We start from the raw sequence: 72,089 nt of genomic DNA on the forward strand, positions 1-72,089 counted from the left end.
AATAGAGTTGACATAACATGCTTTTGAGAATTTTTAGCGATTTATTTTTTTTAACTTATTAAATATATTTATTACGATAAATTAACTATATCAACTAATTGATTTTATTAGATATTTAAATATCACACAATTTATTATAATTTATATCAATTTAATTTAGTAGTACTTTTTAATTTATTTCTTTTAATATTCTATTAGTATTTTTTAATTTATTAAACCAAATTAATTATACTAATTATCTATATTAATTAATTAATTAGATTAATTTATTAATTATTAAAATAATAAATTTATGAATAAAATAGGCTCTCCGGATATTTTTTACTAATAATTAAATCAAATCAAATAATATATATTGAGCTAAATTCAAATTATGTGAATTAAGGATTAAAATAAAATAAGATAATTTTTTACCTATTCAAAGTGAATGCAATAAATACAAATTAGTTTTATTAGATAATCATGGTTTTCTGGTCTTCTATATATAGATAGCCACACAAAATTATAAGAATAATAATTTTTATCGTTTTTGCTATTTCAACTCATCTTTTCTTTTTTTATGTATAAATGTACTTAATTAAAATGAGAAGGTATGAATGAGTGTTTCATTAATTGTTTGTTTGACAAATATTATAGTCCAAAAATGTCTCAATTTAAATATTTTATCATTGCCGATGGAAGTTGAACCTGTAGTAATTCAGGGTGATCATGATTATTTTTATAGTATTACGTAGAAAAATATTTCTTATAATAAATATATCCATTGTAATTAATTTTCATTATCAATCTGTTATCTTTTACCTAACAAACGATATCCATGTTGAATATATTATTTTCATCAGAAGCCATACATAATTGATTGATAATTCTATATATAAAAATACTCCTATGGTAACTAAATACCATATTGTTATCTCACTAAAGTTAATTCTTCTATGATTATGCCAATGTGTAGCACTATCAGATAAAAATTGATTAGATTATATACATTTATTTCCGAAGAGGTGGGTAACTTTTTAGGCTTAATCACGGTCGGAGTTGAAAAAAATTTGAAAAGTGTTAACAATACAAATACTTTTTATTTTTAATACCCAATAATAAATATATAAATTAAAATTAATATTGTTTCATACAAAATCATAAAAGGTATATTATACTTAAAATATCTATAGTCTGTATTAACTGTCATTGTTTATCAATTATGTTATAACAAATATGGTTACTAAAAAAGATTAAAATTAACTTAAATATACAGTTCTTTCATTCAATAGTTTTTATAAAGAACGGATGGATACTTTTGTTATTTTCAGTTTTTGGGTAAATATGGACGATGCATAATAATATTGTGTTTGGCAAGAATATATGAGATTTTAAAAGGCTGAAGCATAGGTTTAGTTCTTAACATATTCGTAAATAAAGTGCAGAGTAGATAAAAAGATAGCTAATAAAAGAATAAATGATTAAAGCTTCTTCAATATTAATAGTCGTAGTGTATGATAGGTGTTTTATAACTTTTTTGGATTTAATTGTTTCTTTATTATTATATGTTGTTCTGTTTAATTTATGCTAAAACTACTTATGATAATCATCTTATCGTAGTAGTGTAAAAGTTATAGGTGTTATATTTACTTTATATGCTCTTAAATCTCATATCTTTGATGAATCTTTGTGATTGAGTAATTATTAAAATAAATTAGTTTAATATCTATTATATATTTTATTTAAGTTATAATAGTGAGTAAATATTTTTTTAAGTAAATAATGTAATTTTTTCATAAAAACAACATTTGAATAATTGTGAAATTAGATTATACCATAGATGATGATAAATATCTTAGCATTAAATTTATTATAAAACAAACTTTTAGAAATATTATGTTGTATTATATAATTTAGTTATATTTTTTTTACTTTCAATCTATATTATTTGGATTGACATATTTTGAAAAAAAAAGTTATTCAATTTTTTTATAAATTATTAAATCAAATCCATTACAACTAATTAATTAGGTTGATTAAATATATAGATATCTTATAATTTAATATAACTTAATTAGTTAATTTATATAGATACATAACCTTTACAGTTTTACTATTTATTGTAATAAATTTTAGAAATAATTTTTTAAGTTATAATTTATTTTTTTATCTATATATTCAATTTTTAAGAATAATTTTTTAATTTTTTATTTATAAATAGATTATTTTCTACTTTAATATATGAATTTTTTATGAATATTTTATTACGTAATTCACTTTAACAAAAATAAATTAATTTATAAAAATTTAAATTTAAATATATTATCTATAAAATTATATGAAAATTAAATTATATAAAATTCAATATTTTATTTCAAAATATACTTAAATATATTATCTATTATATATAATCATTAGGATAAACAAGTAAATATAAATTGAATATATAATTTAATTTTAATTTAAACTAAAAACTAAATGAATTGTCAAAAAAATTGTAACCAATTTTGTTTTTAATTTTTGTTATAATTTTATTTAAAAATAAAATTATCTCTATAACCACTAACGATAACAAAATTATAAGTCTCTATAAAATAAAAATATATATAAAATAAATAACATATATATAATTTTTGTATTCTTAATCATAGGCTACAGATAAATTTTAAAAAAAATCTTATGGATCAACATGCAATTTTGTATATTTTTATTTTTTTCTAAAATTTTTTAGACTTATCAATATTTGAATTATCTATACATCACTTCTCAAAATATTATGATTTCACAAGTTATAATATATGATATTAGTTACTGTTATATATATATATATATATATATGAAAAATATAACTTATTTATGTATTATTTGAATTAGAAAATTTTGTAGGAAAATTAAATAAAATGTTAGAGAAGAAAATGAATAAAAAAATCAATTTTTATTGTCTGGATCAACAAAGAAATTGAATGAAAAACAAAGAAGGTGTATGTGGAGCTCATATAAATTTTTTTCTCTTCAAAGTTGCGAAAAAACTAACGGAGAAGTGCAAACATGGGTAAAGGTACAGAATTACCCTTTGAATTATAATTTATATATAATATATAAAAATATTAATATAATTTTACTCTATTATAATTTTCTCTCTTCTTATTTTTTCTTTTAACCAACTAAAAGAAAAAAAAATTTCTATTTTCTTTTCATTCATTTTTTCTTCATCTAAACAACACAAAAAATATATATTTTTCTTTTCTCTCATTTTTTTCTTTCTATTTTTTTGCTCTTATTTTCCATCTTATATTCAAACAATACCTTAGTATTTATCTATTTATCTCCTATTAATATTGTTATAATAAGAATACATGTGATTTTATAAAATAAAAAGATATATCATAGATTTTGATTATCTGAGAATTTACTAAGTGGCTGAAATAGCTCCACGTCAGGAGCCAACAAATGCTAGCAATAGGAATGATAAAAAAATAATCGAAACATGTTTTTGCAGGAATTACTCGTGATTTAGGGCAAGATGGGGACCTATGAAATCCTTACCACCTGCCACGCGAAAATGGATGGGGACTAGGGGTGACAAACAGGATAAAACCGTCGAGCTGGCCCGCGTAACTCGCCAAAAAAGGCGGGGTGGGCTGAAAATTTGAGGCCGCCAAATTTAAAAAGTTTGCCTACCCTGTACTGCCTAATTTGTGGATTTTGGCGAGTTTTGGTGGGCGAGGCAGAGCAGGCTTCCCTGCTGAGCCAAACGTTTTTTTTGTCAGGGCCATTTTTTTACAAATTTTAAAGATGTTATTAATCTACACGAGGATAAAAATGATAATTGAAGATATTCTAAGTTATATTTTGAATATGTTTTATATTTGATTGATTATAAATTTAAAGATGTTTAATTATATGTTTTGGATAATATTTGTTTTGCTTTGGACAATGTTAATTTTATTATTTTGTTTTAAAAAAATTGGTTTATAATTATGTTTATTACATATTTATAATTATAAAGATTTTAATGTTTGTGAATTTAGAAATTATAATTTTTTTATATCTTTAAAAATTATAAATTTATTGAAATAGTTGTGAAATTATATATATTGTTTAATATTTTGTATCTAACCAATTTTATTTTGTTATTGAAATTTAAAAAAGATGAGTTGTTAATTAGTTCTAAATTTAAATTTAAATTTGAGTAAGAAAATAAAAATATTTTAAATTTTATCTCACTAACTATAATTAATTTTAAGATAAGAAATTATTTTGTACATAATATATATTGTGTAACGCCCTCACTATCAGAATGACACGCTTCCGACTGCGCTACTCTGATAGCAAGAAGTATTACGAATTTACGACGACTTCATATACTTAATAATAAAAAAGGAGCTTTTGACTCGAAATCGTATCATTGTTTTTTTTTCTTTTCTTGAGATGTAACTTATATTTCTTTGCTTCACGATCTGTACCTTATGCATATCTTAATCTGTTTACATTTCTGATTATGTTAAAAATCTTACAACACGATTGTTGATCTTATGTACCTTATACCTATTAATTAACACTATTAGTTTATCGTTGCATATCTGTTGATGTTAAGTCTGGCTAACTTAATGTTGATGGCTTATGTGAACGAGGAAGTTAATAGGTTATTATAGGCGAATTGGAATTGATAAGTGATAGGTAACGCTTATCGCGCGGCTTGGAGATGTTAGGAGTTAATTCTCGAGGATATTTTTTGTGTATTGAAAATTCTACTGATGACTTGTAACTTGTTCTTTTATAGTATGCCTTGAAAATCCTTATTTGAGATTTCTCTTTGAAAAGTAGTTTGATTATTTCTCAACCTTATCTCTTGTTGAAATGCATTCTCATTTAATCCTAACTGCCTATGTTTACTTAAATTCTTTGATTTGTTTTTGTCTGTTCAAACTCTTTTTGATTCATGTACTCTTTTATGTAATCTTGAAATTGTTTAATGCATCAAAAAGGTCTTTGAAATCTTTAAGAAAATTGTTATTAATTGGGTTGTTCTTTAAAAATTTTGTATTTCTTCGGATTAGCTGAGAACTTATACGATTTGTCATATCTTGTGAATTCTATTCGAGTTTCTTGATTTAAGTTTCTTTCTCAAAACGCGAGTAGGTTTCTTTCCTTACATCTCTCAATCTTCTTGAATATCTTTATCAGACTGTGATTTCAAAAAAAATACACTTGAAATTTTAGTTTTAAACTTTTTAAAAGAGATTTTCGGTTCTCTTAGAAGAAATTTCAACTCAATCCTCTCTTACATGGTTGTACCTATAATCATTCTTTAAATTTGATAAAGATGTTTTGAATTTGGCATGTCCTTATTCATATGTATTTTTGAAACCATACCTCAAATTTTTCTTTTTAAACAAAATTTGAAATTCTTTTCAATTTTACTGTGATTTCACTATATACTCCTAATTAATTAAATACTTGAGTACCTTTTGAGATTTCTGAGGAATTACTTTTGGTCCTTAATTCAATTAAATTCCATCTTTCAAATTTCACATATTTTATTTTTACCTTAGAAATAGTTTTGGCGAAAAATAACTTGATTTCCTACCAATCTCGCTTTGTTTTTATGCAAATTCTTAATTGATTGTGTAAAGTATCTTTCAAGATTTTCAAGAAAACTTTTCATCCTTAACCTAACTAATTTTTATTTCACAAATCTTGCATAATTTAGTTCGACTTGAATTTGTTTTAACATGACGCAGTATTTACGTTTTTGATGATTCTCTTGAATTTTGTAAAACAATTGCTTGTTCTCCTCTATGGTTTCTATCAGAGTTCTTCGAAATCAAAATTCTTTCCTAGTTGCATTTTGATTCTTCCTTCCGGCATACTTCATGACTTTTGACCATTCTTATTTGTTGGTGATTTGAACCATTCCTTCATATTCTTGTGAACCTTGTGCTCTTCTGATTTGGTTTTAGTTTATTTTGATCTAATTTACCACTACCCTTTTCTTGTTTCCTTTAGAGTTCCTAAATTTAATATTTTTTGTTGGGATGCGAAATAACTCTTTTTGAAACTTTTTCTCGTGCCTGTACATTATTACTTAGTTGTAATCCTACGCCTCCTTCCGAATTCATGTGAATCTTATCTTTGTCGTTTATTCTTCTCTTACTGAGATTTGTATAGCTCTTTGAACATACTTGCGCTTGTCTCTTTGAAAATTATTTTGATACGACACGGATCCTTAAATCTTTGAGAATATTAAGTGCTCCTTCTAATTAAGTAATATAGGCCTAAGCGTTCTAATCGTGCCGTGTAATTGATATGTCATTTTTTTCTTTTTTTGAGATGTAACTTATATTTCTTTGCTTCACGATCTGTACCTTATGCATATCTTAATCTATTTACATTTCAAACTATGTTAAAACTCTTGCAACACGATTGTTGATCTTATGTTCCTCCACGAACTATGAACCTTTGTGATAATTTGAAGTTGGTCTGTTGTGATGCGTTACTATTGATTTCGAGTCAAAGGCTGAAAGGCTCCTATTTTATTATTAAGTATATGAAGTCGTTGTAATACTTCTTGCTATCAGAGTAGCGCAACCGGAAGCGTGTCATTCTGATAGTGAGGGTGTTACATATTGTAGGATAATATGGTCATTTGTTATTTTTTAATGGTAAATATTGTCAAATAAAATGGTATAAGAAATTAGAAGAAAATGTATTTATCTGTTCAAAAAATATTAATTTATTTTTTAATAGAATAAATTATATATTGAATAACAAAAGTTGTTATTGGTTTCTTTTCACACTTATTAATACTTAACAATGGTATTTTGGTACATCATTTTACCAAGAAATATTAATTGATTTAATAACTTTTGTAATGACATAAGTTTATAAAATTAAAAATTTAAAATCATTTCATAAAATATGAAGTTTCAACAAGTAACAATGTTGATCACATTATTTTGACTTCAAAAATGAATATGATACCAACAAATAAAATTGTAGACAAAAGTCTATAAATATTGTTATTAATGAGAAATTAATCCATTTTAAAAATAAATACATTTTTTTTCTGTGGATTATTTCCTAACTCGGTAAGCCGAGAACTAATCCACCACATATTGATATTCTATTTATTAAGAGTATGATGTTAACTAATGAATTGTTATACACACAAAGCGAAATTTAAACTCTAAATATTTGTTTAAGCAGACAAATGAGATGACTATTTAACCAATCCAAATTGATTAAAATAAATACTATTTATTTTTAATATTTTTAAATTATAAAATATTTATAATAATAATTATTATATGTATTTTTCATTTAATTTTTTAATAAATTTTTTTATATAATTTTATGCATTATTTCGTGCAGGGCACGAAAACATACACTAATTTTTTTTAAATAACTGAACTAAATTGTACCGCAAACATCCTTATTATATAGGTTATTTCATTAAGTTTGTCAAGGACGAGAGTGAAAGAATTCTTTGAATTTGCAAATAAAAAAGCTAAATCTTTAACAAAAATATTATATACACAATAAAAATTAGTCATTAAATTAAATTTTTTTATATTTGTATATAAATATATATGTTATTTAATTTATTTTTAATTTATATTTATTTTAATATATAAGTTATATTGATAATTAATTTGGTAACTAAATTTTTATATATACGTAACATAGTTATTATTATTGTTGTTGTTATCCACTAAAACAAAAAGTTTGTAAATTTGAAATTTCAGACTAACCCTATCTAACACCATTTAAGAAACTTAAATATGGTGTTTGAATTGCAATTATAAGGTTGATTTCACAATTATCGTGATTATTATACTTAACATTTTAAGGATAATAATTGTCACGAAACAATTTTTTTAAATTTTTTTTTACTAAAGATAGGAGACCGAACTCGCAACCTTTTAATTGAATTTTTTTAAAGTTTAAATTAATAAAAAAATACATAAATAATTGTATTTTTAATATAATATTTTATGTAAGAGTCTTTGTTTTTATATTTGCTTAATTTTTTACATATATTTTCTTTCTCTTTTTATTTATTTTGTACTGCAACTTTTTTTTGTATCACTAAAGACTAAACCCTTGGCATCATATAAATTTTGATGCCATATTACGAAATTTTTTTTTTTAAATTAACCTAATAAAAAAATAGTAAAACTAATGATGAATTCATAAAATTTTGATAATGAAAACGAAATATATATAACATGATAATAATTTTTATAATAAAAAATTATATTTACATAAAAAATTAGTTATCAAATTATCTACTATAAATTTGTGTATAAATATATATATTGTTTAATTTTTATTTTATTTTGGTGACTTAAATAAACTAAACAGAAAAAACAAGAAAAATAAAAGAACTACTTAAATAGAAGGACAATCTCGTTTAAGACTACTCTTAAACTTCTTTCAAGGAGAAGGAAGCTCCACTTGATGAAGTTGTAATCTTATTGCCATCTTTGCTATGGTGTATGTCACCGTGTTTGCATCTCTCATAATCAAACGAAAGTCAACACGCCAATTCCAACGTATGATATCCCTTATTTTGAGCACCAACAGATCAATAAACCTAAAATCATCTTGGTGATTAGTAATAAGATTAAACGCTTTCATACAATTTGTCTCACAAATAACTTCTCGCTGACCCACATCCCAGGCTAAAAGATATCCACTCTAAATAGCAAACAATTTCCTTGAAGAATACTATAACTCCCAATCATTCCCAAACACCCCATTTACCAACTCCCATTACAATCTCTAATAACGTAAGCAAAACCAACACTATCACCAGAACCAGGATAATTAGCATCACAATCAATTTTAAAAGTACCTATAGATGGGAATTAAGAACCACTTAGCATCACTATGCTCATTTTCTGAAGTTAATGCCAGACAAATCACTTTTTTCGGAGGTCAAGTCTCATGAGGATTAAAGATGTCATTATTCTTTATTCACCATATCCACCAAAGTCCCGAAAAGAACCTGAATGGATGCTCTCTGCTATGATATAAGAACCAGTTCTTCAAATCCAAAGGATGATGACAAGAAATATCCAATCTATGCCATACAAGTTGAGCTTTTGGACAATCGCGAATACAATGTAAAACTGATTCCTGACTAAAAAGGCATATCTTGGGCACCTATCCGATGACGATATCCCTCTTCTGAAGCGAAAACTTGTAATAGGAAGAGCCTCCTTATTAAGATACAGTCAAGTCAAACACTTGTGCTTTTCCGAAACAAGCTGGCGTCACAGCCAAAGCCAATTCTCCCACTCTTCCTAACTAAACAGCTGCTTACATAACCATAAGTAACCATTGCGTGAGTCATAGATTTTGGCAGTAGACCCAGACCAATACCAATCCACTTCTGGATCTGCTTATGCGTCTGGATTGTAAGAAAGAAATTACCTTTCAGATTTTGAGATAAAGAGAAATAAAGAGTATCAAAATTCCACCTACCAACCGACCAAATATCATATATCCGGAGGTTCGAATTAGAAATGTGAACATAATCCATCTCATTAGATAATTGCCCTTTTCTCCTTCAGCTAGAAAATAAAAAATTCTGGTTCAAATTCTTAATACACTAAGCAAACTCATCCTTCAACACTTCCGAAGCCTTGCAAAGACTCTTTCAAATAGGAGAATCCTTGATTTTAGAATAACCAAAATAGTTATATTGAGATTATCGGTATTTGACATCTAACAATTTGACCCATAACTTGTTTGGCTGATGGAAAAAAGTCTAAACTAACTTCTCAAGAAGAGCAATATTCACACAATAAGGATCTCTAATCTTCAAACCTCTATATTTTTTTAGAGTAACCAGTACCTTCTAACTAACAAGATTCAATCCTCTTCCATCAACTTGTCCTTTCCAAAGAAAATTCATTATCATAGACTTCATTTTACTAATGATCCATTTGGGAAAAATAGAGACCTGCATCTGGTACGTGGGAATAGTGGCTGCAACAAAATTAACCAACTAGAGTCTACTTGTCCGATTGAGTAAACTCCCTTTCTATCTTGCTAGTCTATCCCGAATCTTATTCAAGACACCATTGAAAGCTGAACGGGTCACCCTAAAATGGCAAAGGGTAATCCCAAGATACTTGTCCAAGTCCTAGACAAATTTGATGGAGGACACCCCAATAAAAACATCTTTCCTTATTGCAGAGACATTCTTGGAGTAAAGCGCTTTAGACTTTTTCACATTAATTTTCATCCCAGATGTTTTGCAAAAAGTCTTTAAAACCACCATCATATTTTGCACTTGTCTCTTTGTAACTTTACAGGATAAAAGTAAGTCATCCACAAACTAAGTGGAGTATTCTTGGTCTCCCTCTAGAAACAGTAGCTGGCTCCCACAAACCTAAATTAACTTGATGACTTATAAAGCATGTCAATCTCTCCAACATTGTTTAACACTTTAACTTATTTTCAATGTGTATTTTGTATTTTAAGATTTATTCTGTACAAGTGATTATTTTATATATACGTAACATAATTGTTATAATTATATTTTGTTATTTTAAAATATGATTAGTCTTTAAAATATTTAATTATAAATTAAAATATTAAAATAATAATTTAAATAATAACAAATAATTTAAAATTTATTTTTTTATATTTCATATTTTAAAAAAGATTGAATAATATTTTTTTTGACAATATAATCAAAATATATATATATATATATATATATACACACACACAGTTGAACAATTATATATTTAAAAATTTAACTTTCATACAATTAACTCTTAATGATATTTATAGTTGAAAAAGTTCATTCAATCAATATAATTGTTATGAAAAAGCTAAAGCTATTTTCAAAAGAAGAAACACCAATGGATAGACAATATTCTTTCGAGTCGATTTCTACGAAAAAACACCAATCTTATTTAAATTTGAAAATTAATCATTATAATAGACATCTAATATGAAATTCTCAAATTGACTATGAAGTATCGAAAATTGAATAAAAAATTATTGTGGAGCCAAATTTAATTATTTAGTGGAAATAAATAAATATTATCATATACTACTGAATAAAATTTCAAATTATAGTAGGAGCAAGCAATAAAAATAGATCTGACCCAAAATAAGACCTATAAATAACTATATTTCTAACAATAATATATATATATATATATATATATATAAAAACAGATGGAAATGGATTGAACAAAATAAATAACACATCATACTAATTTATTTCCACATGCACAAATTTAAAGAATTATTATTTTTTTCTTATATTTATCTCAGACATATTTAAATCAACACTAATCAAACTCTAATTTTTCCTTAATTTCTAGCATCTTCCGTAAATATGTATTGTTAATGGTACCAAATTAGCAGTCAACATGCAACAATCTGATAAAGACTCATGACTGCAAGCAAGAGCAAGACGAGTACTCAAATTCAGAATTAACAACCACCAGCTAGCGTCAGCTACTTGAAACGGAGTTTTACGGCAACAGAAATTGTTTTCCACTTTTCCTCATCATATTTTCCTACTTTCAATTAAAACTATAACACCAACACTACCTAACTCATCATAAATTCAATTTCACACCATACATATTCATTCAATTCCAGTTAACAAAATTATATACAATTCAAACCATAAAAACTAACGGTCATAATTGACAATCTGCTTGTCCGTCACGCGGGAAATCTGGGTTCGCTCTTTCTGCCGTTAAGTCCTCTGATATTATAACGATTGCTATCAATTGTAAATTCTATTTGTTAGTGTCTGCACAATTAAACGCGGATAACAACATTGCAAGTTTACAACACTTTAAATGCAACCTTACAACTCTTCTTAATTAGTTATATATCTAATTAAAAATCATAAGCCCATTCCATTTCATATAAGGCAATGAAATAGTCGAGTTGAAAATACTACATTCCCTTGCTTTTGGGTCTCCTTTTTTTCATCGTATAGAAAAAAAAAAACTTGGTGTAGAAAGTGTGTAATTGTCATATTGTGCTTCTTTATTTTGCCGCGGGCCACGGGCCACCATTATATTATGGTTGACGAATTTCCATTATGTTACAAGCAATATAATCTAATTTAATCAACATGGGTCTGTTTTTGTGATGCTATGTTCCCACAAAACCGCCATCGTCACAATCCCAATTATTGTTTACATATCCATATACACAAGGAAAATTAATAACTTACGCAATTTTTTTAGGTGATTAATAATAACTTAATAAGGATATAAAAGTGAGGATTTAGATTAGTTCAGTTTATGAATAAATAAGAAGCTGAAACGCGTGCATGTTTATTTTGTGCAAAAATCAATTATTCTACGTAATTATTATTTTGTGCATAAAAAATTAAAAATTATTGTGCAAGAATGAAAGGAAATACAAACATAGAAAATGGAGGTCAACAAGTAGCTAGAAACCAAGACCAGTGGAAATGGATGGTCTAGTACGTAGTTTTAGAATTCAATGACAAAGGGGCATGACCAATGTATTGGTTAGTCTTAAAATCTTGTCCACCTCACTCTGCCACAAAACACAAATAATCAATGATTATTATATATATATATATATATATATATATATATATTATAACTCGATATATATACTAATTAGGAAAACATACTAATGGGAATGAGATTTTGTTTTTTGCTGCCATGACATATTCTGAATATGTCAAAGTCATAGATCGATAATGTGGTTATTATATAATTCTTGATAGTTATAATTATAATTATCTCAAATAAATGGTTGCTTCAGAGCTTCGGATAAGTATTACTCTTTATTAATTGATTGATATTTGATAGGATATTAATTGTTAGATTGTTGGGCTAATTAAACTCGTGAGAATCAACATTTTTGTCAGAGGACATCGTTAATCACATGGCAACTTTTTTTTTTTCTTCTGATTCTGAACGAGTTCTGACTAGTAAATTTCCTTTGTAACATGGCACAGGAATATGAGCTGGGAGAAGTTTAATACTCATCAAGTACCTTTCTCAGAAATCAATAAAGCATTTGAATGCATGATTAAAGGGGAGAGCCTGCGTGCGTTGTATCATCAGAATGAATGCTTTGAATCTTTTCTTTTCTTTATATATTGTCTTGGTATCACGCAAACAATAAATTACATGACTACATAGTAAGGATGTTCAAAATCGATTGAATCGAATTAAACTGACCAATCGAACTGGAAAAATAAAAAATCGAATAAATTGAAAATCGAAAAATGTGTTTTGTAATTTTTTTTATAGTTTAGTTCGGATTTTGATTCTAACAAAAAAAATTCTAACCAAACCGAACTAAATCGGTGGAATAAAAAATTCTAAAAAATCAACCCCACTTCCTCCCCCTTTTTCATCCCAAACCAAACCCCAATTTTTGAGCAGTGAACCCTAACCCCACACTTTTTACCCTCAATCGAAAGCTCTCAGTCTCTCACAGTCGCGCTCTCCTCTCACAGCGGTAAACCCACGTTCTTCCCAATCTCCCATCACGTTCTTTGCAAGCAGAGCACTACAAAGTTCCAGCCACAACCTGAACGACCTTCGCACACAGCAATAGCAGTCTAGCAGAGCACGACCTTCGTCTCTCGCACCTAGCAGTAGCAGAGCACCACCCTCGCCAGTCGCCACCCACAACACAGCACCCACTAGTCACCGATTCAAGTCTCCCACTAGTCACCGATTCAACATAGCACCCACGTTCCTCCCAATCTCCCACCGAGCCACCGATTCAAGTCAGATATGGATCCCGAGCCACCGAGTCAGGTATGTAATTTGGTTAAATCATTGATTCATTGTTGTTGTTTGTTGTTATTGGTGTTGTTTACTAGTGTAAAATCCGATTTTGTTTAACCTTGCTATTGGTATTGTTTGCTATTGGTATTTTTGACCTTATTGTTACTGTTAATTTGGTTAAATTATACTCAGCATTGGTATTATTTACTTTATTGCTGACTTGCTGACTTGTTGATTCATTGTTAATTTGGTTAAATTATACTCAACATTGGTATTGTTTACTTTATTGCTGATTTGCTAACTTGTTGATTCATTGTTAATTTGGTTAAATTATACTCAGCATTGGTATTTTTAACCCAATTTTGTTGCTGACTTGCTGTTTGTGGATTTATTATTTGCTATTTGTTAGGTAATGTTCTGTTTGTTGAATTATTTTAATCATTGCTGTTTATTGATTTATGTAACTGCTTTTTTATTTCAAGTTGGTTTGCATTAAGAAGTTTAGCTGTTTTATTCGAGAAGACATCATAACTTGGCTATCTTTTAATGGAATTTTATTTTTATTTTCAGCTGTGTTGACTGTTGAACTTTTAAACTTTTTTAATTGTTGTATTTAAATTCCTTTTGTCGTTCAATTTTATTAGACCAAAACTTTGTTAGCTATTGTGTATTTGTGTTGGTCGATTTTAATGTTATGACTTTATGAAATAATATGATAGTTTTTTTAATTGATTGAAAAAATCGAATAAATCGAACCAAACCAAACCGATTTTAATTGGTTTGGTTTGGTTCGGATGGTTTCGATAAAAAAACAAAACTAAATCGAATCGTAATTTAATTAGATGATCGAATCGGATGATTTTTTTTTTAAAAAACCAAACCAAACTGCACCGCAAACACCCCTATTACATAAATTGGAGTCATTAGGGTTTGGAATATTTATTTGGAAAATCTGTTAAAATTCTCATCAAATGAATTAGTGATGACAAGAACTTGCTACTTGAAATAAAATCATGTAAAATTCTCAGATCTCATTATAGAAAATTAAAAAAATTTAATAAGTAGCTAGCCTTTTTTTATGCGGAGAAATCTAGAAGGTTCCAATGATTGATGAATGCAGTAGCAGTGGTGTTGACAATACAGAGTAACTTGTTAAATTCATTTATGAGAAATCACTTATTTTTTGAATTGATCCTAAATTTTTTTATTAAATTTATTTTTTAAATATTTTAAATTAATTATATTAATTTTTTTTGTCATTTATTTTATTAATAATATCAAAATTTATTAATGTAACACATTAATGACACTACAATATATATTTAGAAGTTCTAATTTATTATTAATATAATATATTTATAAAATTAGATCAAATCAAAATCTAATTAAAGAGACTTTGAAATATTAAAATCCTTTAATTTAAGATTGATTTGATCTAATTTTATAAATTTATTATATTATTTGTCAATTAACATTACTAAATATGTATGGTGTTATTATTTAACATATTATATCCATAAACTCTAACACCATTAACAATAAAAATAATAAACAAACTAATATGACTAATTTAAATTTTTTAAAAATAAATTTAATTAAAAAAAATTTCAAAAATTAATTTAAAAAATAAATCATTTTTAAAGCACTAATTTGATCCTTTACGTGAAAATATAAGTTTGAGGCTTTTCCTGTAAGAAAACAGAAAGTTTCATAATGCACAATTGCGAAAGATTTGAGTGTAGATGTAACCCGTGACTTCTCTGGTCTCTGGACACATACTACCGGACAAGAAGAAAAACAATAGATATTTTTACCAATTTTTCCTAACTTATTAGGCTTTTTGCTATCTATATTGCAATAATAATGCCTAGCCTATAGTAGGAGAGACTATTCTTACATATGTAACAGCAGCATGGACCAGACCAAACTACCTAATTATTAGTTCTACATATCACGAGTCCTACAACGTAATTTTATTTTCAAAAAAAAAATAGAATTTCTGTATCTAGGTTTTTTTTTTCATATAAAAATAAGGGTAAAAAACCATAATAAACCAACTGGCTTAAGAAATTACGTAAATACGCCAAAGCAAAAATCGTTTCAGCAATAAGCCAGATCGCATTTTTATATAATTCGAACCAGGTTGGTTCGAACTCTATTTGTTAGTAAATCGAACCAGGTGAGTTCGAATTAGGGTTTTTTGTTGGTAATAAATCGAACCAGCCTGGTTCGAATTAAGAATGAAGGTAATTCGAACCAGGTTGGTTCGAATTATAGAGAGAGAAGGTTCCCATGTAATTCGAACCGGGTTGGTTCGAATTACACCAATCATAGTTCGAACCAGGCCGGTTCGAATTAGTGTGAGACTCAGCTGTATATATATGGTTCCAAACGTGAATTAGTCTCATTAGAGGGAGTAGGATGGCTAGTGAGGAGAGTTTTGTGGTTTTGGTGCACCACAGAGGATCTGTTAATAGAAAAACTCGTTCCGGAGTAAAGTTCACAGATAAGAATCCGCTATGTATTGTCATAACATCTACGACGAGTTATGATGACCTTGTTAGCGCTGTACTAATGAAGCTCGGTCTGGAGGGTGCGAAGCGGGTAAAGAAGTTTTTCTATCGCATTCCAGTCACGGTGCTACAGAATACGGTGAAGTATGATTGCTTCACGATTAATAATGATGTGGACTTGCAAGTAATGTTTCTTTGTCGGCGGCAGTTTCCGGAGGTGAGGACACCGGAGTTGTTGGCACGGCTGGTTGATGTTGTATCCAGCTCCGGCGGTTCGAACAGGAATACGAACACTATAGCGAATCCAGCAGGTTCTAGTTCCCGGCCTGCCGTTGCTTCCTCGTCCGTCCCTGTGTACGAACCAGTGGTCCAACATGTCGCCTCCCCATCTTTCGCTGTTGACCTCAATGGCACCGAAGGCGACGAGGTAGTGGAAAGGGAAAATTTGCCTAACGCTTTAGTGGGAGTTGCACCTGTTGGCGTAGGAGACGGTTTTTTGGACGATGAAGAGGAGGATGACGTCGAGCCGGATATGATTGACGATGATAGCGCTGATGATATTGGAGCGACTGGGCCTGCATTGGAGGTAGGTGGTTCTAGCTCTGGCACACAGCAGTATCCACCACATTTTTCCTCGTTGGACTTGGACGCCATGAGACATGAGGGGGTTTTAGGGCATGCTGTTGGATTCGGAGCTAGAGATGCGGAAGGGAGTACTGGTCTGACAGAGTTCCAGGTTGGTCAGCAATTCCAGGATAAAGATGAGGCCCTTTTAAGTGTGAAGACTTACAGCATCCGGCGAGGGGTACAGTACAAGGTGGTGGAGTCCGATCACCGCCGGTATGTGGGCAAGTGTTCCGAGTTTGGGAATGGGTGCACATGGTTGATTCGACTGAGTCTCCGGAAGCGCAAGGGCATTTGGGAGGTCAAACGGTACAATGGACCTCACACTTGCCTGGCCACATCCATCTCGAGTGACCACAGGAGTTTGGATTATCATGTGATTTCGGCGTTCATTATGCCAATGGTTAGGGCCGATGCATCCGTGAGCATCAAGGTGCTCCTGAACGCCACGGCAGCGCACTTCGGTTTTAAGCTGACTTACCGGAGGGTTTGGATGGCGAAGCAGAAATCTATTGCCATCATATACGGTGACTGGGATGAGTCCTACAACGACCTGCCTAGGTGGGTGTTGGGTGTGCAGCTGACGATGCCTGGTAGTGTTGTCGTCCTTAAGACGACCCCGGTTCGAGTTGGAGGACAAGTGGACGAGTCTCAAGCGTACTTTCAGAGGCTTTTCTGGACTTTCCCGCCGTGCATCGAGGCATTCCGTCATTGCAAGCCGCTAGTGAGCATTGACGGCACACATCTGTATGGGAAGTATGGGGGGACGTTGCTCATCGCGATTGCACAGGACGGGAACTCGAACATTCTACCTGTCGCATTCGCCCTAGTAGAGGGGTGAGAATGCGGAATCCTGGACATTCTTTCTCTCGCACCTTCGACAGCACGTGACCCCGCAGCCCGGTCTGCTGGTTATATCGGACAGGCACAACGGCATTAAGGCTGCGCTTGAGGCCCCTGACGGCGGTTGGCAACCGCCATCTGCGTACCGTGCATTCTGCATACGACACGTAGCGGCTAATTTTGCCCTAACCTTCAAGGGCAAAGACGCTAGGAGGCTACTAGTGAACGCGGTGTATGCGAAGACTGAGGTTGAATTTGATTACTGGTTTGATATCCTGCGATCTGAAGATCCGGCGATGTGTGAGTGGGCGAACCGGATTGATTACTCGTTGTGGACTCAGCACCGTGATGAGGGGCGGAGATTCGGTCACATGACGTCGAACATCTTCGAGTGTGTGAACTCTATCCTGAAGGGGGTCAGAAATCTCCCTGTAGCATCCCTGGTGAAGGCAACATATTGTAGGCTTGCGGAACTGTTTGTTCGCAAGGGGAGAGAGGCTGAGGCCCAGATGGGAACAGGACAACAATTCAGTCAGCATTTGGTGAAGTGTATTGAGGCCAACATGAAGACGGCCAGGTGCTTCACGGTGACGCTGTATGACCGGGATAACTCCGAGTTCACTGTAGCAGAGACCACTCCGACTGGTTCTTTCTCCTTGGGTACTTACAGAGTATCACTTGCCTCTCGGACATGTGACTGCGGCTACTTCCAGGCTCTTCATTACCCGTGTCAGCACGCACTTGCATGCTGTGCATACTCACGGGTCACCTGGACCTCTTACGTTCACAGCGTCTACCAAATTAGCTCGGTGTTCAATGTGTATCGGATGGGATTCACACCTCCGATCCCGGAGGGCTTCTGGCCACCTTACGACGGGCCCACGGTGATTCCAGACCCTGACAAGAGGCGTGCCAGAGAGGGTCGTCCTAGATCCACTAGGATACGGACGAATATGGACCAGGCGGATCCGAATCGGCCAAAGAGGTGCGGCCTATGTCGCCAACCCGGACACACACGACGTAGTTGCCCACAGGTTGCAGGCTCGTCTCAGACAGGACACCATTAGTATGCATGTTGTTAGTGTTAGCATTATCTACATTAGTGCGCATCTTGCTAGTCTTAGAGTTATTTAGATTATTTCCCATGTTGTTAGTCTCAGTATTATTTACATTAGTGCACATGACTTTTAGTTTGATTGTTGCGAGTAGTAATGAATATGGCTTCTTTAATTATGTATTTTTTTCTTTAAAGTTCAATCATGTATGATAGTGGTTTGTACTTTTTTTGTTATGTTATAGTCTGTTTACCTATGTTTTTTTTTATTTGTGTTCTGGGACATTTATTTTGTATGATCAATGAATCTTAAAACAGTTTAGTGTTTATTTTTTCTTATTAAATTGTGTCCGGGTTGGCGACATAGGCCGCATCTCTTTGGCCGATTCGGATCTGCCTCGTCCATAGATATACAGCTAGCTGAGTCTCACACTAATTCGAACCGGCCTGGTTCGAACTATGATTGGTGTAATTCGAACCAACCCGGTTCGAATTACATGGGAACCTTCTCTCTCTATAATTCGAACCAACCTGGTTCGAATTACCTTCATTCTTAATTCGAACTAGGCTGGTTCGATTTATTACCAACAAAAAACCCTAATTCGAACTCACCTGGTTCGATTTACTAACAAATAGAGTTCGAACCAACCTGGTTCGAATTATATAAAAATGCGATCTGGCTTATTGCTGAAACGATTTTTGCTTTGGCGTATTTACGTAATTTCTTGAGCCAGTTGGCTTCTTATGGTTTTTTACCCTAAAAATAACTATGGTATAACTCAACTAAATAGACGTAAATAAAATATTTATATTATTATAATCAGTAATAAATTTAAAAAATTTTAGAAATAAAACAAAAATATATATACTAAAATAAATTTTATTAAACATTATTAATTATATAGAGATATAAAAATTAAAAAGAATTAATGAATATTTTCATTTTTAAAATATTATTCATTATATATAATTTATAAAAAAATATTATTTATTTTTAAAATTTGAACTTAAAACATTTTAGTTAAACTATAAATAATTTATTATTCTAACTATTTTTTTATATATATTTAATAATAAAAGATTGAATCAATTAATAGCGCCTAATAATACACTAGTATTTATAATTTGAAACTAGAATTATATATAAATACTAAAAAAATTAATCTGTATATAAAAAGTATATTTATATAAAATAACAAAAACTTAATTTACAATTTTTTCTTTTTTTTTAAATAATTAAATTTGTTATATATTTTTTAATTTAATTTTGATATAAAATTAGATGAAAGATTTTATACATCTGTTTAATTATATAATGTAATTAAAATATTTTTTATTATTATTTCTAAAATAAAAAATATATTCTAAATTAATAAATTAATCAATTTATTTTAAAATTTTATATACAACATAGGTACATATAATAGAACAAAAAATAAAAAATAAATAATAAAAATGAATAAATCAAGAATAAAATAAAATATATAAAATCATGAAGAGAATAAAATATTATATTAATATTTATACTATAATTATTTGAATTAAAATTTATAATTGACAATATCAAAAAGAGAAACAATGAAATTAAAAAGATACATAAAGTCGTGGAAGACTATATAAAAAAAATGGAGAATTTGACATTTATGTTTTGATGAAGAAAAGATGACAATTAGATAAGAAATAGAAAAAGAAGGTTAAAAATATAAAAAAAATAAAAAGATAATTTAAAGAAATAAAAGAGTAGCGGCACAAGAATTAAATTTGATTAAATTAAATAATAGTCAAAATAATAAAAAATAAATTTAAGATTTTAGTCAATTAAATTTAATTTATTTATAGTATACTCATTTAAAATTTGAAATAGGACACATTATATATAACTATTTCTATAAAAAAAATTGAAAATACTGTAGAGGCAAATGCCCCTCGTAGTTGTGACCGGGTCTGTACCTGATTATAGTGTTAGTCAAAATTGCAATCTCCATTTTACTTTTTCACTTTGTTTTTTTTTTTTATATAAAACAAATAATTCAAATGCATGTTGCATTTTGGATGGCTTTTTTATTTTTTTAAAAATAGTAAAACACAAGTTACGTTTTAAATGTGTAAAATTTTTTTATCAAAAGCTGTGAAATACAGCTTGCATTTTCTACGAAAAAAATATTTTAATTGAAAGTCTTGCTTATAAATATTAAACTCAATTCATCTGGACTTGCACCTCATTTTTATTCCTATTCCTCTTTCTTTCATATATTTCATATTTGTAAGTCTTTTTAGCAATTAGTTGTGTCAAAAAAAGTTGAGTTAGATAAAGTTGGAGTTATGAAAGGTATTGCAAAATTGCGACTGTATTATAACGGTAAGATTTTACCAATCACATACGAAAGAATGACTTTTGTTTATAAATGTCTGTTTTCATTTGTTATTTTATGCACCATGAGTTTTATAGAGTTGCAAAATGGTTTTTGTGAGAACATACAAAGTCACATTTTGAAGAAGGTGAACAACATTTTATACAAAAATCATGTACAATTATTTGGTAGGCTGATACAGTTTCAAATAATGTCCGTCACTGATGACATATGTATGCAACAAATATTCTATATTTATCAACAAACCCGATTTCATGTGCCGTTGATAGAACTGTATGTTGAGTTTGAACAGCATACGGGGCTAGACGATGTTGGTGAGGAGGTCAATGTTGATGAGCTCGGGAATATAGATTGGAAAGAAGATAACAACGATAGTGAAGGGGAGTTCGAAGCAAACTACGATGTCGATGACGAAAACGATGACGAAGACCTGGCAGACAATTCGGCGGTGCAAAATGAAACAGGTGCAATTGTAAACAAGCACCTCTTTGGTGTTCCGTCTTTTATGCGAACTATGGATCTTGCAACCATGCATGCCTCATAATTTCCTGAGTATGCGAATATAGGTATGTTATGGTTATTAATTAAAGTTACCACTGCCATTTCTTTTATTTGCTTTGACTGACTAACGGTGGTTTGCGTGTCATATGTGAAGGTAATGTTGCGCGGAAAATGGTGAGTTTAGTGTCGGAATGGAATTTTGTTCTAGAGAGTTTGTGATATCTACAATCAAAAGCTACACTATCTCTAGAGAAGCTGATTACACTGTGTATGAGTCTGAACCGCAGACGTTCTATACAAAATGCAAGGGTTATGGTATAGGGTGCGATTGGCTTATCTGAGCTAGCTTGATTCGAAAGAAAGGTTGTTAGGAGATCAGGAGATACTATGGTAAACACATGTGCACCATGGGGACGATTTCACAAGATCATGCCAAGTTGGACTCAGACACAATTGTAGATGCTATTAAGCCGTTGGTTGAAGCAGACTCGTCGATAAAAGGTGAAGTCTATTATTGCAGAAGTTCAATCCAAGTTCAACTACACTATAAGTTACCGCAAGGCTTGGTTGGTAAAGCAAAAAGCTGCAGTAAAAATTTTCGGTGATTGGGAAGTTTCTTACCAGACTTTGCCAGTATGGTTGAAAGTAATGACTGCAAAGATGCGAAAGTTTCGTGTTCAAATAAAAACGCTCCCCGTTTATCGTGAGAGTGAGGATGTTCAAGGTGTAAGAGTTCTCCATCGCATTTTTTAGAGCTTCTATCCATGTATTGTAGTATTTAGACACTGCAAGCCGTTGGTACATGTTGATGGCACACACTTGTACGAAAAATATAAAGGTGTACTTTTAGTTACAGTGGCACAAGATGGAAACCAAAACATTGCGCCTATTGCATTTGCGATAGTCGAGGGTGAGACAGCAGACGCGTGAGAGTTTTTTCTAACCAATTTGCAGAGATATATTGTTACCATTTATGGTGTGGGTATTATTTCTGACTGCTGTAACTCCATTGACGCAACAAGAGGTTGCAGTAACGGTGCATGATTACCACTAAGAGCGTGACACATGTTCTGCATCAGGCACATCGGGTTCAACCTCTTAAGTAGGTTCAAGGTTCCATATTTGCATAAAGTCATGGTTAACACATGTATTTGAATTCGCTGTTATGGTCCTATTCATAGTAATTTTGTGGCATCTGCTTATGATTACATGGTTTGTTATACAAGCTATTCTAGGATGGAACAGGAGTACAACAAAAATTACCAAAGGCTTAAAGAGTGGGGTGAGGCATATACTCAATGGTGTGATTAGATCGGCGTTTAGAGATGAGTGTTGACATTCGACGGGGGTCATCGTTGGAGACATATATAATGACAAACTTGGTAGAGTGCATAAATTCTGTCCTGAAGGGTGTACGCAACCTTCATGTGACTGCCAGGTCTACTTTCTATTAGCTAAATAAATTGTTTACTCGGAAGAGCGTCAAGGATATGAGCGTGTTTGCAACGGATTCACGTATTCAGAATTGCCACCAAACGAGTGGAAAAAAGTTTTCGACGTTCAGGAATCATTGTCGTCAATCGGTTCGACAGGCGCAATGAGATGTTTGAGGTTCGTAAAATGCAAGGTGGTTCTATTTACACTGTTAGCCTTGCGCAACGACACTGCGAATGTGGCCATTTCCAGGTCAAGCCATGTCGCCACGTTCTTGCATGTTGTGGTAACTAGCGTCTTGATTGGCAAGTATATGTACATGATGTGTACAAGATGTCTGAAATTTGCAAGGTCTACAGAGGTGAGTTTGTTTCGATGGGTGACCCATCTACGTGGGCTAGATATGAAGGAGCGAAGGTGATCACCAATTGGACATTGAGGCACATGACAAAAGAAAGATTGAAGTCAACCCGCTACTTGAATGAGATGGATTCGCGGGATATGTGTAGCCCTCGCCAGTGTACTATATGTGGACGGGAGGGACATACCCGTAGTCAATGTCCTCAGCGCACAGGTCCAAGCTCTGCCAGAGGTCAACAGTGGTTAAGCTTTTTACGTATTTACGCATTTTAAACTAGTCTGTAACTTTTTATGTAACCTTGTGACCTATGTAACTTTTTATGTAACTTTGTTACCTATTTTAAACTAGTCTGTAAGCTTTTAAACTTCGTTACCTATTTGCTCATGAGAGAGACTTTGCTGCTGAGGTCCAGGTGGTGATGGTGGTTGTTCCTGTGGTTCATTCACGTTGGTCTTTTCACCCGCAACTCTATCTAACAATTATTAGTGATGCCTGTATTGCTGTGTGTACCACTCGTAGTACACTGGAAGAGGATGAAAGTTGACAATCTCATCCCTTAACTGTAGTGTATTACAGCGGCCAGAAGTCCACATGTTAACCCGTTCATTGTTCCTGTCGCTCCAGTCATGGTTTTGTGGGCCGGTTAACCGCCTGCAATGAGCATCACCAATCTGGAATGCTGGCTCTGGTCGAAGTTGTTGGAGCTCGAATTGTTGTCTAACTCGGTTTGTTGGGTGCCACTCTATACACTCGAATAAACTAACGGCGACTTTGTGGAGCACATAAACAAATTAAATTTACGGCTATGTCGTCAGGAACCACCACTACCATATACGGCCACCATATAAACTACACATCAGTAACCACGAGGCCGATTAGTAAACTTATTATTCTAAATAAGATACTTAACATAAAATTTTAAAACCTACTTTGTTGACTCCTATGTCATCAAGTTATCGCCTAAACTATGCCACAGACTTTCGCGTATATCTTGTTAGGCGGCGCCAATGACTCCACCTAAACAAGATTAGAATGCTTGTAATCAGAACAACAACAACAGCGATAATAATAATAATAATAATAACAACAACAACAACGATAACCAATATTGGCGCACAAGTGGAACTCCAACATCGACGAGCTCATTACGAGAAATAGGTGCCAGAAAAGGCATACACTCCCACGCCCAAACAAAAAGTAGAACGAGGGGCCCATCTATCTCTTTACAGTTGTATCGTGCATCATGACACAAAAACCTGTAAAGATGTACCAGACTAGCTGCCCCTAACTGTATAGTGGAATGCGGTGGAAATCTCGAAGTAGAGGCAAAAACTTCGAGTTCAAAGAATTGGTCGACTTATCTGGAAATAAAACCGTTCTGAGCACGCAGAAAATGTGAGCTTGTACATACCGCTCGATGAACTCCTGCGTGTCACACAGTTCGGTGTCTTTGCACCGCCAGACCCATGCAAGATTTATTTTACCCAATACGTGATTGTCCGGACCAGGCACCCAATCAAAACAAGCGAAGCAGTTCTCCACCAATAATAATAACAATAATAATAATAATGTTAATAATAATGATGATGATGATGATGATGATGATGATGATGATGATGATGATGAAATTAACAATAAATCTAATAGTAAAACACAAATAAAATAAAATAAAATAAAATAAATTTATTCATCATAAAATTAAAAAATATTTACCTATTAAGGATGATCCAGATATTCATAGTATGTTCTTGAGGTAATGTAAAATTACGAACCATTTTTTCTCTTAATTCACTCTTCACTCACTGAAATGATCATTCTTCTATTCTTCTTTTTCTCTCACTGAAACTCTAAACCCTTGCAACCAACTCCCTCCCTTACAATCCAAAACGTCGAAAGGCTCCTGCAATGTCAATCTAACAAATCCTCAACAAAGTAAAACCTTTGGTCCTTCCCTCCTAATTTGTGTTTTGCATTATAAAGACCCGGTTCAACAATCTTCTCCAACACGTGTCACTCATGCAGTTATGCACCTTGCCAATCACAACCTGCATTTGGGTAGTTCTAAGGTGGTCAATCGGCTAATCTTGTCTGTCTGCAGGGGACATAGGACATATTTCGATATGTGATTGTCCCTCCATGTAAACGCAGCTGCATATTTATTTATTTATTTTATTTCGTCTAAAGCGTGACTTGCATTTTGCATATCAGTGATTATGGTAGATCCATATATGTGAATAATACACCATGTATCAATATAGCTGAATATCACTATTTTTTACTCCATTAATAAATCAATTTCTGTTTATATGACAATAGTTTCTTTAATTTGTTGTAAAATTACCCATAAAATTAAACATGGGGTAATTCACTATAATAAGTCAAGGGGGGAGAAAATTTACACCAATCAGCCAAAAGCAAAGCTGGTTCATGAATCAACCAAGACACATTTTTATGTAATTCGAATTAACCTAATTCGAACTTCAAACTCTATGTAATTCGAATTAGTCTGATTCGAATTACACACATACGTATACACCCACTAATTTGAATCAACCTGATTCGAATTACACACACAGTAATTCGAATCAGGGTGATTCGAATTACATACAAACGCATTCCAAAGTAATTCGAATTGGGGTGATTGGAATTACTCAAATTTTGGTGCTAGTAGTAATTCATATTTCAGCTAAATTGATGTAGGAGTGAAAGGGTGAGTAGGTCGCTGGGTGAATGAGAGAACTAGTGAATGAGTGAAGGAGTGAGTAATCAAATTCAGTAGTGAAATATAGCACCGAACATGACTATAATCAAACTCAATAAAAATTTATAATCAAACTCAGTAGTGAAATATAGCAACAAATGTGACTATAATCAAACTCAATAAACATGTATAATCAAACTCAGTAATCAAGCACTGAACCTGAGTTTGCACCGAACCTGACTATAATCAAACTCAATAAACATTTATAATCAAACTCAGTAGTCAAATATAGCACCGAACCTGACTATAATCAAACTCAACAAACATTTATAATCAAACTCAATAGTCATTTATAATCAAACTCAACAGTCAAGTACTGAACCTTACTATAATCAAACTCAGTAGACATATATTAATCAAACTCATTAGTCAAATTTAGCACTAAACTTGAATATAATCAAACTCAGTAAACATGATAATCAAATTATGGTTTATGGTTTATGGTTTAGGGTTTTTGGGTTTATAGGTTTAGGGGTTTAGGGTTTATATTTTCAATAAAATCTATTATAATCAAACTTAGTAGTCAAATATAGCACTGAACTTAAATATAATCAAACGCAATAAACATCTATAATCAAACTCAGCTACAAGCACTGAACCTGAGTATAATCAAACCCAATAAACACTTATAATTAAACTCAGTAGTCAAATATAGCACCGAACTTGACTATAATCAAACTCAGCAACGACCATTATCTAGTGATAACTCTGTTTTTTTTATAGATAATTGTGGCTTATTTGAAGATATTTTTTATCAGTTTCGTTATATATTTACGTATTTTTATTCTTGCTTAGCTATGATTGTAGAATATTCAAGTTACTTTGGAATGTGTGTGTGTAATTCGAATCATCCTAATTTAAATTATTGTATGTGTAATTCGAATCAGACTGATTCAAATTACATAGAATTTGAAATTCGAATTAGGTTAATTCAAACTACAAAAAAATGTGTCTGGACTGATTCATAAACCAATTTTACTATTGACTTATTGGTGTAAATTTTCTCCTCCTTACCTTAGCTTATTATAGTGAATTACCCTTAAACATGTCTATATATGTCAACATTTGTATTATCATTCTATGAATGATTGAATGTTAAATGAGCATATAGTAACATATATGCAAAGTAAATAATTCAATGTCTAATAGTAATACCGAATATTGTCGGTGTAAATTTTTTAGTCTTGAAAATTATATATAAAATAACACTAGAGACAAATGAAGGCAACTAGATCTAAGGAAGAAAAAGCATCCATATAAGCCCGGTTGTTAGCTTTATGTTGACCCGGTTTTCAACATCACACATTCTCTCTCTACTCTCTTCTACTCCCAACAAAGTTATCACTCTTCTCAACTAAAGCTTGAGGCTTGTTGGAATCAACATTTTCTTGATCACACACATACACTTGTAATGGCTTCTTCTAAGATCTTATACCATTTACTTCTCCTGTTTTTTGTACTAGGAGACACAAGATTATATGCGAATGGGGACACCAAGTTGATGAAGAAAACATGCAGGCACACAAAGTACTACGATCTATGCTTCTCTTCCCTGAAATCAGATCCAACAAGTTCAAACGCAGACCCAAGGGGACTAGCAATGATCATGGTTGGGGTTGCCATGGCCAATGCAACATCCACTTCTTCCTACTTGTCTTCTCAGTTGCATAACCCGGCCACCAATGACACTACCTTCAAAAGGGTCCTTAAAGAATGTTTAGACAAGTACACATATGCAGGTGAATCACTTCAAGCTTCGGTTCAAGATTTGGCTGATCAAGTCTATGATTATGCTTACATGCACGTTTCTGCGGCCAAAGATTATCCAAATGTTTGCCACAACTTGTTCAAACAGAATCCTGCTTTGGTTTACCCTCCTGAACTTGCTCGTAGAGAGAATGCTTTGAAGCATATATGTGATGTTGCCATGGGGATTATTGATGATTTTAATTGGTATTAGAATGATTAGTATTTGCATTTGCATATTAAACCATTTTCTATCTTGTGCTTATTATATATATTTTCCTTTTAATTTGAGTCTATTATCAAATTCCTCACTAATCGTTTGTAAGTATAGATCCTTATGAAATTTTAGTTGTGTTCATCAGTACAATTTTGCCATTACTCTGTGTAAAGCCAACAATCACGGCACATTTGAAGGCATTTGCGTGTTTATAGCATTAATTAGTGGTCCATTTGTTTGGCTGTAGCTATCACATTCACATTCACATGTCACAGGTGTAGTGAAAAAGCATTACATAACATGAGGATTATGCAAGATAAAAAGTTATATTATTTTCTACCGATGAAGGTGAAAATTGGTCAACTTTTCTTAGGAAGAATAACGAGTTCGTCTATTGTGGTAATTGGTGAAAAGATTCAATCATTACTGCTTGCTAGCTACCCAGTACCCACTATGATTGATGTCCTTTTTCTTTTTGACAAATGATTGATGTGTAGCTACCAGTGGGGTTGCCTTATCGGATTGGTCTTCTACTCATACACACTCATGATTCGATTTTAATCATATCCGGAGAAACAAAATCGGAAAAACAAAATGGTATTTGAGAGATTGAGATATGAATACAGATATTATATTTAAAAAAATTGTATTAGTATATTTTATATTTTTTAATTATTATTTTAATAAAAAATATAAATATTAATAAGAGATATAATTTATTTTTTATTTTTTATTTTTTTATATTTTTTTAAATAAAAAAATAATAAATTAGACTATTATAATTTATTTTAATTTATTATTAAATAAAATATAAAAATATTAATTTTTATGTTTTTATTTTATTTTTTATATTTTATTTTCAGTGTGTTCTCCTATTCTAGTAATTCACCAAACTCCAGCCTTATATATGATATATAAAATTGAGATAGTTACCTTTTAAAAAATTAGAAAATATTAATGTAGATGAGTTATTTTTTGAAAGACATTTTACCAAAAATTTCTATTGTATTAATCTATTCCTATGTAATTTTTGTTGACAAACATTGAAATACTCTAAATTAACTGAATTCTATTCTCTAATAAAATATAACATTTATATATAATATTAATTAAAATAATTTTAAATAGTTATATTTTTTAATAAACTAACTTTCATACGAGCTCCAAACGATACATTTATTTGACCGTATATTAAAACAACTTTTAATTCTTCAATAGTATTTTTATTAATTACTTCGTATTCTTTCAAAAAAATTGAATGAACTTGAAGCCTGAAGGCATATGCTTCATTTCCTTTTTACTGTTGCCTAAATATATTGAAGGGTGGGGCAGGAGGAAAAAAAAGGGTTCACGTCCTTGTAACTGTCTTTGGACTTTTTATTTAGGACAATTTACTGATTTAAATAAATTGGTCATCAATATTATTAGAATACACATTTTATAAAGTAGATATATATTTTTTTTATAAGTTATATAAATTATGATAAGAGTATCATGGTTTACAAATACACATAATCTCCTGTAATATGAATAAAAAAATATCACATAATTCGCAGTAAGAGTATAATAAATTATGTGATGTTTTTTTTGCAGTTTATATAATTTATAAAAAAAATATATTTTAATATCCATTTTACAAAATGTGTATTCTGATGACCAATATTTAAATTAGTAAATTACCCTTTTATTTATTTATATCTAAATTTGCTAACCAAAAATCACGTGAGCCTCTGAGCTGCATCACCGGTATAAACGAAGGCACCGTTCACGACAGTATATTATAATTTTGGATCTATTAAATTCATGTGTTGTGAGCCAACAATTTGAATGGATTTGGGAAAAATAAATGCCAGAAACAAGAATCGTCTCACTTTTTTTTTTTTCGTCAGAGTCGTTTCACTTTTTGTAGTACAATTGGGCCGTTTTGGGTCAATGTCACGAAATTGGGCCTTTGTTTAGTTCGATTGGTTCTAAGTGAGCCTTATTAGGGGGGGGGGGGGTAGCCAGAAGAGGGCAGACAGGAAAAAAAAAAGAAAAAAAAAGGGTAGTGCTAGGGAGCCAATGGCTTAAGTGTACAATGTGTACAATGGGCTAAATTTTTGGTCCATGAATAAAATGAACATCACCATACTAACTAGAATAACCATCCGATACCAAGGATAACCATCCGGATACCAAGGATAATAAACATCTCAATAAAAAATTAAACTGATTTTGGGGTTCACCAAGGATCGAACTCTTGACTTTTCGAATCTAGAACTCTAATACCATATCTGAAACCACTCATCCCAAAATCGTAACCTGACAGGACAATATAACACTAATGGTCATATCTCTAATACTTGTTAAACCTCCATTGTACACATTGTACGCTTAGGCCATTGGCTCCCTAGACTTTTTCAAAAAAAAAAGAGAAGAGGCGTTATGATGTGTAAGTAGTGTCGGGCACTTCCCGCCAAATGAAAAAAAAAGAGGCGCTAAAAATTCCCCCTTCCCTTTCTTCCCTAAGTTTCTTTCAAACACAAACACTACACTTCGAACTTCAAACCCTAACCCTCTGATCTGATCTAATCCGATCTGAATCGCCAACAGAAGAAAAAAAAAATGAAGGGTGGGACGGTTCAGATCAGCTGGCACGAAAGTAAGCCCATCTTATCCCTTGATTTCCACCCTTCCTCCTCCACTCTCGCTACCGCCGGCGCCGATTTCGACATCAAGGTCGATCCCTATTCTTTCTTTCCTTACTTTCGTTTTACCCTCTTACTTGTATTACGGTTGAATGCTTGTGACTGTAGCATCATTTCTTTCCCGATGCAATTTCATAACAAGCATCTATCAGTAACCCTCACCTTACTACCATTTTCTTGTTTTAACAGTTATGGTCGATTAAGCCATCCGAATCACAGAAGCTTCCCACAGTTACCTATCTCAACAGCTTGTCTTCTTATCATTCTTCCTCTGTCAATGTTATTCGCTTCTCTTCTTCCGGTCAGTCTTCATTTTCATCTTATCCTTGCATCGTCTCAAATGTGATTTTTGTATTTAACTTGTTAATGTTACTCTCTGTTTGTCTTGCTATGTAAAATATTAAAATTGAGGTGTAAATTTTCATGAATAAGATTACAAATTGAGCTCGTCTATGAAAAATTTCAGCCTCTTTTTAACCCCAAACCAATCATACTCTAAATATTATAATAATGCATTCTAAGGAATTATATCCTTTTTCTTTTACGACTCATTTGCTATTCTGTTGCCTTATGATTAGTGATTAGTGATTACTAAGTAGTGACAATGCTGTCTTGTATGTTTCAGGGGAGCTACTAGCCTCTGGTGCTGATGGTACGATTTTGATAACTACTATTGAATCTGTGTAGCCTTCTTTTTTTTTTTTGGGCTTAAGGTAACATATAGTTTAGATTAGACAATGCTTCCCAATTGAATTCCTCTCTTAACAGGAGGTGACCTGTTAATATGGAAGTTACATTCTACTGATGCTGGCCAGACATGGAAGGTTCTTAAGACTTTACGGTGAGTTTAGGCTTTGATTTATTGATAAGTCCTTTTATATGTTATCAACTACATAAATAAGTGGTGGGTTTAGGGTTTAAGGTTTAGGGTTGTATCGTGATACAACTGCAGAATTTGTTTGTGCATGGTCACTTCTTGTAATTTTAACAATATTAACTTTTTGATGTTTATATCCTAGATATGTTTATGGGGGGTGAAGAATATTACTAAATAAAAAATTACAAACTGTAATTAAAATCACCCATAAACAAGGTACTTGATTCTTCTCTCTAATATCTGCTTATCAAAGATTTGCTTTCTTGGTTTTGGAATTAGATCTCATCACAAGGATATCCTTGACCTGCAGTGGTCTCCTGATGCCAGTTATATCATATCTGGATCAGTTGATAATTGTTGCATTATATGGGATGTAAACAAAGGTAATGCAGGCAATGTGAAACTGTGGCATGTGTTCTGATACTCCATAACTGTATGCAGTTGATATGCTTGGTTTCTAATCTTATTGCACTTGCTCCTTGTGTGTCAGGCACTAACCTTCAAACGTTGGATGCCCATGCACATTATGTTCAGGGAGTTGCATGGGACCCTCTAGGGAAGTATGTTGCCTCTCTTAGTTCTGACAGGACATGCCGAATTTACATCAATAAGCCTCATAAATCAAAGGGAATTGAGAAAATCAATTACATTTGTCAGCAAGTTATTTCCAAGGCAGAACAGCCATTATTCAATAATTCTAAGGTTGGGATATGGAGCTTCATTTGTGCCTTTATTTGCATTATAGATGTCTTGTCATGTACTTGAAACCTTAGGCATAATTTTCATAATGCAGTCTACAAAGTATCATCTCTTCCATGATGAGACGTTGCCATCTTTCTTCAGAAGATTATCCTGGTCTCCTGATGGTTCATTTCTACTTGTGCCTGCAGGTATTTGCTTAGATCCTAAATCAGTTAATCTCTGACCTTTATTGCACTAGTTTTTCAGTTTATACTTTTGTACTTGTATGCATGGGTTCTTTTTAGAATGGGTCCATTATTTTATTTCTTATTGGTTCATCATATTTTTATTGGGTTTAGTTGAAATGTGCCTTTAGAGCACATGTTAAGATCACTGTTAGTAGAAATTTATAGATTTTTCTTAAAATAAAAACATAACAAATGCATTAGAAATTTAAACTTTGTATCTTCTCCATAAAAGCTTTTTCAATTGGTTTTATTTACAAGTGAATGTACTGGTTTAATACTCATGGCCATAAAATTTGGTTTTTCCCTTGTGGTTTGGGCTTACGTGACATTCATAAAATTTAATTGCACCTTTCTGGTTGTATTTAATCTATTGTTCCTCCTTTTAGGATTTCAGTTCCAGCGTAGCTTACACTACATGCTCTTTATTTCTTTCTGTTTTTAATTTTTATTTAATTTAACAAACTCGTGGCACTACCTTTTTATTCAGGTTCTTACAAAATTGGCACTGGGTCTGATGCTGTATATGCGACTTACATATTTTCTAGAAACGATCTTTCTCGGTAAGTCTTCCAGTTATACCAAAGACACTATGCAAATCCAAAACAGACTGATGATTATCAGCTACCTAACAACTGATCTTTTTATTCTAAGTTCAATTTCTTATGTTAGGCTATTGAATCAGGTTATGAAAGTATTTGTTTGTGATGAGTGTTATTTTATTATCTGACCTGATATACAGGCCTGCTATACAGCTTCCTTCTGCAAGCAAGGCTGTTGTTGCTGTACGGTTCTGCCCCATATACTTTAACCTTCGGGGAACAAACTCAGGTAGTTATATATGTGATATACATCTAATGAAGAACGTTTATTCATATATAATAGATGATACTGGGACTCTTGGATGGTACTGTTACAATTGAGTTGCCTGAGAGGTGATGGTGTCAACTCATGCCCCATCAATTAGTATTACTAACGTTATGCATGTCTTGGAGAATGTATTGCTTATATATTCATTTTGTACAGATGGCTTATTTAAGCTCCCATATCGCATCATATTTGCCGTTGCCACTTTGAATTCACTGTTCATTTATGACACTGAGAGCACTCTTCCAATAGCTGTATTAGCTGGTCTTCACTATTCCTCAATAACGGACATCAGCTGGTAAATGATCTAGTAGATCAAATCCTTTTCAGGCTTGTGAATTAAAATGGATTCTTTTGGTAACAGAATAACTGAACCAGTATTTGTTTACAAGGTCACCTGATGCCCGTTATTTGGCTTTATCTTCACAAGATGGTTTCTGCTCTTTGGTGGAATTTGAAAATGACGAACTTGGAACACCTTTCTCTTTATCAGGTAAGCTTCTTTGGCTGGTTTCCTTTTCTTTAACAATAAGAAGTTTGTAATTCTTTCTGTTGCATGATTTAGATGGAAAGGTGTCAGACAAGGATATTAAAAGTCTGCTGCAGACAGCCAATGACACCATTGTACCAATTAGGAATGTTGGTCCAGTTGTAGATGAAAATTCAAAAAAGCAAGCAGAAGGTGCTGATTGTATGATCATTGAATCAGTTAATACTGGTACAGATTTATTAGAAAGCAGGGAAACTTCTGCACAAAGAAAGGCTGATGACAGTGACATGATCAAGTCAACTGGGAGTGCTCAATCTGCTATGACTGACAGTGAGACAAATGAAGCTGAAGAGAAAGCTGATAAGATGGCTGCTGAGGCAACTGTGAATGTTAAAGAGGTTGTATCAGATTGTAGGAAAAAGAAAGCAGAAGAGGTTGATGATGTGGCCACTCAGCCAACTGGGAGTGTTGAAGAAGCTGCTTTAGGTAGTAGAAAAATTGAAGCTGAAGACAAGGCAGAGAAACAAGTATTGAGTTCAGGCAGCGTAAAATGTGGAGCAGAAGAGAAGGAAGAGAAGCCACAATCAAGTTTAGATGGTACAAAATCAGGACCAAATGAAGAAACAGCAGGGAAACAAATTTCCAGTTCAAAGAGTACACCCATTCCTAACAAGCCAGCCAGGAAGCGTATTACGCCCATTGCAATTGATCCATGATTTCTCAATTCCTGATAAATTCCGTCCATACCCGCATGTGTACATCTATTTTGTGCGGTCTATGATTCTAACTCTACTGGGTTACTGTAGTTTTCTACATGTTATGTAATCTATCCAATATATTCTTTTTAGTTTAGTTCTTCGTCTTGGAAGGTTCTACTACGCCCCGTAACCGTTTTCTTCGGAAAACAAACTACGTAGTACGTAACATACTTAGATTGAAGCTTACAAGCCATGTATCCGAATCCACGATTATTATGGGATGGTGGACCATCTGGTGAACATGTTTTTCGGTTAGTGCCAATTAAGGAAAACCAAATTAGTAGAGAACAGAAAAGAAAGAGCCAAGAACCCTATTGCCAGAACTGGTAACTGGAAAACAGTGTACAGCGTCAGTCAACGATTTCTTGAATGTGCACCTTAGTCAACGGAGGCTTGGAATTAACAAGTTAGTAGATCATATTACTATTTTTTTTTTATTTTTCATTGTATCTTCCAATTCGATAGGTCAAGCATTAATCTGTTACGGATATTTAAGGATTTGTCCTTTTCATTCTTTTCAAAGATAAATTATGACACTCCAATAGAAGGAGCCTTCTACGGTGAGGAAAGTATATTATGGTTCTTAAAGGACCAAGATTACTTTTTTAATTTAGAAAAAAAATTGGGGTCAATTTGAGACATAATAATATTGGTGGAGGGGCCTTTCGCTAACATTTTTTTTAAATGTTATCATTGTTATATACACGAAACTGAATTGAATTGTAGTGCGGGGACAAAAATATAGATATTAAAATCAATTTCGTTAAACATCATTAATTAAACTAAAAATATAACTCAGATTAAAAAATAAAAGGAATTAGTAAAAAGTTTTATTATTAAAATATTATTCACTATATTTAATTTATCAAAAACAAAATTTTTATTTTTCATAGTTCAAGTTAAAATATTTTGATTAGTTTATGGATAAATTATTATTCTAACTAATTTTACATTGATTAATTTTTATACACATTTAATAATAAAATTAATGACCATTGATAATACACTTACATTTATAATTTAAAACTAGAATTTTATATAAATATCAAAAAAATTAAACAATTATATCAAAAATATGTTCGTATGAAATAATAGAAATTTAATTTAAAAATTTTGTTCTTTCTTTTTCATTAAAATAATTACATTTTTTATGGTTTTTAAATAAATTTTAACACATGTTCAGAAATAATATTTTATGTATATATTTAACCGTGTATTATACAAAAAATATTTTTTTATTGCTAGTTCTAAGAATAAAAAATATACTCTAAATCAGTGAATTTATCAATTTATTTTAAAAATTTATATACAATATCTTTACATATAATATAATAAAAGTTTAAAAAATTAAACAGTGAAAATCATTAAATTGATGACAAAATAAAATATATAACGTCATGGAGAAAATAAAAAGTTAGATTAACATGTAAACTATAAGGTGAGTTCTACCCAACCCCCTCTATTTCAACATGTAAATTACCCCTCGTGACGTGACATGCTTTAATTGGATGCTTAGTTTTAGTTTGAGTTAATTTAACTCAATAAGAGTTAATATGTTAACTAAAGTAGGGTAATTTTGTAATTAAATATTTTTATAAGAGAGATAAATATATAATTTCTATAAACATTAAAAAATAAAGTTATATTTTTATCATTGTCTAGAAATTCAATTTACCCCAGTCCCATTTCTCTCTGAAATTGAAAGAAAAAATCAACTCATTAGGTGTTCCATATTTTGATGAACCAGGAAATAATAAGCTTCTGCTTTTCACCAATGGGCTTTTAGCCATCAATACTCAATCTTTATTTATTTTTTACCAATTTTATCCTTTATGCATACTATTGTATTATTTATATTATTTTTGTTTATATGAACTATCTTTTTCTATTATTTACTATTTTTTTATTAATTATTTATTTGATATTATACACTTTTATAATTATAATTTTTTTTGTATTATTTTTATTTTTTAATATAATATATTGATCCTATTAAGAAAGTAAATTAAACAAAAAATTAATTGTAAATAATAATAATAAAAAATTATAACATACTAAAAAAGAGTACTAAGAGTACTAAAATATACTGTATAAAAATATCATAAATTTTTTTTGATTTATTTCAATTACTACCAAAATAAATATTTAATTTTTTTATTATTTTTAGTACTCTCTAAAATTTATATTTTGTTAGTTTTAATTAAAAGTATATTTTGTCAATTTTTATATATTATTTTTATCTTAGTGTATAAATATTAATTTTATTATAGAATTAATTAATAACATCTATTCAAATATCTAAATTAAAATAATATACAACAATTATTTAAGTTGATGTCTATTTTAGTAATTTTGTATCTAAAAGTGATTTTGAATAGTGTAATCCAAACAACATTTATTTTACTATAATTCATTTTGATATAAATATTGCCAAACATAAATCACTTGATACAAACTTACTTTTCATCAAAATCAAGTTTGCAAAATTAATTTTATTCAAACGCCCGTTTGTAAACTGTAATCCAAACACACACTAAGTATTTAGAGAAAATAACTAATTAAATGGCCAAGGAAAAAATATTTGAGTCTGTCAGAGCACCGTGAGACCATCTCGACCACAAGGTTGTAGCGCGAACGATCCTCCACCGTTCAGATGGCATGCGCTTTGGAACAATTAATCACGCTCTGACCTCACGGTCATAGTTCAACCAAAGTTTTCTTAGAACTCAAGGATACAGATGTACGAGCCTATAGAACAGATCCTGTTCAAGTAAGGTCGTGTTCTATGTTTTTGTGTTCTTTGTGTTTAGTTATAAAAACTGCTTTTGTTTTGTGAACCTAGCCCAGGTGAGACTAAGTTTACGTTTGCGAAATTCAGAAAATCTTAAAATTTAAGAACGTGAAATCGATTATGATGGTTTTTTATGATGATAGTGTAGAAGGGGAAGACAAAAAAGAAAATGAAAATAATGATGATGATGATGATGATGATGATGATGATGGTGATGGTGATGATGATATGGGATTTCTGGATGGCATTGAAATTAAATTTGGAGGTATTTAATTACATAATCACCCACTTTAGGCTATAATTTAATTACCAATAATTTAACCATAGTTAACATAGCAACTAATTAAAAGATGACATGTCACAGAGGATAAATTACATGTTGTTATAGAAAGGGTAGGCTAGAATTTACCAAACTATAATTGTTTGAAGTAAAATTTACATTCGACAACCATAAAAAAGATAGATAATAAAATTAGAAGATACATAGTGTCATAGAAAATTGTATAAAAAAAATAATGAGCTTATAATTGACATTTGGTTGTTTAGAAGATGATCATTATTGTGACAGTTCGTTATTTGTTCACCTAAACTTGAACAAATTAAATTTTAGAAATTAAATAAAAATAAATACTAATAAAAATAAATATAATCCACGTGATAAATTTTTATTCGTCCATCTATTATATCGTACCAGTACATATAAATTAATAATCGTAACGAAATAATCACCTAATTTAAATAGTACCTTTCATATGGTAGTGACACATAATTTGCATTTGAATCATTTTTGAAAAAATTATATTAATATTTTATATATTGACTCATTTATGATACTAGTTTTTATTTTTATTTATTGTATTTATATTTAAAATTAATTTTATTCTTATAATTAGACCCAATTCAAGTATATTCATTAGATAAATAAAAAAATAATATAATGTAATTGAATTATTTATTTCAAAATTTTAAATAATTAAATACATATAGCTGATTGTATATCTAATGTATAAATCATATAAACCTATATTAATTATAATAACTTATTTAGAGCCTTACATTGATAATAGTATTTTTGTATTATTTTATATTAAAGCATTAATACCGGACTTTTCCTATCACATAAAATCTACTGTATTATACCAGCCTCAGCCCAGTCCATTTTTAAATAGAAGTCCAAAATCTAACGGCATTTTACAAAGCTAACTCAGCACTCATTCATCTAATCCAATAGGCATGAATTGCAAATATAAGAAATTTCGGGACAGATTCTCTTATAAAAAATTTCACTGTACGGATGCAAGGAGGGCCACTAATTTCGAATATTCTCATGGGTGCTTAAAGAACCAGGATTAAGTTTCCTCACCATAGACAATTCCCCAATAGAAATGATAAAAAAAAAACCCGAATCTGGACTTCTCAAAAATAAATAGGGACGGAGGTGGGGATTGAGGTCCTTGTCCTCTGGGAACTCGCCAAATCTCCACTAAAATGAATATAAGTATATGTTTTTTTTGGTGACTGATGTAAGTATATGTTTAATAATGTACCAACTAATTCCTTTTTTCATTTTATTTAGAAACAAATTATTGATGTGTATAATATCTAAATTTGTACTAACTAATTACTCAAATTTGTATCATTATAAAAAGGGAGTATGAAATTTTAATAATGTTAAATGTGTTTGAATTAGGTGTGATTTGATAATTTTAGTTGAATCATATAAAATTTTATCATGATTAAAATTTTTTATTTTTTAAAATTTAATATCCACCGATACTCACAGGTATCAGCCTCTCCCGCAAAGAAAAATAAATGAAAACTCGCGACAGAAATAGGACAGAGACGGGGAGTGGGGAGAAGATTCCCCCATCCCATGGATACCTATTGCCATACCTACACTCTATGCTATGGACGAAATAAAAACTTGGCTGACCTGATTTATTATTTTTGTGTTTCTAAGCATTTTGCAGAATGCAGAGCTGAACACCATAGTCCATCGAAAAGGCCAGAGCCCAGAAGAACAGTGCCATCCAAGTTCCCGTCCAAAACAAAGCCCGCTAAGATACATTCAAGGAAGAGCAGATAAACGAAATTGAAAGTTCTTTTTTTTTTTTTTGGACATGGCCCTGGGCCAGCCAAACCACCCGGCCCCAGGCACCAGAAGCAAACCGACCCGCAAAGAAACCCAAACCCCAGCCCGACCCGAAGACACTCTTACCCACCCTGGTCTTCTCCCTCCCTCACAACGAACACTTCATCGCTGCGTTCTGCTCCATCCAACCATGGTGCATGTTCCTGATTCGAGCTCCTCCTCTCCCCAATGGCTATGGCGTCCCTTATCCTGAGGGTTTTCTGTTGATTTAAGCCCCTACTTCGTCTTACCTCGGATGACTTCTTCAACTCTGCCTCCGGAGTCCTCCTTCCAATCGCCGACCTACGCGATACTCCTCCCTCGATAGCTTTCCACTGGAGTTGCCGTGAAGCCTGTGGTGAATCCATGGGTTGACCGTCGTTACCCCATCTCCGGCATCCCACCATCTGTGATTCTGCCCGGTCTACTTCGCCTCCTCTTCAATCTTTGTGTGTCCTATCGGAGGATGCTTTGTGGCTATCGTTGGTGGCCAGGTTCGCTGCAGAAGGACGAAGCTTCTCCTTGCTATTCACTGGTTGCTTGTCCCGGGTTTCCGTTTCCACCCCTCCAGGTAATCTCTCTTCTAATTGCAAATCTTGAAGGCTGGTTGAAATGGAATTGTTACTGGCTAGAGTCTTAATTCCTTGAATCTGGGTTTCTTGAATATGTTGACATGATACGAGACTTGCTTCTGATCTAATAATATTCCTTACTTGATTAGGTGGGTTCGTTGCCCACTGTCTCCCAAGATAATTTCCCGCCGCCATCGCTGCCAGTTGGTGAGCTAGTTTGTTGCCATCTCTTGGAGTCCAGGTAGCTCCCACATCTGGAGCCTCGTCCAGCAGTTGGAAAATATCCCGCATGACTGCATCTGCTTCCGCTATAGGCGTTCTCGCCTTGATTGCTTGAACAAGAGGTAAGCTATCTGTTTCAATTATGCAATTGTGTATTTGAAGATTCTTAATGAGAATGAGTGCCTCTCTATATGCTTGAGCTTCCGCTGTTAATGGTGATATTGTCTTGAATGTTAATGTTGTCCCAGTGATGACTTTTCCTTGCCAGTCCCTAACTACCGCTGCTAGAGTTGCCTGACCTGTATCCTTGTGGAAAGCTGCGTCTGTGTTCACTTTCAGCCTATTCTTTGGCGGCGGTCTCCAGGTAATTCTCTTTCTCACTCCGCCTTTGCCTGTATCTGGTATGATTGCTGTAGTAGATCCTTGTGTTGCCTTGTAAAATTCTGCTGTTAGGTATTCTGATTGGATTATTACTTTTTGTGGGTTGATTTCTGTTTGCTGGAATATATGCTGGTTTCTTGCTTTCCAAATGCACCAACACAAATATCCAATTTTGCATAAAATTTTTCCTTGTTCACTCCCTGTTTCGGTCTTTATTCTTCTAATTTTCTCCATCATCCACTCTCCAAAACTTATTACATTATAGGCTGTAGGCACAACTTGTATGCTTGATCCGAACCATACTGCTCTAGTCCACGGACACAATAATAACGCATGTTCAATTGTTTCATCCTTTTTCTGGCATATGCTACATGTGGGCGTCATTATAATTCTCCGCTGATGTAGAATCGCGTTGACTGGCAGAAATCTGTTCACTGCTTTCCACATAAACATCCTAACCTTTTGAGGCACCGGTAGTCTCCATATAGCTTCCCAAACCTCCTTCCAATCCTGACTAGTTGAAGCCTTGCATATTCTTCCCTCTTCCTTCGACTCCTTCTCCTCCTTAGCGACATGGTAACCGGTTCTTACTGTATATTGTCCATCATGTCTGTGCTGCCAAATAAGATGATCCTTTTTATTGATCAAGCTGACTGGAGTTTTAGTTATTAGCTCAGCTATACTTCCATGAAATATATCTTCAATTTTGTTCCTGTCCCAACCCTCCCCTTCTTTAATCAGCTCACTTACTTTTCTGATACCTCCTGCTCCGTCTCTTTCCAACTTTCCTAGCCCTGTTACCCAATTGTCTTCCCAAACATCAACCTCCGCTCCATTCCTTATACTCCATCTTCCGTTCCTTCTAAGAAAATCCCTTCCCTCCAGCAAGCTCTTCCATATCCATGATGCGTTCCTTCCCATATCCGCCTCCCATAGGCTGCAATTCGGGTAATAAATAGCCTTTAGCGTTTGAACCCATATAGCGTCCTCTTCTTTTAACAACCTCCAAGCTTGTTTGGCCAGGTGTGCTATGTTTTGGCATTCTAAATCTTTGAATCCCAAACCTCCATTTGTTTTGCTCCTAGTCATTTTTGCCCAACTCTTCCAGTGAATTCTTCTTTCCTTTCCATTGCTTTTTCACCAGAATCTGGCTATTGCTGCTTCAATTCTCTTACAGAAGGATTTGGGAAATTTTATGATATTCATGGCATAGATAGGAATTGCCTGTATTACTGCTTTTATTAACACTTCCTTTCCGGCTTGATTTAATAATCTTTCTTTCCATCCTTGCATCTTATCCAGCATCTTCTCTTGTATCCACTCCAAAGCCTTATTCTTGGATCTTTCCCATCTTGCTGGTAGCCCTAGATATCTTCCCGGATCTTCCCATGTTGCCATTCCAGTGATTTCCTCAATATACACCCTCCTTTGTATTGATACCTGCCTTCCAAAAATCAGCCCAGATTTGTCAGTGTTGATCCTCTGCCCTGATGCCTCTGTGTACTTATTTATAACCTGAATAAGTTGATAAATCTCCTCTTCTTGTGCCCCTGCAAAGATAATACAATCGTCAGCAAATAAAAGATGAGTAATGACCGGTGCTGTTGGAGCAAGCTTAATTCCTGATATAAGATTTTCCTTCCTCGCTTTTTCCATGAGAATAGTAAAACTCTCCGCAGCCAAAATAAATAAATAGGGTGATAAGGGATCTCCCTGTCTAAGACCTCTCTGTGGAATGATCTTGGTTGATAGCTTGCCATTTATTTTGAATCTATAAGTAGCACTTTTCACACAGCTCATCGTCAATGTGATCCAATCTTTGCTAAAACCAAACTCTTCCATTACCCTTTGTAGAAAATCCCATTCCAGCCTGTCATATGCCTTGTTCATATCCAATTTAATGGCTATGTCATTGCTTTCATGCTTTCCTTTTTTGTTTAATTTATGAAAAGCTTCTTGCACAATCACTATATTGTCTTGTATAAGTCTTCCTTTTACAAATGCACTCTGAACTGGTGAGATAATAGCATCTAATACTCTCCTTAATCTTCCCACCAAGATCCTTGTCACAATCTTGTACACAAAGTTGCAACAGCTTATGGGTCTGAGTTGATTCAGGCTTTCCGGTTGACTCATTTTCGGTATCAACACAACAGTAGTTTCTCCCATGTCCTCCGGTAACCTGCCTTCTTTGAAAATTTGCTTGACTACCCCACACACTTCTCTACTCAAAATATCCCAGTGTTGTTGAAAGAACATTCCATTTAATCCATCTGGGCCTGGAGCTTTTAAGCCTCCCATGCTAAACACTGCCTCCTTTATTTCCTCATCCGTGATGATTGCCATTAACTCCTCATTCATCTTTGTCGTGACTCTTTTTGAAATTTCTGTTACACATTCCTCTAGGTTCCTATTTCCTTCAGAAGTGAAAAGTTTTGTGAAATGTCTTTCTACTAATCTCATAATATTTGCTTCCCCTTGCGTCCACTGCCCTGTCTCATCTCTAAGTTTTTCAATTCTATTCCTTATTCTTCTCTGAATTGTAGTCGCATGAAAGAAGGCTGTATTTTTGTCACCCCACTTTAACCATTTCAGCCTTGACCTTTGCCCCCAATATTTCTCTTCTTGTTTCCAGAGTTCTGATATTTGCTTCTTCAATTCTCTTTCCCTTCTTTGCTCCTCTTCATTCATATGTGACTCTTGAATTTGATGAAGTTCTATTTTCTTCCTTTCTATTTCTTTATCTGCTCTTCTGAAACTCCTACTGCTCCATTCCATTAATTCCCTTTTGCATCTGTTCCTCTTAATTTTGAATTGGTTCCAACAGTTCCTATTTCCATCCTCCCGTTGCCAGCTCCTTTTGATCACCTCTCTGCAATCTTTATGCTCTGCCCAGTAGGCCTCGAACCTGAACTCCTTTTTTATCCGAACACGCCGCTGCGTGTCCAAAATTAAAGCACAATGATCCGAGGTAATAGCTGGAGAAGCTCTTAAGGTGACATTCTGGTGCATTTGCATCCATTTCCAATTCACTAACACTCTATCAAGTCTTTCCCTAGTTATAACATTATTCCTAGGATTACTAAACCAAGTATACTTATTACCTTTTAGGTCAATATCTATTAAGCCATTATCATGTACAAACCTTCTAAACGTTTCAAGATAAATGTTTGGTTGGGGATGAATACCTACCTTCTCATCTTGATTTAAAATATCATTAAAGTCTCCCAAAAAGGCTTGAGGTACTTCCTTGTTCATGTTGCTTACCGTAAGTTCCTGCCATAATTTCCTTCGCTTCTGGAAAACTGGGTTCCCATACACAAAAATACCCTGCCAATTCAAATCATTATTAATATTAATATCTGCTTTAATGTAATTATCACACCACTCATAAACATTAATATTTGTATTAGATTTCCATAACAAGCTTAGACCGCCGGACAGGCCCCGGGGTTCCACACAAAATATATAATCAAAATTCAGCTTTCTTTTTACCCTATCCATTTTATCCTTACTAGCTCTAGTTTCCATTAAAAACACTATTAGCGGCTTAACTTTTTTACATAGCTCATATAATTCAGACATTGTCGGGGCAGCCGCTATTCCCCGACAATTCCAGCTTATAATACTCATGGCTGAGGTTGGGGCATGTTAAGGCCCGCCTCCTCAGCCATTTGTATTCCCCTACTTTGCCTAGCCAACTGTATCTCTAACTCAAACTCCCCTGTGTCCAAGGCTGTTTTGTCATTCTTCATTTTCTTGTGCTCCTTGTTCTCCTGATTCTCATTCCTGTCCTTGTATGTGAGCATTGGCACCTGCATGTTCTCTCGTTTCCTCTTCAAACTCAATTTCAGTTCCAATTTCTTGGCTAATTTTGCTTCCCAATCAGCTTGTTCCTCAGCTGCTATGTCTTCAACTTCATCGTCATCACTTGCTAATTCCACATAATAGACATTTTCTCCCGAATTCTTATGTTGACCAACCAATTCTAGCTCTCTGTTCTTTGCCTTGTTGGATGGGTTGATCAGTTCATCTCTTTGCTTTCCTCTTTCCTCCACTTCCTGGTGATTCTTACTCTCCATTCTGCCTTTACCCGCCTGCTCATTCTTCTCCCTTGCTAACATGAGCCTTTTTAATTCCTGGCCTATGGTTTCTCTTCCTCTTATATTTTGCTGGCCCAACTTCCAATCTTCTGTTTTGTAGCTGTTTACCTCCATTTCTTCTCTTGGATTTTTATTTAGCCCACTCCCTTCAATGTTCCCAATTTGCAAAAGGTTAACTTCTAATACGGGCCCAATATCCTCTCCGGGTCCATTTCCACTTGACTTCTGACCCTCTTTCCCCTTTTGTCCCTTCTGGGCCTTTGTGTTGTTGGCCCATTCCTTCCTTTCTCTTATATCCTTGATAATGCTTTTAATTTTAAACGCCGTTCCTAGGTCAAACATCGCAGTCCTGTCTTCCTGAAAATCAGGGATTTTCGGTGCTTCCTTTACCTGCTCTTCTGCTTCTGCCATTTCTTCATCTCTCCTTAAAGGGTTTTCCCATACGCTTTCTTCTCTGATTTTCTGCTTCTGTGCCTGCTCAGTCCTTATCCTACTTTCCTCAGAACTCTGTTCATCACCACTCTCCCGTCCGGGACCCATGTGCTCACGCGCCTGTTCCTCCTTTGTCTCCTTCTCTTCATGTTGTTTTGAAGTTCCTCCTTTCATGGTTGGACCTGGTTTCATTTGGGTTACTCCCAATCCTGGTGAGTACTTTTTCTTGGAAGGATCCCGGCAAGCCATTGCTGTTGGGTTTTTGCACGATTTCTTCTCGTGTCCTAGTATACCGCAATTGAAACAGTAGCTGTCTGGTAGCCTTTCATACTTGAAGAAAACCCACAGTGGTGGCATTTCCCCTCTGTCGAGCCAGAATCCTGTTGGCAGAGCCCTTGTGATATTAATGCTAACCCTTATCCTCAGGTAGGATCTCTTAAGTACGCCATCCACTTTTGGATCTTCAGCCTCAGCCAAAACCCCCAGCATTTCTCCGATAACAGTGCCTGTCTCCTTTTCCATGAGGTCGTGTGGTATACCATGCACTTGTATCCAAAACTCCATAAAGTCGTGATCCACTTCAAACACAGATTCTCCCTCCCTCCACAGTCTGAGATTGACCATGTTTCCTTTGACATTCCAAGGGCCGTTCTGCATAATCTGCAGCCCTCTCTTCCTGTCCTTAAAACTGAATAACATCTTCTTTGCTCCAATATCAATAACTGCCACTTCTTGTGGGTTTCCCCACATTCCCAATAGCGCGTTCTTGTATGTTTTGAAATTTATCTCTTTCTCACTTATTACCTTCCCTACTACATTTAAGCAGTTTCTCTTGTAGCCCAGCTCTCCTGGTTTGTTGAACTTGATGACTTTTCCTTCAATGCTATTCATATTGTGAGATTCTGAACCCCTAGTTGTACTTTTCAGGTTTCTTGGTGTTGTAGAAAGCTCTAGTTTGAAGCTGTGTGAATGAGGTTGTAGTTATATGTGTTTAGAGAAAAAAGACTCCCTGCTGGAGACGAACCTAGAGTTCACAGAAGACTCTCCTAATGAGAGAAGAGATGCTCTCCTACTGAGAGAAAAGATCGAAATTGAAAGTTCGAATTTCATCTTAACCCGCCACAGACCCTTGAATAAAATTCAGATCCACAACAAATTATTTTTTTTTTTGCCAGTTAGGCTGGAAGAAACCGTGGACAACAACAAAAGAAAAAATTGAGAGTTGATTCGAACTATTTTTTCTTTGAATAACTGTAACATTTTCGTGACCAAAATCAAGGATACCCATTTGTTACATCCCAGAGTCCCAGACACAACCTTTTCTGAGATGAAAAAATTAAAAAATAATTAGAAAGTACGTTCCGCTTCATCAATTGTTTTAGACATGCCGGTACAAAATTAACGTGTATTTGGGGTTTACTTAAACAAAACTCTGCAACTGATTATTTCAGAAAACCCGTGGTAGATGAAAGAACTCAACAATTGCAGACTGAGATGCGACAAGATTTACGGTGCTAGTGTGGGGACAAATCTTAACCATCCTAACTTCTTAAGAAGCATCTGAACTTCAAGGTATGCTTGTAATCACAAAGAATGTTGTCTCTTTAATCTGCACCCAGAAATTAAAACGTAAGGAAAACAATTTCTTATCTGAAAATGAAGCATTGGAAAGTAAGATAAGTACTCACTCGTTGATGTGAAATAAAGGTTGAGTTCTATTAAGACTTGAGCTTATGACTTGAATTTGAAGTATTCCAACCTAATGGAGACACACAAAGAAATTCAGCTAGGCAAAGATCAACCTGAGAACAGAAACTACCAAGAGAGAGTGAAATAAATCACCGTACACTAGCATAAGATAAACATATTGACCAGAAAATTGAAGGCTAAATTGAACTTACTGTATTTATTCTGCAATTTCCATTTGCCGATAAGGGGTTTCATTGTTGGAAAAGAGTTGGGACAGGACAATTTCATTCCACATATCAGGTACTCCTGGTAGACACCAGTGACTACAATCTTGAATGGATGGATTATCACTCCAATTACCAACATGTCCATCGCTCCGGAAAGACGACATAGAAGTAACGCGGAGAACATTTATAGGAACTCTGACATTCTTAACCACTTCCAAAACCGTGTCCAAAAACAAGCTCTGGTCCCTTCCCTCAGTTTCTGGGGCAGGGTACTTAGTCACATTGCACTGCCTGAAGGTTTGATCACTGCAGCATGCATGAAAACTAGATAAATGATGGTTGAACTTGAAGTGCACTGATTCTAAAAGAAAACACCAAGTTATACTTAAAGAATAGGATAGTCCGTAAGCAATGTTTCAACAGTTACAAGTTACGAAGCACAAGCTAAGATTGCCTAAATTATGCAGCATTTGCAACATAGAAGTATACTTTTGAATAGTTTTTAAAGAAAAACATATTCAAATAGAGCATCACGTTACCAATGGTGTAGGAATACCTCCAGTGAGATGGCTCATAAGTCCTAAAGAAGATGCGCGTTCTATTTCTATCGATCTCTCTTTCAACCCATGATGCCCAAGTTTCAAGTGCTATTTTAAAGGCAGCAGGAATCGACATCCCAAGTTTCAGAGACCTTTTAACCTGGAAATAGCAACCTCTGCTCAACAAAAGAAGAGAACAAACATTATGCCTATCATTTAGGAATTCAAAATGCAATTGGAATAAAAGATTAATGAAAAATGAACTTATTATATAGATCTCGTTCTGCTTCAAGTGCTACAAGATAACAAAATGATAGCTAATTAAACCAGTCTTACTATTCATACTTTCAGGATGAAAAGTATACCCACCAGTTCTTTTCATAGCATCATCTTCTACATGTTACATTCACCACATAGCAATTCATAGCAAATTTTACATGTTACATTCACAATTTAGAACTTAGGTGAACTGTCATGAAAATTTTCCATTTGTTCAGCAGTTTTCTAGGTAGCTTCAATTAAAACATATTGATAGATAAGAATTGTCAATATCATTGGAATCAAGTATACTAAATATGGTCCTAAAATGTCAATTAAAAAATGAGAGCTTACATGTCAAAAAGCTTAGATGGCACCCACCAATGGCCAGTGTTGAATATCAGAACATCTGAATTAACCCACTGGTCACTTATATCATCTAACTTGTCCAGCATAAGTGTGGATTTCACCCTCCTTGGCCTTTGCATATATCTGGGCAAATTACCCTGCTGCACAAGGAAAACCGACCGGAAAAACTCAATGGTGAAGTTGAAGGCACTGAACCTAACCCCCAAGAACCTAATTCGCTTTGTTATGTTATTTTGATTGACTTCATAAACACCACTCTTATCCTCAACACCAGCCATAAGCATACAAATCATAGACTCCCACTGTGTTCTACTCATTGAATCACCAACAAAAACAACCCTTTTGCTCCTCAGCATTTCCAAAACGCTACGCACATCAAACGTTGGAATGTTACAACCCTTTGGTTTCCACCTCCAGCTGAGATAATCCGTGTCAACCCTTCCATTCCCCAAACAATTGAATCCTTTTTCCACAAAGGGACACTCAGTGGCATTGTACAAAGGGTACCCTTGGACCTGAACCCAGCTTCCATCAAAGACATCACAGCTTGTGAGTAATTCGTTATCGTTGTGGTCAGATAAGAGACCTTGGGCATTTAAGAGAGCATGGCTAACGCTAGGAAGCACATAAATGTAGCCACAACCAATTGCTACAAAGAAGGAAATGACAGAGGCAATGATAACAAGAACCTGAATTCTCAAAGAGACCCATCCAAATCGAACGTGATTGGCGACCTTGGGGCTTGCAAGGCCAACACTGAAGCCCCTTCGATTGAATGATCCATTCCTGTTCAATGAAATGCTCCTATTCAACACACTCATTGTCACACTCCAACTCCACAGCCATTACCGCTTACGCAATCAGCTCGTCAAAGGAAACTAGCATCGCAACAAAGCTAACCCCACTGACCCTTGTGAAAATCTGAATAACCAGCAAAGTTCAACCTTGAAAAGAAAGATTGCAAATCCAAAGGACCCAGATAGGAAAGATTCGATCTTTGGGAGAGAGAAAGACACCCAGATGCAGAAAATTGGAACAGTTAAAATCTTTGTGGGAATCGGTGGTAGTGGTTAGAAGTTGGAGCTCTAAATCAAATAGATAAACTGAAAGAACAACAGAATAGAAGAACGCGGAGGGAGACAACTGATTCCGAGTTGTTAAGATTAAGACAGATATCTGTGTGCCATCAGACAATTACTAAACACACGCATCTGCAACAACACCTTCAATTCTAAGAAATCTTTGTTTTTCTTTTTATTATCATTTATTTATATTTATAAATTCTTAATTAAACTTCGTTAAATAATGTTTAAAAACATTTATTAAGATAATGAAATACAATGTCTATTATTAAAATTTTTCACTCATGAAATTCTTAACAAATACATTTAATAAAAGGATTTTTTAATTGCAGTTAAACTGCCAAATACTGAGCACCTAAATATAAATACAAAAATATAGAATTATATTTAATAAATAAAATATAAATATAAATATTATGTAAAAAGAAGCAAATTAAATATTTTAATATTTATTTTATTTTATATTTAATTTATTATTAAATAAAATACAAAATATTTATTTTTATATTTTTATTCTTTATGTTTTATTTTTAATATCATGTCTTATTTTACTGAGATTCTCTAAATGCATCACAATCTTAGTGCTTGGATTTTGCTATTATGTTAACTAAACAAATGATTTATATCTTCCATTTTTGTCTGTCTACGTGTCGTTTATGATGCACGTGTCCGATCTAGTCGTGTTTAGATATGACAAGATCCTTCTCTTGTTCGACTAATTTGCTTTTTGATGTTATTAGTGATTACCCTTTCTTTTTCCAATTAAAACTAATGGAAATTTCTTTTTATTTTACTTGTATACACTTACACATTGAGGAAACAAGATTTTACTTGTCTAAAAAAAGAGATGATTTGATTGTGTTTTAAGAGATGATTCTGAATATTGGATTAGAGAATATTGTGAAAAGATCTTTAAGTGTTTTAGTCGAAATTCTGCGCGATTTGACAAGAATTATGCTGGCTTGGGGAATGAAATTCAGAAAAATTAAGTGTGAATTAGATTGTACAAAAGCAACACGCATGGTTAAAAATTAAAAAAGTATCATTAGATTATGCATGAAGAGATATAATCACGAGAATTTTTGACAAGATTTGATGGTGTGATTTATTCTGATACAAAGAAAGACAAATAATGTAGCTGACTTTCTTGTAAAGCGTGTCCAAATAGATTTGAACTATGACAAGTAACTCATTCCAAATGATAATCATTCTCGAATTTTTTGCATTAATGTTATCAATTAGGAAGAGTTAATGTTCCTTCTTTTCGTTTTTTTTTTAAATCCAAGATATATTCAACAAATTATGGGAAAAATGATACTTAAAAAATTATTAGTCAATTTAAAAAAAACAAATATTGAAATTGATTCTAAAAAAATAATAATAAATTAAATTAGTATTTTAAGTTATTTTTAATTAAAAATAAATAACTTTTTGTGAGTAGGATCAGCTAAAATTAAGTGAAGTATTTTAAGATACAAATGTAAAATTTGGATTGCGAAAATGTTCAACTCGCAAGTAATATAAAATTAAATTTTAAAAAAATTTAAAATTTCAGATAAAATTAATATGTAATCTAAATTATACTCAACTTTATCTATTATCAGTTCAAATCACAATAATTGTTAATTCACAGTCACATTACTATTTTTTTTAATGGAAAAGGTTTGGAAATTAAAATAATTCGGCTATAATTAATAAAAAAATTTTAAAATTAACTTCATTTATATAACTTTTTTAATATTTGAATTTTTTTTTTATCTCATTTACATATCAATCAAATGATCACATGTTATATGACCCCACTTATTAATCATAATAATATATTCTTAACTATTAGACTGTAACAGTATTATGTACTAATGTTACTTTTTATAATTTGATTCTCATATATACTATTATAATAATATACTTTAATTGACGCTAATTTTAATTTATTTCCTTTTGTAACCACTAATATATTAATTCTTTTGTAGTCACTATTATATTGATTCACACCTACTCAATATTAGCACACTTTTTAATTTTCATATGAAACTCTGAAATGTGTTAAACCGAGTTATGGGAAGTGGGGTGCTGAACATAGATATGGTGTCAGCCCTTAATAGAAATCGGACCGTGCGATACACATTGTACAACACGGAGGTCCGATATGTTGCAACGAACTCGGAGGGTCCGAGTTGATGCATGGTGGACACGCGGCGCTCAACCCTTGCTCTCCAGACGGTGCCCCACATACCGAGTTACTAGATGCAACAAAAATCCCACCATCCGAGTTTAATTCATTCAGTCTTCACTTTCAACCCCAAAACTCCATTGCCATCTTCATTTCTCTGCTGTTGGTGCATGGTGGAGAGTATAGAAAAATGTCAAAAAGAAATAAAATTAAAGATGTTGATCGTCCTGAACTTCACATTATGCACTATCTCAGTTTACCAGATTATGTAAGTTTGATTAAAATTTTTTTAATTTTTATAATTATAGTTATTATTGTTAAAAATTTAGTTGTTAATGTTATTGTTAATATCTGAGCTTAGGAATATACATAAAATGAGTAGGATTCATTTTATTTTATTTTTTTAATTTTTTCACTATTTTTGTATAAAAATTGTTTTTGTTAGTGGGTTAAATATTATTATTGTTAGTGTGTTAACGATGATGGTGCTATATTCTTGTTCTTGCAGTTTAAAAAAAGAAATGCAATTTTTTTTAATTTGTTTAATATTTTTTTATAATTTTTAGAATTTCGGAAGGAGAAGTGAAATATTAAAATAGTTAGAAAATAAATTATACAATTAAAACCGAATTGTTATTAATTTTTGGATACAATTTGTTTTTTGAAATATTTTATAAATTTATAATTATTTGTAATTGTTACGATATTATTAAATGTTATTGTGACTAAAATGAACAGTTGGACATAGTAATAAATAAGAACCGAATGGTTATTAGTATTAATTTAGAAAAGTGTGTTACTTTATTATAGTTAATTGTAATTATCATTGTTAGAAAAGTTAATTATTATTGTTATTAGAAAATGAATTTATGAAGATATTGAGGATAATTATTAATATTTTTAAAAATTTTGGAGTATATGTTTAAATTTATTTAAGTAACAGGTAATAGGTAATTATTAAAATAAATAATAATAATGTTATTATTTAGAGAAATTATTGATATATCGTAAATAAAAAAATAAACAGTATCTCTAATTTACTAATTTTATTGAGATTTGATTTGGAAACTATGTATATGTATGTATTATCTATGTATTTGTATCTATTAGTTAATGTTATTAATAATTCATTTTGGAAGTAGTAATTATTTGTTTTAGTCAAATTAAGTCAAATAATTTATAACAGATGTTTGGTTTCAAGTAATATTTGTTGTTGAGTTAGTTGTGAAGATTTTGTTAATAAGTCTGTAGTTTAAAAATTATTGTTTTGTAGTTGTAAATTAGCAATAGTTTGTTAGTTGACTAATAACTTGTTTTTTTTTTTTGTAGAAATTAAGAATGTTGACCTGTGACCATCCAATTCCGCCGGATCGGTACAACGATCGGGTGGAGGACCATTTACGAGTCACTGGATTCTATCATGCATCTCAAATTGGTGTCGTACAAAATCAGAAAGCACTCGTGAATGCTCTAATAGAACGGTGGCACCCAAATACACATACGTTTCACCTTCCAATTGGTGAGTGTGCCGTAACTCTTGAAGACGTGGCTCTAATTCTTGGTCTCCCGACGGATGGTCTTCCAGTTACTGGGATGACAATGAGTAGTTTCTCAGCGTTGGAGGCAGAATGTTTGCTTCAATTTGGCATGGCACCGCGTAAGTCGGAGTGTAGAGGATGCTGCATAAAACTGACTTGGCTTCGGGAACTAAAAGAAAACATTCAGTTGACTGATGAATTAAGTATACAGAGGTATGTGAAGTGCCATATTATGTTGCTCATCGGGACGATCTTGTTTGGGGATAAATCTGGGGCAGGTGTGCACTGGAAGTTTCTTTCCTTGCTTCGTGATTTTGCCAGTATTGGACATTATAGTTGGGGTTCGGCATGCCTAGCACACCTCTACAGGGGGTTGTGTAGGGCATCTCGTTATAACTGTAAGGAAATAGATGGTCCAATAACACTTCTGCTCGGTTGGGCTTGGATCCGACTGCCATATCTATCGCCGCTCCCCAGAGAACCCCACAGTTTTCCACTAGCCAACAGGTAATATTACGTTACAATCTACCCGTAGCTTTATATTTAAAATTCAGTTTAGCTAATTGAATATATGATATTAGGTGGCGTAACTGGGAGCGTGGTGACCGAAGATATAGATATTTGAATCTAGCTCACTTTAGGAAGGCCTTTGATGAACTGCAGGAAGGCCAGGTGTGTTTTAATTAAAGATTTATGAGTTTCGGGCATTTTTATGAGGCATTTTTGTTGAATTTGATATTCTGTGTTGTAATAATGAGTTTCCTTTATTTTTTCCAGTTTGTGTGGGTTGCATATGCTGTGGATCGTGTGGATCCAAACATAATTCCGCCTGAGATCTATATGCAGTCGGTTGTGTGGTCCGCTACTGTTCCGTTGGTGTCATTTGAATGTATCGAGTGGCATGCTACTGATAGGTATAGGCGACAGTTCGGTTTAGTTCAGGGAGTACTTCAGCAAGAGCAGAATCTGGACAAGGCGCATGGAGAAGTCCTAACTGGTCCTAAGAATCTTAACTGGGCCACAACACCGAGTCATTCAAATTGGGTTATGCATTGGACAAACAGGTATCACTACGTTCTTTCTGAGCTTCCCATGCCTTCACAACATCCATTGGAAACTTATATGTACTGGTACCGGTCAAAATATAGAGACCACTTGAACTTGTCGAATCTTGTGGGCCAAGAAAGTGATGAGGATAATCAGGATATGGATGAGGGTAATCAGGATGTGGATGAAAGTGGTGAGGGTATGGATGAGGATAGTCAGGATGCGGATAATGACAATGAGGAACTGGAGCCACAGTCGGTGCCACCTCCTACTTCGAATCCACTTCCACAAGAACAACCTCAGTTCTCAAGCCAGTATGTACCTCAGACACAGTTCTCCTCGTCATTTCCAATGGCTCAACCATATTGGGGTATGTCACAGTTTGAACCTGGAGAAGGAGGTTCTTTTAGCCAGTTGCTTGAGTTCATGGCTGGAGATGCAGGACCACCACAATATGGCAACCAGCCTGAGTTCTTGGCAGGTAGGTATTCATTGGATGCCAGGCTCCCATGCCATACCTCATCGGTCGCTTCCAGAGGGTTCGTCTCTGTTGACTCTAGTAGAAGTGTTGGTGGACGCGGAGTTCTTAATAGTCAAAATCCTAACTGGGTTGACATGGGACCACTACAAGAAGATGCTAACCCACTCGAGCAAGAGACTAATGCGTATCTAGTAGATGACCCGGATGACGAGGACGATGATGATGAGGACAAAATAGAGGAGTTCGATGAGGATGAGAAATCCTGCAATGATGGTATTATGCTTCGTATTTTGCTTTACATGTTTGATTTGCTATTCATTTTGTGTTCATAAGTGGTATCCATGTTGGTTTGACTACCTAATGTCATCATATTTAATTGTTGTTGTTATTTTGTATACAGGCCGGTCATAAACTCCAGATGACAAAGGCAAAGGTTACAATCTGAGGATTGATCCACCACGTCGTAGCGCTAATCACTACACGCCATCTGTGTTCAAAAATGGCGCAAAAAAATGCAAGAACTTAGTGAATGATGTAAAGTGAGCAATGAAAAAGTAGTTGTGGTGTAATACTCTTTTTTATGCTTTAGAAAATGTGCACAATGTTTACAAGGGCATTGCATGTGTTGGTCATTATGTATGCATGACTTGTACTATTTAGGGTTTAGGGTTATTATGTATTAATAATGATCTGGACTATGGTTTGTATAGAGTATTTATGTATTAATAATTTGGACTATGGACTATGTTTTAGTAGATGGTTTGTTTAGAGAATTTATGTATTTATGAACTTATTGCAGGGATTAAATATGTGGACTATGTATTAATTCATGTCATACTATAAAATGCTACAGATGGAGAGTAATGCTACAGAACAGGTTACATATATCATACTTGCTTAACTCAAATGGACAACTAATGAGAAACCATATATTGCCACATATATAATGTCATCTCAGAATAAGAATCTACTAATGATCTCTGTTGGCATTTGCACCACCCTGCTGACGGCATCTGCCACGGCTGTGTCCCTCAGCTCCACATATCGTACATCGCCTAGGCCGATGTAACATTCGCGTGTCCATCTCATTCAAGAAGCGCGTCATTTTTGGCCGACCTTTCCCGACGCGTCTCAGGAACGGATTTGGGATGAACCGAGGTCCGTTGTAAGCAGGCCATGTAGTGGGGTTACCTAGTGGCCTAAACCTTGCTCGGTACACCCGCCGAACTTGGTCCATCTTATACACATCATGAACATACACTTGCCAATCCAGTCGCTGGTTGGCACAACATGCAAACACATGTCGACAGGGGATCCGGGCCACCTGAAACTCACCACAGTCACATCGAAGGCCACGTAGGTCCACTGCAAACTCCAGTCCACTCGGCATCTCACGCACCTCAAAGACCTCATTCTGCCGGTCAAAGCAACTAACCTGAATGTTTCCTGATGCAAGTTGGTTTGCATGCAACTACGAGGTCACGACATCAGAAAACACATGGCCAGCATTAATCCGGGCTTCCGTCTCCGCTCTTTTTCGGGTAAACAACTCGTTCAGCCTGTAGAATGTTGCCTTCACAAGGGCAGTCACGGGGAGATTGCGTGCGCCCTTCAAGACTGAATTGATGCATTCCACTAGATTTGTCGTCATATGACCCCATCGATATCCACCATCAAATGTCAACGCGTACTGTTCCCGGGGGATTCGGTTTAACCAGTCAGTGTAGGCCTCCCCCCATTCTCGTAAACGTTGGTAACGCACCTCGTACTCCCGCACCGTCCTCGAATATCCTGCGGGATATAAAGAAATATTTAAAACAATAGAGGTAAAGACACGAATTGAATGGAAATCTGATACTAAATTAGTTAACTATTCTGAGTGTTACCTATGTTGACGACCAGTTTCTGTAAGTACGGCGCTTTGAATTTTCTCATAAAATTCGACTCTATATGCCTGATGCAAAACATATGAAAGGCTCTCGGAGGTGACCATGCCCCGTTACTCCTTTCCACAGCTGCATTTATGGATTCGTGACGGTCGGATATCAGTCCCACACCATCCCGAGTGACAACATGCTGACGAAGGTTACTCAGAAAAAGTGCCACGCATCTGAAGTCTCTCCCTCCACAATTGCAAACGCAATTGGTACGATATTGTTGTTACCATCCTGTGACACCGCCACTAGTAGACAATCCTTGTACTTTCCGTACAAGTGAGTCCCATCCACCTGGACAACTGGCTTACAATGTCTGAAAGCTCTAATGCAGGGGTAATAACTCCAAAAGACATGATGCAATACCCGAATATCAGTCACCAAGTCATCGCCTTGGTATGCAGGTATAGTCTCAAAATGAACAACAGCTGACGGCTCCTTGTGACACATGGCTTCAAACCATATAGGCAACGCTTCGTACGATGCCTCCCAACCTCCAAATATTTTTTCAACTGCCTTTTGCTTAGCCAACCATGCTTTTCGATAACTAACGGTGTAGTTGAACTTCGATTGCGCCTCTGCTATAACTGATTTTACCTTTAAGGCGGGGTCAGCCTCAACCAACGGCTTAATTGCTTCTGCAATCGTGGTCGAATCCAGCTTTGAATGATCCTAGAAAATTGTGGCTCTGGTACATGTGTGACTGCCATTATACCTCCTTATAACCAAACAGTACTTCTGGCTGATCATGCTATCCCGGATAAGCCAATCACACCCTGACCCATACTGTGTACACTTCGCATAAAATGTCAACGGCTCAGACTCATACACCCGGTAATCTACGCTTCTTCGTATAGTATACTCTTTTATCGCTTTAATAACAACTTCCCTGGAACTGAATTCCATACCAACGGCAAATTCACCATCTGCAAGAAAAGAAATTTCTGCCACAAGGACAGCCATGCAACCAAATTAAAAAACACAAATATTTAAACATTCGAATATAAAGGTAACACAAATTTTTACTGTATCAATTATAATAAAACCCTACAAACTATTTATATTTAAATAATTTACTAACAAATACTTATTTGTATTCAACTAATCTACTAACAGATAGTAATTTTAATTTAACTAATTTACTAGTTATATTTACTTAATTTGCTAATAAATTCCTATTTATATTGACTTAATTTTAATTTAACTGTATTTAACCAATTTAACAGATTTTAATTTAACTCACTTATTTATATTGACTTAATAACTTCCAACGTAACCAATCTTAACTAAACTAATTTACTAGTTATATTCACTTAATCTACCAATAAATTCTTATTTAAATTGACTTTATTTTAATTTAACTAAATTTAACCAATTTAACAAATTTTAATTTAAGTAACTTACTTATATTGACTTAATAACTTCCAACTTAACAAATTATAATTAAACTAATATACTACTTATATTTACTTAATCTACCAATAAATTCCTATTTATATTGACTTAATTTTAATTTACCTAAATTTAACCAACTTAACGAATTTTAAGTTAACTAATTTACGTATATTTACTTAATAAAATCCAATTTAACCAATTTTAATTTTATTGATTTACTAATAAATTCCAATTTATAATTACTTAATTTACTAATTTAACTAATAAATATTAACGGATATTTAACTAATTTACTACTTAACCAATACGTTCTAATTTATATTCAAGTAAATCAATAACTCTCTTATAAATTTAATATCTTAAAATTAAATACACTAATAGGTAAACAAAAACGCGTACTGAACGAGTATATTTTCAAACCTAAGTTAGCTACTTGATCCAGCTATTAACATAAATTAATAAAAAATTCTAATCTTTCGTATAAATACGGAGAATTACGTACATGCATTGGTATAATCCGAAAACTCCGGAACATGCATGGCTTCCAAATCCAATACTCGCATGAATGATGAATCCTCAAACTGCACATCGTTTGCCAGTGCAGTTGCCACATCAGACACATCCGGAGCCATAGCTCCGTCACCTTGAACCTCATCTCTATCTGGACCAACAACTTCGTAGTTGCTTTCGAATTCTTCTTCACTGTCACTATCGTAATCCTCCCGTAGAATATTCCGATCGGCCTCAGATTGCTCAAACTCAACATACAACTCGATGAACGAGAGTTGACTCCGATTTTCAATATACATGGAAAACATATCTTGCATGCTCGCTTCGTCCGTTACATATTTGGTTTGAAACTGGACGAATCCACCAAATACTTGTATAGGATTTCTGTATAGAATACATGATATCCTTCTTGCCCTCTCAGAATGAATCTTTTCACAGATCACACTTTTGAGCTCTTCAAATGAGATTGAAAAAGGAATCACCAAATCTAACGGATTTTCACAAACAAATGTTACTCCTTCAGATGTTTGTAACAAAATCTGACCAAAATAATACACCTTCAATAGTACTCTGTCACTCATTTCTCTCAATCACATTAACAAACTCATAAACTTGAGTTTTGGATTTTTGGCTCCTTCACTAAACAAGTGACGAAACAGAGAAACTAAAAACCAGGAGGACCGTTGAAGAAGGAGACGAAGAAGATGAGAGAGTTGTTGTTCTGATCCACTTTTCACCAACTATTATTTAAAGTGCCAACCAAATCGGACCATGTGATTACCTTTACTGAATTCAAAAAAATAATAAAAAATTGCATGTCGGACCCTCCGATTTCCTAAAACAACACAAAAAAACCACACTTCTAGCAACTCGGATGGTACGATTTCCATCATCCAGAATTTCAGCATCTCTTCCTCCTCAAATCGTACCAACCGATTTGCTGGTCAAAATATGATGCTCAAACAACTCGCACCATCCGAGTTGTTGGACCTGACATTAACAAAAAAGCTGCCCCACATATCTGTATTGCGCTTTCATGACTCCATATCCGGATATAACACACACATAGCCTCCATATCAATAAAAATGAGCCATATTAAAAGCAATTTAAAGGGTGCAACTTTTAAGAATTAGGAATCACGACCTGAGCATTATCAATCAAGGAGTTTGATGCATCTATTCTTGGAGAATTAGTGAAATAAATTTTGTAACTATTATTATATTGATCCCTTTTGTAACATCTTGAATTTTTCTGAAATATTTTATATTTAATCTTTTTTATTATTATTCAATCCTTTAATTTTATTAAAATTCTTACACTACTCTTATTTCTTTTTCCTAATCTAAATCCTAATTTTATCTATACTATCCTTCTTCTAACACACTTACACACACAGCTGAGAATTAAAAAAAAAGGAAAAACAGAGAGGAAAAAAAAGGAATAAGGGAGAAAAGGAGGACAACGCCGGTTAGGACCATGCTGTCGTCGGTATCATCATGGTGGCTATGCGTGAAGGACCGTCACCGTCACTGAGGGGAGCCGATCCGAGGAGAGAGAAGAGAACACGCGATGAACAGAGGAGGGAGGTTCCGTCGCCGTCACTGCCGGAGCCCTAACCGCCGTTGAAGCCAGTCTCGCCGTCGTCAAACTGCTGTGTTGCCGAAGAAGAGAGAGAGAGAGAGAGAGAGAGAGAGAGAGAGAGAGACTTCGTGAAAAGGGAAGGAGAACGCGGCAAAGCTCGTCACCGGGAAGAGGGGTAACAATGGGGTGTGCTGCTGCTGCTGCTACTGTTGCTAGAGAAGGAGGTCACCGTTGAGCTGTGCGCTGTCATCAGAGTCTTTTCTTGCTGGCGCTGTTGCTGGTAGTTGCCTCTACTTCCGATTTAAGCATGTTACCGGAGCTTCTGTCGCCATCATCGTTGCAGTTTTTGAAAAAATGCCGCCGAATAGTGCCTCTGTTTTGGTCTAGGTCATTTCCTTTGACTTGTTTCATTTTCACTTTTTCTTTGCTACTATTTCATTTATGCTACTTTATTTTAGTCCTGTTTCAGCCGCCACAGCTGTGATTGTTACAATATTGTTGTTGCGGGATTAGTCGGAGTTGTTACTATTGCCTCGGTCTAAATTCTGTATTCTTTCAATCCATTTTATTCCAACCATCCTCACCCTTAATTTAGCACTCTGGGTTAGATTTTTTCAATCCTGCAGGACCAAGTTATGAGTAGGCTTTACATTTATAACTGTTAACCTTTTGGTTTTTCCTATTCTGAGTTTTTAATTATATTTATAAAACTATTGTTAAAGAACTTTGATTTTATTAGAATAATTGATTTATTATAGTTGAATAATTATTTTTATGAAGTTGATACCTTAGAAATTTTATATGAGATTATAGATATGTTTGATGAAGCTTTATATTATTTTAGAATATTTGATTTTATTCGAATATATACTTTGAAGCATTGAAGTATTTGTTGGTACTCACTTATTTTAAAATTGTGAAATGTGTTTAACATTTTTTATGATTGAAAAAGTATGATTGTAAGAGATATCGGTTGAGAAAGTACTATCTGATTTGGTTTGATTCGATACTTATATATTTGAAAGATCAAAGATTTGTTGTATTTGACTTTTGAATTGGTTTGGGAGGCTTGTATTAGAAAAACGTAGCTAACGGCGTGTATGACGTTAATTTAAATGTATCTAACTCAGATCCCAGTTAGGAAGGGTGTTGCTAGCCTAACATGTAATCCACACGTTAGATCTGTTATTCTGTTAGGACACACAAGAGAAAATGGCTACCCATAGAGGTGGAGCCGCCTAAGTGTGGACTTTTGATTTGATTTCTGTATGAAAACTCCCTTATTGATTTACTTATTCATATAAATTATTATTTTTAAATAAAATTATTTTTATGATAATATTTATATGGTCTCATGTGGATTATAGACGTATTGTCTAATCACTGAGTTACAAAACTCATTCTATTTTTTTTAAAAATATTTTTCAAAAATAAATATGTGAGACTTTCTACTCAAGAGTAATGATCTATAATGAATATTTATTCCTTGTTGTGTTCCTAGACGTTACATGCTCCATATGTCACAGACACTCAAATAGGATCTATCCATATTAATTATTTATTTTATTTTTTATTAAAAATATGTAATTATGTATTTTAGAAACTATAAATTTATTCAAAATATTTGTAACCTTTTTATTTATGTTATATTAGAATCTATTAGACTTATTAAGGAACTATTTTTCTTAGCGCCAGTCATAGCTTATTATGGATTGTGACACCTTTATAACTACTATTATATTGATTCACCTACTTAACATAGGAAGCAATTTAAAGGGGTTCAAAATCAAGAAATAAAAGTGGAATAATTTATTTTGATTTTTTAATCACACATGATTTCAAATTTTACAATAATTGAATTTAAAAAATGATAAATATTTAAATTAATTTATTTAATTGACAAATTTACTCATAACATTATAATTTCATATTAATAGCATTTATAGTTTCATACTCATAATATTTATAATTTCATATATATAATATCTATAATTAACAAATTTTTACAATTAATATTATCAAATTTTAAACGGTATCTTATTGTATATTTTAAATGATCTCATATGTGCACTAATGAGTTATGATTTTAATTATTTTAATAATTTTATTCAATATTTATATATATACTTATTTATTGATTTTAATACGATGAGTTAATAATTACTTTTAAAAAATTTATTTTTTAATTTTTGTTTATATTTTATTTTCTATTTATTTTAGAATAGTTTATATGTAAAATATGTGTTGTATTGTTGAGGGTAAGTCCACAAATAGGAACTATTTTGTTAGACTAGTTGGTTAGTTACTAAAGGAGAAAAATCTGTTAGTTCTGTTTCTCCACCTCAGCAGCTCACCTAACCTCTCTGCTCTATAGAGATGTATATATACAAGTGTATGCTGTAACAACTCTAATTTTTGTACTAATGCGAATTTTTCTTAAAATAATATTTCAAAGCGATTAGTTTTATTTTGACGAGTCGACTTCGAACCCCGAAATAAAATAAATGGTAATAAAATTTTATTATTATGTTATTTATTTATTTTACTTGCTCTAATTATAATGAAGCCTAGATAATAATATTAATATTATTATTATCAAGTCCGACTTTTACTGATAAAATTAACTATTGGTATTTCTTGATGAGTTTAGAATTGCTAATGCTTCATCAAATATCTTTTAATTTCTAAGTTACTAATGTCATTTATGTTAGTAACTTATACGTATTTAACTTTTTTATTATTATTATTATTATTATTATTATTATTATTATTATTATTATTATTATTATTATTATTATTATCAATGACCGAAAAAAAGAAAGAAAAGAAGGAATAGAAACGTGAATTACATTAAGCAATGTTATCCCATTAATGATTAACATGCCTTTCTTCTAATTCAATATGACCGAACCGGAGAAAGAAAGAAAAGAGAGATTTCAATCCAAAACCACCTAGTAATATAACATTGACACCTAATCTTTCTATTGACAACTCACCCTACCATTAAGATAAAAAACACTTCCCTTAATTTGTTAAACATATTGCATGAAGAAATGGTAAAGTGACCGAGAGCTTTCATCAACGAAACCGTAACCCTCCACCATTTTCTTCCTTTGATTTCACTTAATCCATAATTTCAATAAAAAATCTAATGCGGTAAAAGTGTTCGTATCTTCCTCTTTTACGTGTTGGCGTTACTTTTGTTTGGTGGAAGTCGACGGTGACGTAGCTCTCCTACCCCATGAGCTTGGCCAACTGGAGTTTTACGAGGCGCGGAGGATTCCTGACGATTTTCCCTTCAGCAGCTCGGTCAGAAAGTTTCTCCGGAATTTTGAATATTTCGATTACATACGAAGGTAGTGTTTTGATAAATTTTCACCGACTAGATGATATTTGATAAGTGAATTGATGTTTGGATTAAGTGTTATTGAGATTTGATTGCGTTTCATGTTGAATTTTGTTGATATATTGATATTTTGATGAGGTTGTGTTTCAGTAAGCTCGAGAATGGATAAGATTTTAAGTTAATATTTTGATAAAAAAATAAAACAGGATTTTGGTCTGGTGGGAGGACAAAAAATTAATTTGGAAATTATATTTTGAAGGATGTCATTTTATTTTTATATAAAAAAAGAAACTGAAGTTATGTTTATAACTATAAACTAAGTTTTGAAAGGAAAATGCTATTTTGAGTTTTTATTCAAAATTACTCTCTATATTAAAATAAATTATTTTCATCAAAGATAAATTATATTGTGGAATGATACAAAGGAGAAGAGGAAGAATGAAAAGTAAAGGAAAGAAAGATTAAAGGAATTTCTGCCACAGGAGAGCAGAGGATAAAGATTAAAGAATATATTAACTAAAAGGATCTCTGCCACAAGAGATCAGAGAACAAAGATTGAAGGAATATATTGATTAATGAAATGACTGTCACATGAGAGCAGATGTGACATTGTTTGGGCCTTAGTCCCAAATGTAAAGTGGAAACGCCTACACACTGAGAACTATTTTCCAGATGTACGCTTATTGATTTGGAAAGTCACACTGTATGCGGCCTAGCCGTACGACTTAAAGTCACACTGTATATAGCCTAGCCGTACGACTTATAAGCACACTGTATACATCTGGAAAGCCATATCTGGGACTTGTCCCCGGGTAATGTCGGGAGCGGGTAGGTAACCGACACATGAGCTCATGGCTTGCGATAGGACTAGACATGCATCATCCTTGTTTTGCATTTGCATTTTACTTGGTATGGTAAAATTATTTGTGATTGTCTTTTTGTGGTAATTAGATACTTCTCTGTGATTCTTGGTATATTTCATTGTGAATTACTTGAACTGTGATAACCCTAACTAAACTAACTACCCTCGACCCTACTAAGAACCCCCCCCAGTTCTTACCCCTTTTCTTTCTCCCCTTTAGATGGATACCGGAGCTATATTTTACGAGATGGACCCTCCTTATATATACGAGGATATTGTACATCATAGGTTTTATGTAGTAGCTGCAGAGATTAGGACTCGTATGTACATTCTGCGTGATCATCCCTTCCGTCACCTGATTGACACTCCACAGTTTAACCCCGACATGCCCTATGAGTTCCCACTGCAGTGGCTCCACCCAGATGCTCCCTTTCACCCGTTTCATGATGGGCCGGTGCCTCACCAGCATTCTGATCAGCCTTCGGATCTGGCGGACTCTGAGCCTGAGCTCATGGAGGAGCATATTCCAAAGCCTGTACCAGAGGAGGATATTCCAGTGGAGCAGATCTCAGTATCTTCATCCGAGCCATCTTCTGAGGAGCCGCTCACCGCCTCTATTAGTGGACCGGCGAGTGCTGGTCAGACCAGTAGCACGAGTGCCAGTGCCCCTTCTGAGATTATAGAGATTTTCGATGACGAGGACGAGGATCCTGAGGAGTGTTCTGATGTGGTTGTGATCTCCTCTGACGATAATAGCTGAGTCTTGGGAGCTGCGGTTGTGCCTTTTGATAGTTTTTTGTGTTAGCCTAGCTTTTGTGTTAATCTCTCACTTTTGGTCAGACTCACTAAGAGAGTCGGGTGTACATAGTTGACTAGGCTAGTTCGGGTGCCAGTTTAGGGGTTTTCTATATGGACCAGGGCCCGGAGTGTTGGTTTTTACATAGTAGTATTTCTGAAAGGTTGTATGCTAACTCAGGATATATATATATATACACACGACAGTACCTGTATGCGTATGTATGGTCTATGTTATGTGTTCTGGTTATATATGATGCTGGCTTGTGTATGTTTAATTAGCTGTCCTCGCAAGTTTTTTTTTATAAAAGTCCTTCCAAAAACTCGATAGTACGCTAACCCGATTACAGGCTTAATAATACATAGTAAAGGTTTCATGTGAACAAGTTGGTGACACTTGATTTCTGGTATGATCATGGCTTACTGGGAATTGAGTCGTTACAACTTGGTATCAGAGCAGTTCGTTCCTATAAAAGCCTGGGGATATGGACTGAATCATGCTTTATTGCATTCTCTGAGTTGTGTCTCATGCATATAAGATATCATTGTGATATGAATTGCATGATTGTCACTGTGTTTCCATTTTAGAGACTATTCACACTTTGCATAAAATGTTAAGACTGATCACCTTAATATTACATGTTGGGTGTGTGATGCATGAGCATCTTGTCTATCCTTTCCTAGTGAATTTGCATCTAAATTGTTGAGTTTAATTAAGAATTAATTATATTTTAGCCACTATGGATGCTATTTTTAGTTTTGTGCAATTTTATTTATTTTAGGTTGCATTCGGATGGATTTGATGAAGTTTTTGCAGAGAAAGAGAAGAAACAAAGGAGATGGCAGCGATGAGCGACGCGCATGCGTGCTTGACGCGTGCGCGTGATTTGGAGCTTTCTATGGCAACGCGTGCACGTGACTGACGCGTACGCGTGAATTGAAGAATTGCTCAGAGATGCGGCCGCGTGATCGACGCGTCCGCGTGACTCACAGAAAAGACCATCGACGCGGCCGCATGACTGACGCGTACGCGTGACATGCGCCACGTGCAAAAACGCAAAAAATGCTGAGGGGTGATTTCTGGGCCCCATTTTAGCACTCAAGTTAGGCGCTGATCCAGTGAAGGCAAGTAGTCCCCACATTACAAGACACGGAGTAGTTAGTTAATTCTTATTTAAATTCAAATTTGATTTTAAAATAGGAAAAGATATTATTTTAATTTTAAAAAATTAGATTTTAAATTAATTAGGATTAGTTATAAATAGGGGAGACTTCTCTTCTAAAAAGGAGGAGGTTCCACCAGAGTCCATTAAGGGGGATTCCATTAGGAAATTCGATACAAATTTACATTCCACATTCCATGAGCAACTAATCCTCCACTGTTAAGGTTAGGAGCTTTGTCTATTTGTATGGATTGATTTTATTGCTTTTTCTATTTTAATTTATGTTTTGGATTTATATTTAGGAATTGTTTTCGCTCTTTATCTTATGAATTTGGGTGGAAAGGAAGTATGACCCTCTTTCTATTTGAGTTCTTGTAAAACTTGGAAAAGCTCTTTACTTGAACAACAGCTTGAAAACATATTCTCCAAAATTTTAATTATTTGAATTTAACAGGATACGTGACATATAATCCTCTTATTTTTAGGTAATTAGAATTTTTGTGGCATATAAACTGGAATTTGATCATGTAGCTTCTAATTGGAATTAATTGACCAAGGAATTGGCAGTTAATGAATTTTAGAGGAGACTAGAAAGGTCTAAGGAATTAGGGTCTAGTCACATATAGTTTGCCATAAATTAAATCCTACATAATTAAAATAGTTAGTAAGAAAAGTTAATCTGAAAAAATAGATAACTCTAAAGCCTTAACTGTTTTCTCCATAATTTATTCCCAATTTATTTAATTGTCTATAATTTTGATATTCTGAATTCGAACTTAAACCTTTTGAACATCTCAAAACCAATTTCTGCTTGCCTAACTAAGCCAATCAATCAATCATTGTTGCTTGATCCATCAATCCTCGTGGGATCGACCCTTACTCACGTAAGGTATTACTTGGTACGACCCGGTGCACTTGTCGGTTAGTAGTGTGGGTTGTAAAATTCCGCACCAGTGTGCACAGAATCTTGATGGCTGCACGAGGACGAGGACGTGATAGGCGTGGTGCAAACCATGCAGAGGAACCGACGAGGGGTGCAGATGCTTTTATAGCTACAATGAACACCATGGCTGAGGCCGTGCGTGAAATGGCAAATGCTACTACGCGAGCAATTGACCATTTAGGGGAGAGGAACGGAGATCGTAACGGAGGATGCGATGGTGAGCATGGTGGAGACGGTAATGATAATGAAGGCGCTGGAAACTACGGTAACCCTATGACACTAGCAACCTTTCTGAAGGTGAATCCGCCCAAGTTTAAGAGGACGCTTGTTGCAACTGAAGCTGACAATTGATTCCGAGGTATCGAGAAGTCATTGTGAGCGCAACATGTACCAGAAAGACAGCACGTGAAATTTGCGACCTATATGCTGGAGGGAGAAGCTGAACACTGGTGGCATGGAGTGCAACGCTTGTTAAGACAGGTGGTGGAAGAGATTGACTGGGATACTTTTAAGGAGGAATTTTACAAAAAGTATTTCCCTAGAACTGTTCGTATTGCTAAAGAAATGGAACTGATGCTGTTGACGCAGGGGAATAGGTCAGTGGCAGAATATACTCAGAAATTTGAGGATTTGTGCCGATTCTCTAAGATTTGTCAGGGAAACCCAGATGATTTTTAGGAATGGAAGTGTTTGAAGTACGAAGAAGGACTCCGCGAAGAGCTAATGCACTCGTTGGTACCACTGCAAATACGGAATTTTGCAGAGCTTGTCAATAGGAGTCAGTTGGTGGAAGACTGTACCAAGAAGGTGGCGGCAGCAAAGATGAGTCGTCAAGAATTACCTCCGAAAAATTTTAATCGGTATATAGCCCCTCAGGGAAGGAACTTTAAAATGAATATGACACTTTCTTATGGGAATCAGCAAGTTAGTAATCTTCCTGCTCGTGACAATATTGATAGGCAAGGACGAGATACTGGAAAGCGATCACAGCAAGCACTAGCAAACCTTATTTGTAATCAGTGTAGGAAGGACCATGGTAGGAATCCTTTTCGATTGGGTTTGAACGTTTGTTATTTTTGTGGTATGCCTGGACACATGGCGAGGAATTGTGAGAAAAAGATTGCTCAAGATTTAGCTAAATCTCCGCAGCCAGGAAGAGTATTTACAATGATGACTGAAAATGCTCGTACTCGAACTCCCTGACCCAAGATCAGTATTGTGTCAAGATTCGCTTCTTAACTACACTTTATGATTCTGTTTTGTCGCATTCTTGCATTTCTTTAATTGCTATACATAAGTTGAGACAAGATGAAAAAATACAACACACCTGAGGACTAGAAAATAAGATAAGAACCGTTTATTCGCACCTGTTTACAGGTAAAGGAAATTTTGAGGGCAAAATTTTCTTTTAGGAGGGTAGGATGTAACAACTCTAAATTTTGTACTAATGCGAGTTTTTCTTAAAATAATATTTTAAAGCGATTAGTTTTATTTTGAGGAGTCGACTTCGAACCCCGAAGTAAAATAAATGGTAATAAAATTTTATTATTATGTTATTTATTTATTTTACTTGCTCTAATTATAATGAAGCCTAGATAATAATATTAATATTATTATTATCAAGTCCGACTTTTACCGATAAAATTAACTATTGGAATTTCTTGATGAACTTAGAATTACTAATGCTTCATCAAATATCTTTTAATTTCTAAGTTACTAATGTCATTTATGTTAGTAACTTATTATTATTATTATTATTATTATTATTATTATTATTATTATTATTATTATTATTATTATTATTATTATTATTATTATTATTATTATCAATGACCGAAAAAAAGAAAGAAAAGAAGGAATAGAAACGTGAATTACATTAAGCAATGTTATCCCATTAATGATTAACATGCCTTTCTTCTAATTCAATATGACCGAACCGGAGAAAGAAAGAAAAGAGAGATTTCAATCCAAAGCCACCTAGTAATATAACATTGACACCTAATCTTTCTATTGACAACTCACCCTACCATTAAGATCAAAAATACTTCCCTTAATTTGTTAAACATATTGCATGAAGAAATGGTAAAGTGACCGAGAGCTTTCATCAAAGAAACCGTAACCCTCCACCATTTTCTTCCTTTGATTTCACTTAATTTATAATCCCAATAAAAAATGTAATCCTGTAAAAGTGTTCGTATCTTCCTTCTCTACGTGTTGGCGTTACTTTTGTCCGGTGGAAGTCGACGGTGACGTAGCTCCCCTACCCCTTGAGCTTGGCCAACTGGAGTTCTACGAGGCGTGGAGGTTCCGGACGTTTTTCCCTTCAGCAGCTCGGTCAGAAAGTTTCTCTAGAATTTTGAGTATTTCAATTACGTACGAAGGTAGGGTTTTGATAAATTTTTACCGACTAGATGATATTTGATAAGTGAATTGATATTTGGATTGAGTGTTATTGAGATTTGATTGCGTTTCATGTTGAATTTTGTTGATATATTGATATTTTGATGAGGTTGTGTTTTAGTTAGCTCGAGAATGGATAAGATTTTAAGTTAATATTTTGATAAAAACATAAAACAGGATTTTGGTCTCGTTGGAGGACAAGAAATTAATTTGGAAATTATATTTTGAAGGATGTCATTTTATTTTTATAAAAAAAAAGAGACTGAGGTTATGTTTATAACTATAAACTAAGTTTTGAAAGGAAAATGCTATTTTGAGTTTTTATTCAAAATTACTCTCTATATTAAAATAAATTATTTTCATCAAAGATAAATTATATTGTGGATGATACAAAGGAGAAGAGGAAGAACGAAAAGTAAAGGAAAGAAAGATTAAAGGAATCTCTGCCACAGGAGAGTAGAGGATAAAGATTAAAGAATATATTAACTAAAAGGATCTCTGGCACAGGAGAGCAGAGAACAAAGATTGAAGGAATATATTGATTAATGAAATGACTGCCACAGGAGAATAGATGTGACATTGTTTGGGCCTTATTGCCAAATGTAAAGTGGGGACGCCTACACACTGAGAACTGTTTTTCAGATGTACGCTTATTGATTTGGAAAGTCACACTGTATGCGGCCTAGCCGTACGACTTAAAGTCACACTGTATGCGGCCTAGCCATACGACTTATAAGCACACTGTATGCATCTGGAAAGCCATATCTGGGACTTGTGCCCGGGTAATGTCGGGAGCGGGTAGGCAACCGACACATGAGCTCATGGCTTGCGATAGGACTAGACATGCATCATCCTTGTTTTGCATTTGCATTTTACTTGGTAAGGTGAAATTATTTGTGATTGTCTTTTTGTGGTAATTAGATACTTCTCTATTATTCTTGGTATATTTCATTGTGAATTACTTGAACTGTGATAACCCTGACTAAGCTAACTACCCTCGACCCTACTAAGAACTCCCAGTTCTTACCCCTTTTCTTTCTCCCCTTCAGATGGATACCGGAGTTATATTTTACGAGATGGACCCTCCCTATATATACGAGGATATTGTACATCGTAGGTTTTATGTAGTAGCTGTGGAGATTAGGACTCGTATGTACATTCTGTGTGATCATCCCTTCCGTCACCTGATTGACACTCCACAGTTTAACCCCGACATGCCCTATGAGTTCCCACTGCAGTGGCTCCACCCAGATGCTCCCTTTCACCCGTTTCATGATGGGCCGGTGCCTCACCAGCATCCCGATCAGCCTGCGGATCAGGCGGACCCTGAGCCTGAGCCCATAGAGGAGCATATTCCAGAGCCTGTACCGGAGGAGGATATTCCAATGGAGCAGATCTCAGTATCTTCATCCGAGCCATCTTCTGAAGAGCCGTTCACCGCGTCTATTAGTGGACCGGCGAGTGCTGGTCAGACCAGTAGCACGAGTGCCAGTGCCCCTCCTGAGATTATAGAGATTTCTGATGACGAGGACGAGGATCCTGAGAAGTATTCTGATGTGGTTGTGATCTCCTCTGACGATGATAGCTGAGTCTTGGGAGCTGCGGTTGTGCCTTTTGATAGTTTTTTGTGTTAGCCTAGCTTTTGTGTTAATCTCTCACTTTTGGTCAGACTCACTGAGAGAGTAGGGTGTACATAGTTGACTAGGCTAGTTCGGGTGCCAGTTTAGGGATTTTCTATATGGACCAGGGCCCGGAGTGTTGGTTTGTACATAGTAGTATTTCTGAAAGGTTGTAAGCTAACTCAGGATATATATATATATACGACAGTACATTTATGCGTATGTATGGTCTATGTTATGTGTTCTGGTTATATATGAGATGCTGGCTTGTGTATGTTTAATTAGCTGTCCTCGCAAGTTTTTTTTTATATAAAAGTCATTCCAAAAACTTGATAGTACGCTAACCCGATTATAGCCTTAATAATACATAGTAAAGGTTTCATGTGAACAAGTTGGTGACACTTGATTTCTGGTATGATCATGACTTACTGGGAACTGGGTCGTTACATATGCTTCATTGTATAATATGAGATATAGAAAATAGAATCAATTCAGTTCTGAATAATAAACTCTCCTTTTTACACTGCATTGTTAACAACAAGATTAGTTTCTTTAATCTGAGTCCTTTCCGCTAGAACTTCAACTGCTGAAGTCATATTGAGTCAATTCGTTCATGTAACATGGTATCAAGAGCAAGGTTGTGAAGATCTATGGCATTTCTTCTTCCAAATTCAACCTCAACTATCAAGAATGCCCTGGTTCCAATACAAGACAAGCTTGAAG

The 72,089-nt window shown here is 33.8% G+C and overlaps 4 protein-coding genes and 1 pseudogene across 5 annotated transcripts; 2 read left to right on the forward strand and 3 right to left on the reverse strand.

Moving 5' to 3' along the window:
• The first annotated feature begins 27,459 nt into the window (after positions 1-27,459).
• Positions 27,460-28,275, forward strand: LOC130969689 (cell wall / vacuolar inhibitor of fructosidase 2-like). The gene has a single exon (XM_057895534.1). The coding sequence runs from the start codon at positions 27,626-27,628 to the stop codon at positions 28,172-28,174; it is 549 nt and encodes a 182-aa protein (XP_057751517.1). The 5' UTR covers positions 27,460-27,625; the 3' UTR covers positions 28,175-28,275.
• Positions 28,276-30,685: 2,410 nt separating this feature from the next.
• On the forward strand, positions 30,686-34,876 carry LOC130967657 (chromatin assembly factor 1 subunit FAS2). The gene is made up of 12 exons (XM_057892613.1): positions 30,686-30,895; positions 31,054-31,165; positions 31,490-31,516; positions 31,633-31,705; positions 32,021-32,124; positions 32,232-32,443; positions 32,535-32,631; positions 33,158-33,230; positions 33,410-33,498; positions 33,694-33,832; positions 33,927-34,027; positions 34,100-34,876. Exons 1-12 carry the CDS (start codon positions 30,782-30,784, stop codon positions 34,738-34,740), a joined length of 1,782 nt encoding a protein of 593 aa, XP_057748596.1. The 5' UTR covers positions 30,686-30,781; the 3' UTR covers positions 34,741-34,876.
• Positions 34,877-37,366: 2,490 nt separating this feature from the next.
• Positions 37,367-37,562, reverse strand: LOC130972400 (small nucleolar RNA U3; annotated as a pseudogene).
• An 8,610-nt stretch (positions 37,563-46,172) lies between these two features.
• On the reverse strand, positions 46,173-49,676 carry LOC130967473 (protein trichome berefringence-like 7). 2 transcript variants are annotated; one of them, XM_057892338.1, is made up of 5 exons: positions 48,482-49,676; positions 47,887-48,045; positions 47,316-47,636; positions 47,103-47,173; positions 46,173-47,023 (listed from the first exon to the last, which is right to left on the reverse strand). In XM_057892338.1, exons 1-3 carry the CDS (start codon positions 49,315-49,317, stop codon positions 47,321-47,323), a joined length of 1,311 nt encoding a protein of 436 aa, XP_057748321.1. In that variant the 5' UTR covers positions 49,318-49,676; the 3' UTR covers positions 46,173-47,023; positions 47,103-47,173; positions 47,316-47,320. The 2 variants fall into 2 exon arrangements, with proteins under 2 accessions (XP_057748321.1, XP_057748322.1); XM_057892339.1 differs by having other exon boundaries at positions 47,103-47,229.
• A 6,111-nt stretch (positions 49,677-55,787) lies between these two features.
• Positions 55,788-57,714, reverse strand: LOC130966855 (uncharacterized). Its single transcript, XM_057891678.1, has 5 exons — positions 57,478-57,714; positions 56,982-57,423; positions 56,704-56,940; positions 56,391-56,608; positions 55,788-56,288 (listed from the first exon to the last, which is right to left on the reverse strand). The coding sequence occupies exons 1-5, from the start codon at positions 57,712-57,714 to the stop codon at positions 55,788-55,790; spliced, it is 1,635 nt and encodes a 544-aa protein (XP_057747661.1).
• Positions 57,715-72,089: the final 14,375 nt, after the last annotated feature.

Source organism: Arachis stenosperma, chromosome 3 (assembly GCF_014773155.1).
Source record: "Arachis stenosperma cultivar V10309 chromosome 3, arast.V10309.gnm1.PFL2, whole genome shotgun sequence".
In the NCBI taxonomy this organism is placed as follows: domain Eukaryota; kingdom Viridiplantae; phylum Streptophyta; class Magnoliopsida; order Fabales; family Fabaceae; genus Arachis; species Arachis stenosperma.

Bases quoted from the DNA above. Each gene is read 5' to 3' on its own strand.
- LOC130969689 (XM_057895534.1), top strand. From the start codon at position 27,626: ATGGCTTCTTCTAAGATCTTATACCATTTACTTCTCCTGTTTTTTGTA.
- LOC130967657 (XM_057892613.1), top strand. From the start codon at position 30,782: ATGAAGGGTGGGACGGTTCAGATCAGCTGGCACGAAAGTAAGCCCATC. The intron at 31,517-31,632 runs GTACGATTTTGA...CTCTCTTAACAG, and splicing joins ACTAGCCTCTGGTGCTGATG to GAGGTGACCTGTTAATATGG. The intron at 31,706-32,020 runs GTGAGTTTAGGC...TTTTGGAATTAG, and splicing joins AAGGTTCTTAAGACTTTACG to ATCTCATCACAAGGATATCC.
- LOC130967473 (XM_057892338.1), bottom strand. From the start codon at position 49,317: ATGAGTGTGTTGAATAGGAGCATTTCATTGAACAGGAATGGATCATTC. The intron at 48,046-48,481 runs GTAAGCTCTCAT...TTTGTTGAGCAG, and splicing joins CCATCTAAGCTTTTTGACAT to AGGTTGCTATTTCCAGGTTA. The intron at 47,637-47,886 runs GTATTCCTACAC...TGCATGCTGCAG, and splicing joins TATGAGCCATCTCACTGGAG to TGATCAAACCTTCAGGCAGT.
- LOC130966855 (XM_057891678.1), bottom strand. From the start codon at position 57,714: ATGGCTGTCCTTGTGGCAGAAATTTCTTTTCTTGCAGATGGTGAATTT. The intron at 57,424-57,477 runs GTTATAAGGAGG...ACAATTTTCTAG, and splicing joins TCAGCCAGAAGTACTGTTTG to GATCATTCAAAGCTGGATTC. The intron at 56,609-56,703 runs GTAACACTCAGA...TATATCCCGCAG, and splicing joins GAAACTGGTCGTCAACATAG to GATATTCGAGGACGGTGCGG.